Source organism: Paramisgurnus dabryanus, chromosome 3 (genome assembly GCF_030506205.2).
Source record: "Paramisgurnus dabryanus chromosome 3, PD_genome_1.1, whole genome shotgun sequence".
Classification (NCBI taxonomy): domain Eukaryota; kingdom Metazoa; phylum Chordata; class Actinopteri; order Cypriniformes; family Cobitidae; genus Paramisgurnus; species Paramisgurnus dabryanus.
The window spans coordinates 22,089,988-22,162,076 of NC_133339.1; the positions used below are offsets into that span (position 1 = coordinate 22,089,988).

A 72,089-nucleotide genomic window follows, 5' to 3' on the forward strand; every position below is an offset into this window, starting at 1 on the left:
CAGTTGTATGTATCTTTTGCAGTAACTGTTGCACTGTAGAATAATGGGTTAAGCAATTAAGGACATTATATAGAAGTGTTGCACACTTCTTGCACAGCAGGCTTTCAAAAAAAGTCAGCAAAAAATGGGGGGCCTGTGCCCCAGTAGAGCTTTATGTCTAGCAACGCCCCTGCCCCACGCATAGCCTACTTCCAAGAACTAAATGAATGTCCGAACATATACATCACCAAAACACGCTCGTGGTTATTTTAACGTGGCCAGATTAGATGCAGGGCATTTTAGAGACATTGTGTTTGGTTGGATTCTTACGTAACCTCTGGGGAATGTATTTTTCAAGTCGACAGATCTTTGAAAAACAAAGTTATTGATTTAAGGTGACTGTAATGTAGTGTGGAGACAAACATTTGTTATAAGAAAGAAAAGTGAGTGCCACCAGAAAATAGAGACCTTTGATAAATCAGTCAAGCATCTCTTAGCTCTTATTTTGGCTCTTGGAAGATTTTGAACCTGACAAAAGAGGTTCACACTTTCTTTAGTGGCCTCAATATAAACTACGATATGGTTATTATTCAATGCCAGTAATTTATTAACAAAATGACGCTCAATTATTTACCCTGACTATTGTTACCATTCTTGGCCTTCACTTACATTTTGATCTTTTAATTTCTACTATATCAAAAGTTGTGCTATTCAAAATCATCAGTAAAAAGGTAGGCTTTATCCTTTTGTGAATTTGAATTGGTGTAAAATCGTTTGATAATTTTAATCATTAAACTTTGATTCATGATATAATACCCATTGTAAAGTTGAGCTTTCTGAGCAATGACACATTGTTCTCACACTGTATAATCCAACCATTAATTTCATTTCGCAAGGTCTGTTTTCTATTATTCTAATTAAATTAAAATGATTAGTTTATTCATATCTTTTTATTCTGAACCCTGGGGCTGTTTCTCTTCTTTTGTTCTTAACAGACTCACAGATACTTGTTCGTTTTCTGTGCTTACCCCAAATCTCTCTCTTTCTTGCACACATTTCTCATCAGGTTTGTCCACTGTCAATGTGGTTTTTTTTTGGCCAAGTAAAACCTATACTGTATCTGATCTTTCACTTTCATTCTCTCTTACTGTGTGTATGCTAGAGTAAATATTGAGTACTGAGGTTATAAGTAGCTGTTGGCAACTTTGTCTCCATTGAAAGATGTTAATCTGTTCTGTAAACGTCAAATTTACCCATCCCTGTGTCGGCCCTTTTCACATCCGCTGTGTCTGCACAGCGATCTACAGAAGCTAATAAAATACCTAAATATAGAAACACTTCCATAGTCTTTATGAGTGATGTTTCTGTGTCTGCACACAATTTAGAGGCAATGTAATATTTCTGAAAGTGTAAGACAGAAAAAATATTCACACATATTTGAATTTGATGAGCAGAGCTATGCTAATGACTTGCCTCTGGACTCTTTTGGTTTCCAGGTAACCGTTCCCCTAATTGGTTTTCATAGGCATGAAGGTCTTCGTCGTCCTACTCGTCTTCTCTTTTTCCTTCTTTCTGTTCTTCTGCGTTGGACGTTTGATGCTTTTTCACTTTGAGTAGTCGGGCACCTTTATGCCGATCTTTTAGGTTGGATCATGAACTAGAGAGCGCATCAATATTGATGATTCGTTATGAAAATCAGGCCGACAGCTCATGGCAAAGAGAAAAAAACACTCAACCCGCCAGTTTGGATTATGAGTTCTCATGGCATGTAAGCCACAACTACTGTAAATACAGCATGATCCTTATCAAATTATCTTTCTTTTAAAAGAAAAAATACAGCTTCCCCTCCATCTCAAGAGGTATTGTTTTGGCATTGTGAAATCTTGATATAAGCACTACTTGTATTACTGCCTTCCTATAAATAAATCGCTTTATTGTTTCCTAACTTCGCTTAGAGTCGTTTTATATAAAAGTGCCCTTAATGTAAATATTTTCATATATATTCTGGCAGTGGTCTTCGATTTGGTTGTAAACTTAAAAAGTAGTAAAAGGGCAAATATTTAACTTCTAGTATTACACACGGGAGTTTGTGGTGTTAAAATGTAATTTGTATTGAACGGTTTCCTTCTGTGTGCTATCTCCAGCCATAATCCTCACAGCACAAATTTGTACATGTTAATCTCTACTAATGTTTCAGTTCACTAAGCATCTATCTAATGATTGTGAAAACCACACCTCACACGTGCAGTGTATTTTAAACGCATCTCATTTGAGTTTAACTCTGGGCTTTCTCCCATTTCACCTGCGCCCCTGAGGCTGTAGAAATATCCCTCATTTCACACTTCACAGCACGTTTCTTTAAACCCTCCGAAAATGCTTGCTGTTTTGCTTCATGTGATCATAATATTTTGTTACTTTATTATTCAACTTGTCTATACTCGTGTGATTTTCTTATTACTTTAGGACTGCAAATATGCAAAGAACAGTTATGAAATCTAAAGGTATTTTGTTGCGCCATATATTCGATTTGCAATATCAGTTCTAGTGATATGTGACCATGCCTGTGAGATCCAAGCTAAAGTCATTTATTTGTAATTTACTGTAGTTTCCTTCTTTCTTTCTCTCTTTCTCTCTCTCTGTATATATATATATATATATATATATATATATATATATATATATATATATATATATATATATATATATATATATATATATAAAGAGATAGAGAGAGGTAGATAAATAGATAAATCCATTTTGACTAATTTAGGTAAAAATGTGTTTTCTATACCAAGAATGTGATTAGATGAAAACCACTATTTTCTGTTACAAACTTTCACATAGCATCTTTAGGTTATAATAACATAAAAAAATATTCAAATCCATAACTTGATTTTCAAAGATTTATTATAGGGATGCACTGATACCTATACTGGTATCGGGTATCGGCCTCGATACCACATTTTCTAAAGTACTCGTACTCGTTAAAAGTCCCCCGATACCTGGAATCGATACCACAGTCTGAGAAATGTCTATGTTTGAGTGGCGTGTAAGGGGTTAATGCCTCTTGTGTTGTCCAAAGAGGCAGAGTTTACAACAAACTGGAAAATTAGTCCTTTGTTTTTTTGTTAAATTATATGACTAAAGCTGTTACCTGTAAATTTGAATCATGTTTTTTTTATTAAGTACTCGGTATCGGCAAGTACTAAAATGCAAGTACTCATACTCGTATTCCAAAAAAGTGGTATCGGTGCATCCCTAATTTATTATAAAAACTGATTTTTTTTTGCAAATTGCTATAAATCTATTGAATCAGTATAAATATAAATCTGCATTCATCTTTACCATGTTATATTCATTTAGTTGACTAGCGGTTTACACTGATTAAAATAAACATTAATGGCATTAATCAAAACACTTACTTTGTCATATAAAGAACACTGTCATTGCTGCTGTAATCCTTGGGACGTCATCGCTGAACTTTTTATGACAGCGATCAGCTGTAAAATGTTTTGATCCTGCTTGATTTACATTGACTACGAGTAAAATAATGGAAAGATTTTCATAAGATCCCCTGGGGTCAATGTGTTAGCATGACAGAAGCTTGATGCTGTTGTGTGAAAACAAACAACATCCAGCATTTTTTTCACCCGAGTGTCTCTCACGTAAATTATTTGATTTTGATGGTTTTGTTTTTTCTCCGCCACAGAAAACCACAACAGGTTTATCAATGCCAACAAACATTTTCCTAAAAATGCTGAAAAAAATACTATTTTGTTTTTGTTTGTTTGTTGATCACAAAGTACAAAGTAGATGAGGAAAACTAGGTTCTGTGTGTATTTAACATGCAGCCATTGTTGTTTACAATGCAAGGAATGGTGCGCTGTGATTGGTTAAGTGGATTTATTGCATTCTGCAGCGAGGGAAGATTGACGTTTATCGCGTTTTGGGAAAAACGAGAAAAGATGACAGAATAACACTGCAGTTATTGGATTTTGCGTAAATTTGAGAATTTACTTTTTAATACTGACCAGATACAATACTGATTTTGGCTGTAACTATTTTTTTTTTTAAATGGCATTTATTGCATTTTGGAACCAAACTATTCATATGTATGTATGTGTGTGTGTGTGTGTGTGTGTGTGTGTGTGTGTGTGTGTGTGTGTGTGTGTGTGTGTGTACCTGGTAATTATCACGTTGTGGGGACCAATTGTCCCCACAAAGATAGGAATACCAGTGTTTTTGTGACCTTGTGGGGACATTTTGATGTCCCCATGAGGAAACAAGCTTATAAATCTAACAAGATGATGTTTATTAAAAACCTAAGGTACAAGAAAGGTTTTTGTGATGGTTGGGGTTAGGGAATGGGGCAGGTAAGGGGAATAGAATATACAGTTTTTATGGTATAAAATGCATTACGTCTATGGAATGTCCCCACAAAACATGGAAACCAGAATGTGTGTGTGTGTGTGTGTGTGTGTGTGTGTGTGTGTGTGTATACATATTAATATACATACATACATACATATATATAAAATATTACAACCTTATCGTTAAGTATCGCTATACATTATAGCAATAACAACTAACTAAATAAATGTAAATGAGTGTGGAGGTAGTCTGGCAGTTATTAATGATCAATGCTTTTATATACTGACTATTTCACCTGACATCCACAGTTATGTAAAAATGAATAAAGAGAAGCCTGGGGGCAAAATCATCAAAATGTAAGTAGTAGTACCTTAAGAAGCATCTAAACCAGTAGACTAGTATAAACCTGAAATATTACATGCAGCATCTGCTCATATTTCTTTAAAAATGATTTTCTAAAACAATTTGCAATTTATGATATCGGTAGCACAGTTTAATGGATTCATTTTACTAACAGTTTAACAGATCTTGTCTGGGTTTTCAGAAGCACCAAGGAGAACTTTACAATAGCACATAAGTCGTATTTAATGTCTACAACACTTTTCCCAAAAGGATTACCTAAGAACTATATAAAATTTTAAAAGTTTTAAAAGCCTCAGAGCACTCATAAGTTGATTTTGGAAACGGATGGATATAAAAACAATAATAATGCAAGCCAATTTCCCAAAGCAAATCTGTACTACATCTGAACTTATATCATAAGCTTTATAATGTGCTCCTGCTTAGTAGTAGATGCGTTAGCAGCACAAAAGATCCTGGGTTTGAACCCAGGAAACACACTGTTAAAAAAATTGTAATGCACTGGAATTTACTCTGGATAAAAGTGTCTGCCAAATGCATTACTGTATTAATTGTTATAAATATTGCTTAAATTATGTTTTGCTGATGCATACAGACAAATTAAAGCCTTATGTTTAGACCTACTTTTACAGTATGGCATAACTAAAAAACTGCAGTATATAATGCCTGTTGATATTTATTTCACTAGACACCGGTGACCCTGCAATAGTTTTTGCACTTCATAAATATTAATGAGCACCTCCCACTCTCTCTCTCTCCCGCATTAATCTGTTCTTCCTCTAATGGCAGGTTCACATCAACCGTTCTGCTCAATATCTATATGTTACAATCTACGTTTAGGACACAGGTGTTATTCCATCATAAAGAAATGTAAAACTAAGTAGATATTCAGTGCGGGAAATTGCAATGTTATTGTGAAACCCAGCTAACGTTTTTGAAAGTTTATGAAACAAAAATGGGCCTAAAATGCTGGGTTGTTTTTCAACCAAAACTGCTAAGTTGTTTTAAGTCATTGATGCATGAACAATTTCTGAGTTAATTTAACCAAACAGCTGGGTTTGTCCCTTTTGACCTAACCTAATTGAATCTTTTTTTTTTTTTGTGAGTTTGTGATAAATATTCTTTACATAATCAGATTGCTTTCCAATCAGAAAAAAAATGCATGAAGTGACTGGACCTAGATACCCCATTATTGGAAATGGATTGAATATTGCATCCAGTTTAACACATTTTCTGATATCTCATTCATACATGCATTGAATGATCATTATATTACACACAAGTTAATGATATACATGGCAATTTATTAACTCGGGTGGCCTGTTAACATGCTTTTTGTCCAATAATTTTAATGAACTCCATCATTACCTCTTATTATTCACATTAAGCATTCACAGCCTTTGAGTCTTTTATGTGCTTTTCTGTCTGTTATATTCGCTCTCGCTGTGTGATGTGCGCTGTGTGAATACTCCGTTACCGTCGGGTTGAGAGGAAGCGCGGCTTAAATTAGAGCAGCTTCATCACTATCTGCGAGGTTATCCCCAGGCAGGCTGTATTGGAGGAGATAAGAGGAAGGGCGGGGGGTTAGGGACGGTAAAACAAAAAGACTGGGGGTGTGCTAAGGTTGCTGTCAGCTACAAGATTGTAATTGATCTGCTTTACGACGACATCATTCTTTGCCTATTTAAGCTCATCTGCATGCTATAGGAAGTCTAATTTAATTACGAATCTGGACAGATTTAATGTGAATTATGGGTATGAGACTATGTACGACAGGAAGAATAGAGAGAAACGCTATAAACTTTGGGAGAAATGGGAGGAAGTAAAAAAGAGATTTAAGAGTGGGGAAAAATTGATGAAAGAAGCAGAAATTAATGCAAAGGAAGAAATGTAGGGGAATATGAAAGGAAAAACAAGGCATGAACAGATGAATGAAATAAAGAAACAAACAGTGTGATAAATCCTAACCATTATGCAGCAGTAGACAGTTTGAGTTCACATTTGACAGTATGTTAAGAGCAGTTTATTGTATAGTAATGCAATGTTTCTGTAACTCTGCCATCTGTGTCTGTGTCCCCATGGACTGCCGTTTCCTATTTCCCCGCTTCTTGCCATGGGCACAAATATAAGTATGCAAATAGATAAATAACATAGACTTTCAAGTCATGCTCGTGTCAATCACCAGTCAAAACAAGACGAGACCCGAGACGTCAGTCACTTCAACTCTGAGCTTGGAAGCCAAACTCAGTGCTTCCTTCTAATTTATTCAGTTTTTTGTCAGATGTCAGTAAACCACAATAAATGCCACCATTTTCATCCATACACTATATCAATATGACACACACACACAGAAAATAAACATTATAAAAAGAGAGAAATGAACAGATAAACCTCAGATGAACCAGAGAGAAGTCCACTGTATGTCTGACAGACATGTAATACAGCTTCATACAGTTCCCAAGAGTTTGATTGATTATTGTATTTATCTGTATTCATATACATATATATATTCATTTATATATATTTATCTATTTATGTGCAGTATATGTCTATCCAGTATCACAATTTGCTGCTTACAGAGCGCACTCGCTCACTTCTGGTTCTGTTGACCAGGTGTCCGATGCTCTGTCCAAGCCCAACAGGCCAGCCGAGGAGCCCGTCGCTATGACAACTGAAGAGTTCCTCCACTTCAACTTTTATCCTTGCCTTGGCAACGCCCAGCAGTGCGTGACAGTGTAGTCTACTTATCCCTCTATCTGCAGTCAAAGGGAGATTTCGGTGTTGTTTTGAAGGCATTTCCTTTGAATGTAATGTGTCTGTTGTTGTAGGGATTCTGCTGTATACAGGGATAAACAGATTGGCAGCCAGCTTTGTGGTTAAGTTGCTTGCGGTATGGTACCGCTACAACCGTTAAGTCGTGCTCAGCAGTTTATCATAGACGCACACTAATCAGCAAACTCCTGTTGTAGAGCGCCAGGGGAACACTTAATGTTTTGATGATAAGGCGAGGGGCGAGGGTGGTATTCATGTAGTTTCTGTGAACAGAGTGCTTGCTGTGTATGCTATGTATGTTTCAGAGGATAGAAAATGTAAAAAAAAATTATGAAAGTGACTGAAACAAAACAATCAAATGAACAAGTGACTAAAACAAAACAAATTAAAGAACAAAACAAGCAAAAGAGCATTTAAATGAAATGAAACAAAACAAAACAAAAACAGCGAGTGGAAAAACAAACAAAACAACAAATGGGTGAAACAACACAAAACCAATAGAACAGGCAAATGAAACGCAACAAATGAATGAAAAAAAGAGGATGAAAAATGAAATAGGACAAAATAAATAAAATTTTAAAGAAACAATTACTACTTAAACAATTACACCATACACTTTTATAAATAAAGGTACAAAAGTTTTCACTAGGTAGTCCTTCCAGAAAAACGCGTAGTTTCTTTTGTGATATTTGCAGGCACGTTTTCTTGAAAAATGCGAAGATATATGCGGGATATTTATGCAATTTAATGCGATAAAATTGCGGGAACTTGCAAAAATTGCGGGAACTTGCAAAAATTGCGGGAACTTGCAAAAACTGTTTGCAACTTTTCAAATTCTTTTTTTTTTTTACAAATTATGCTGCGAAAGTGTGGCGTATTTGAAAATATGCGGCCACCACTTAAATATGCGCACTGTTAAAATATCTGTAGAAATTACTGTATTATTGGGCATTACTGGCAACTAGCTGCCAGTAACTTACTGTAGATTTTCCATTTATGTTATTTACTGGCAACAATTTGTTCAAAGTTAAATAAACATGAAACATTTTCAGTCTTTATCTTCTACAGTAAGTTACTGGCAACCAGCTGAATAATTACAGCAATTTTTTACAGTGCGGACTTTGGCTGATTATGCGATGAATCAGGCGATCGCATAATCGCGTTTTTCTGGAGGCAGTACCCATTCAAAAAGTACACCTTTGTACCTAAAGGGGGCAAATTAGTACCTCAAAGGTACATATTGGTACTTCAAAGATACATACTGGTACCTCAAAGTATGTCTGTGCCAAAATGGTACATATTAGGGACATATAAAGTGTACCGTCCCAGTGACCGCTTTTGAACCTTTATTTCTGTAGTGCGCGTCTGTGAGAGAAGGTGTGCATATGTGTGCATTTGTGAGAGAGGGTGTGTTTGTTTGTGCATCTGCGAGTGTGTGAGTTCCTGCACGGGCAGTGGTGTAGTTAGACTGCAGGAGATTAGGAGTTCAGTCCAGACGGACACCTCAGGGAGAGGAGAGCAGAGAGCTATGAGCCCTACTGCACAGTTCAGGAGCAGGGCAGACCCACTGCACTTTCCAAAGCCTGGCTAAGGTGTTTATTTCAACGTGTCTGTATCTGTTACGAGAATCTCTAGTCAAATTTATACGACCAGACTGAATAAATGTGGTTGCATGTTTCAGATGCAACAGAGGTGGAATCGTTGGTTCAAATGTTCAATTAGACATCAAACCTGTTAGATCAATCATTACATCCTTGAGTGACATCTTTCTCTACCTGCGTCAGAACCCGATGGGTCTCGTACACTCTTGCAAAATAGTTTTTTGTAATGTCGATGATTTTGGATTCTTAAGGTATAAATGAGACTTAGAAGGCCCAATTCCATTTCTACCCCTCTCTCCCACTCCGCTGTTTAGGGCGTTAACGTGGGCTAGGGATGTCCCAATTCTCTTTTAGTTGGAGGGGTAGGGTCAAATAGCCCTTCAGACGAAGATTTTTCAGGACCCCACTTTAAACGACGGGTCAACATGGCTGCTCATGTGAGTATAATTCAAGTCTTTTTTCACATTAATAAACTTTTTAATGACAAATAATCATTTGTTTTATGATACATTCAATCTTGTGCATATTTACAGCCATGTTTTAAAAGAAATGTTCACAAAAAAATCGCAAAAGTTTGCTAACATTTACCGTATTTACTCATTGCACAATAGTACAGCAACATGTGAACAAATGTAACCTCTGGAGCACGTCCTTGTTCCCCCTTCTGATCGCATCCTGGTTCCCCCGGTCTGTTCCCTCTCCGGAGGCGGCACACCGGTGAAAACTTCCGGTGCTTCAGATTGCCAGTCCACTACAGCGATTGTGAACAGACCTTGGAAAACCGGAACGTGAATAGACGGAGGAAAAAGCATCTGAATTGCTAACAGAGGGGGGTGTAGTGTGCTGCTACACTGTAAAAAAAATCCGTAGAAATTACAATGTTATTGCAGCTGGGTTGCCGGTAATTTACCGTAGATTTACATTTATGTTATTTACTGGCAAGAGTTTGTTCAAAGTTAAATAAATTTTAAATATTAACAAGTCTTTATCTTTACGGAATAAAACTATACAATAACAGCCTCATGCAAAGCATTCTGGGAACCAGAAATCATCATCAACCTTTTTCTGTTTTTTGCTTCAGATTTTGTTTCCCAGAATGTTTTGCTTGATGCTGTTTTTTTAGTTTTACTCTGTAAATACAAAGACTTGTAAATGTTTAATGTTCATTTAACTTTGAACAAAATATTGCCAGCAAAAAACATAAATTTAAATCTACGGTAAATTACCGGCAACCCAGCTGCAATTTCTACGGAATTTTTTTACAGTGTAGGCTTCCGGGGCCACTGTAACTAAACTTTTATGACTGCAGGTGAAAGCGGCAATGTGATAAACATTGCATCTACTTTGACGTAGGACGATGGCGTGGTGTCCCATTTCTTAGGGGAATATTTTAACCCTTTTCACTCTGTTTTAAGGGGCATGGGAAAGTGTTGAAGGGATAACGTAGGGAATTGGACCTGAATGTCAGTATGTAATTAAGATAATGCACGGAAATCATGAACACATTTTATACAGGTTTGACTTGCTGAATTGTTACCTGGAAGTAACTGAGACTTATTGTCACTCGCTATTCTATGAAATCATTATTTTTTCTTATATTGAATAGTACAGTTAGTGAATGTACCCGATGACAGTGGTGCACAGGGTATTGTCGATGTGTTATAGTGCTTTGATGGAAAGCAGAGGTGCAATGAAAAGGCTTTGTAGGAATTGTGTAATGAGCTTGTATGTAGAATAATGAATTTTGAATTAGAGGGGAATAAATAGTGCGTCTTTTAAGAACATGGATTAACAGATCTATCCAGAATATTTCCGTCCTCATAACTCACTAAATTACACGGAACCCTGCAGGGTAACATTCGCTGTACCGAATTTAACTTTAGGCAAAAGGTTTATTCATGGGCTCATAAACGCTGCTTTCCTGTGAGACACTTTGATGTTTCATATTGTGCTTTTATGTTTCTCTATTTAGCAATGCGAGTTTGTTTTTCTTTCTTCTTTTGTATCTCTCGTCCGTGTCCTTTTCTCATCTGTGTTTCCTCATACATCCCCATGTGCGCGTTTGCTTATGCCATGCGTCACCTGTTTTCCTTTCATATCCTCTTTTGCTCCATCACAAACATATCCCGTTTCCTTCTCTTTGTTTCTGTCATGCCCACCTGCTTGTCATTGCAGACGTCATGACACCCACTGCTGTCTTTTACAGTACGTCCCATCATACTATTCCTTTTTCTCAGTAGTACCCAGATTAGGTTTCCATTTGTTCTAGAGCTGGCTTTTATTTAATTATTTAACAATTATTTAAATGTTTCGATGAATCTCCGCTAAACTGTGTTTTCACTCAAGGTCGACTTAACTTCTGATTCTACCTGAACATCCAGAGAAGACCTGAGCCTAATCTTAAAATCTGCAATGTGATTCAATTATGCAAAATTAAGATAAGATTTTTATTTTGCCACAGACTGCAAGGACGAAGGAATCCCGCATTCAGCGAAACCGTTATCACAGCACAAAGTCAGGAATCCTACACCAACATAACGTCTCTTCTGTAACAATAAAGAGTTTGGCTCAATGCAGACTCAACATCTCTCCAGTTTTTTTTATTAAAGTGCTTACTGTCCTGCTTTTGCTTTCTTTCTCTTTAATTCCCGTTGTTATCTTATTTTCTAATCTGGTCATTTCGTGTCCTTCTTTCTTGTGTGTTTCTGGTGTGATTTTCTGTTTTTTATTATACAAAGGTGGAGACAGGTGTCAGTGGGTCATGCTGTATGCGTGTGTGTTAGGTTAAAATAAGCCTCTATATTAGCTGGGCCACCTCTTTTACCTCTGCATAGTAGTCAGTGTGTTTTATTGTCTGCAGGTATTTATTAGATGACTGTGACACTGAGCACTGATGAGGGCAGCCAATCAGGGAGTCATTCCGACAGACAGGCCCCTCCCACCCTGAGCAGCAAAGACTCTTCACCTGGGCCTGACAATTTGGTTTTGCATATATATTTTGCAGGTCACATTTGCCAGGTCGTTCAAGAGGTTCTTCGAGACAACAACTGCAGCACATCAAATACTGTACATTCACCTTTATAGAACCACCTGTGAAGGCCACAGGTCATAATGGGGCATTCCCATGTCAGCTCAATGTCCCTTTAGAGTCTTTTCGATATATCCCCAAGAGATCTTTGCATTTATATTCACGTTCCTTTGTCCATAATTAAACTCTTTCTTTACCCCTTGACCAGCCCTCATCACCCCTCTGGTTTAACGCCACCTAAGCGCTAACCAGAGGGTAGGTAGGGCATTTCGTTGTGGTAGTTATAATCTGGACAGACTTTCTGCACCAACCGGTAGTCTGTGCTGTAGAACGAAATGTAGATGCAAATGACCTTAAAGGGTTTGGAGCAGATCCAGGATACGTGGCTTTGTGTCTGCTCCTGGAAGCAGGTTTTGGAGGGGTCGTAATTGCAGAGCGAGGTGCGTTTGCTGCGGTCCACTTTTTCGTAGTCTACGCGGCAGTTGAAGATCTTGGAGTCTTTGGGGTAGACCACGCTCTGGCGCTCTAAGTCAAACTCCACCGCCTTCACCGGAGGCACCAGGCTGACGGAGATGTTCCCCTGGCCGGTGGAGTTGTGACGGAAGTAGACGCTGAAGGTTCCGTTTCCGTGATCCACAATCTTACCCGTGATGAGCAGATTGAGGCGCACCGTCTTGATGTTGGAGTAGAAGTCACCCCAGCCGAACATCTTCTTAAATTTGCCTGTTTTGACGATGGGAGGGCGACGCTTGACGCGGGAAGTCCCCAGCGCGTCTGTGTCCGATTTGAGGAGGTCACTACCCAACATTTCCCAGAATTCCTGCTTGGAGAAGGGAACGGGTGAGCGGTAGGGCAACTCCATTGTTGAAGTGTTGGCAGCACGGCCACGGCTGTGCATCACCCAGCGGCTCAAAGGGGAAATAGAGCCCGGAGATCCCAGAACCCCTAGAGTTTTGGAGGAGTCTGAAGAGGGGGAGGACTTTGATGCAGATGAGGGAAAGGAAGAGGAGGAGGAGTGGGTATCTTCCTGTCCTAGAGCCAGCTGGAAGACAGAAAACAGGAGTGAGACGGTAAGAGACAGTATAATAGAGAGGATGAAAAAATGTGACATTTAAAGTAGAGAAGAGGTTACAGAGACAGGAATTTGAATAGAAACTAGATTTGCATTTCCGGAAGGAATACCAGTGCTTGCAAGGGAGAAAGAAATTGTTAAAGATTTTACGTTTTTTTTTTTGTTTCGTATTTGTACATCTGTGTATATGACAATCAGTGTGTGAAGTGGGTGCTTTTGCAGATGTAACCATAAACATCACAAATCAAAAAATAAATGCAAGAGAGGACAACTGCGTTTCATTAGGAAAACATTAAAATGACATAATCGATGTCTGAGTTTGTAAGTCAAAGGAAGACTTATAAAACTAAATCAATGTTCTTTTCAACGTTTATGAAACCATAGATAGCATTCCAAAGGCTGCAATGATCTGCAAAACAAAGTTTAATCTGAGTCTGTATGCCGAGAGGTTTACGATAAATTAATTACAGAAGACTGTGGAGATGGAGCTGTGCGATATAAACAAATAGAAAGTTTGAGGAATATCAATACATTGCGGCTTTATGAGCACTGTAATAAAAAGTACAGCAATTTCAAAACAGCACTTGCCTTGTAATAAGACATGATTTGCGTGACTCAATAAGAAAGAAAATGAACAAAGTGCTAAGAGAAAGCATCACAAGCATTTAAATGAACCCTCAGCAACACATCATGACACTTCACTCAAATGTCCAAACCGCATTAGACTCCCATCAACAGGAATTAATCTGTGCAGTCTGACCTGTCCTCCACACTTCACAGTTCATTATATTGCTTTTGATATTGCAGGGGAATGGTCGGTTCCCTTTATGGCTTATCTGTTTTTACAGGAGATCCATATGACTCCCAGAGCTAATTTGACTAAGAGAGAGAATTAAATCTCAGTGCTGTATCCTTAAGAAAAGAAACACAATAGCTTCATTCGAAAAACCTGGAGTGCTGTCTTGAAAGGCCATATACTAACACTCACAGAATGTAATAAGTAAAAGTGTGACATGTTTGTCAAGTATGGAACCAATACTCGAAATGTGACACGTGCTGCAAGTCTTGAACACACACACACACCCGGAGCAGTATGCAGCTATTACTGCAGCACCCAGGGAGCAAAGGGGCATAGGTGATCTCAATCGCAGCCTGCAGGCTTTTAGACTCAAACCATTGACCTTCAGGTTTCAAGTTCAGCTCTCTCATCACTATACTACAACTGCCCCTAATAGGTAGATGATTTGGAACGCTCTACGTTTGAAGCAATCCCACTGTCTACAAAATGAGCATGCACTTTGAATGGATGAACTTACTCTAAATAGAGTTTAGCATTAGTACATTTCTGCAGTATGCTAATGCAGTGGTTCCCAAACTTTTTCAGCGTGTGGCCCCCCTTGTGTACGGTGCATTCCTTCGCGGCCCTCCAAAGAAAATTTTATGACAAAAAACTGTTCTAAAACTCAACATTTTAATAAAATAAACATTAAATTATACAAAAAGTAGTGCTTTTGGTTAGTAGCCTTATTTTTTTAGGTTAATTACACAGAATTCATGATAAATTAATGTTTTCATAAAATGTCACAAAACCGAGGCCCCCCTGGCACCATCCCGCAGCCCCCCTGGGGGCCCCGGCCCCCAGTTTGAAAACCACTGTGCTAATTGATAGGGCTGCATGATTATGACAAAAATCTTAATTGTCAATCATTTACCTTGATATAGTAATTGTGATTATTCTTGGCCACAGTGGTGAAGTGCGACCCGTGGTGGTGAAGTGCAACCTGCGGTGTTGTACATGTCACAAAAATATAAAGTACAATATCGGCCAGTGAGATATCTTAAAGTTCGTGTGAACGCAAACAGCCAGCAGACTCAGAGGTAGTGCACTATTTGCAAGGGCAGGCAACTGATATCAGTGATGACCCACTGGCTTGGGGGCGGAACAATGTGGCAAGATATTCTCTCTTATGGTCACTCAAGGTTGCAAAAAAGTATCAATCTGCGCTACCAGTACACCGACAGAACGGGTTTTCAGAACGCACATAGGTGCTGATTCTGTGGGTGCTCCGGGGGCTCTGCTTAAGCACCCACCGAAATGGCCAAGCACATACGCTCAATAGCTTCACATTTGTTTTACATTTAGCGCCTAAAACCACACAGAAAACATGACCGCTCCGCGTCCGCCTCTTCAAAGTGTTTGAGCGCTCCAGAGCATCTGTCATTTCGAAGTGACCTCAGCATTGCTTGACGTTGTGACGAGCACCCACCAGCGAAAAATAAATCAGAGCCTATGAACACGCACGTTTGTTAAGAAACGTTTATCTGATCTGCGTTTACATTTTTATATTTCAAAATATATGTATGCATTATATATAAGACCTATATATGCATCAATGTGCACGTGCACGCACGGCCCCCACATAAACATTCTTTAACCACGGCGGTGAATTGGTGCATTACCATCGCGGTGGTAAAATACTGCCAGCCTCAGAGCCCTACTTGGCGGTTAATGAAGTTTTGAAATGTTTTATAACTTTAGGTGAAGCAGCTGCATGGTAAATTCTAAACATTAAAAATGAAATAGTATAATGTAAATCACAAATAATTATGGGAGTTATGTTGTTAGTAAAAAATCCAAAATGAATGGCTAAAGGACACGTCAACTTATCAATTTTTAAATCTCTGATTCACCACTGTATTTGGTGCCCAAACATACTGCCGAAACGCACAGAAATGAGCACAAATGGACAGCTGTAATTGAGGCTTTAATGTAATTGTTTCACCCATATTTGTAATCCTGATTAGTTTTTCGATTAATTGTGCAGCCCTGGGCTCTATACTGTAGTAAGTATAGAAATCCACAGCACACAAATATTTGGAATAATAATGCAGATTTAATGGTAATGCTATAGTATTATTTTTAGTAATGAATGAAATATTCATGACTCAGTGTGTAAAATTCCAGTCATAGTAATTTTTTTTGTTATAATGTACTGTTTTGTGCATGAAATCATCTAACATGATGTAAAGAACATTCTGTGAAAATATAACCTTGAAATCTTTGTTATTGACTGAATAAGGACATGTCAAACTTTGATGCTTCAAATCTCATAGATTTTGAGACTTTAGCCTGTATTTCACAAGTTGGGTCAAATTTAAAGGCAAATTTTATTTTTGCTTTTTATCAGCTCATCACAATGCATTCTGGGATTGACCTTTTCATACAGAATGCATTCGATGTTGTCGAAAAAAAACATGCAATCAAGGGATTTAATAAATTTTTTCATAAATCTGTGTCGACAAAAGCATAAAACTTCAAGGAGAGAAAAACTGCAACAGGGAGAGTCTAATGTAAAGGAAGAAACAAATGCAGGGGGGGGGGGGGGGTGAAGAATGTTTTGAGTATACGTGTGAGTGTGTTTGCGCATTTGTTGTGCGTCTCAGTGTTTCTACAGTACGCAGAGGTGGATGAGATGTGTCTCTGTGTGGGCTCATGTATGGGTGAAGAGCCCCAGAGTGGGTGTAATGGGTAATTAGTATATGGTAATGATCTATTTGATACGCCCTATACAGACATAATCCAAGAGGAGCTCTAAACCAGATGTGACTCTTCATACGTTTGTGTGTGTTGTGGAGTGCCAGAGAACAATGCCACTTTGATGTATTGTTTATCATCTGATAGGTTTTAAATTCTGTTTGGTCTGTTTCTCTGAGCCCACGGACCTGAGGTGCAGTGTATCTGCACGGTCAGCTTCAAAGCTAGAATTCCCTAAATAGAAACTTTGCTTTATAGAAGCTCTCCAAATGAGCCAGATACAGGTTTATGGTTCGCTAAGACCTTGCGAATTACGGCTACTTGGAACACAATCACAACATTAACGGCCACTGCCAATAGTTGAAGCTAGCTGACAACCTATAGTTATTATGTGACCTCTTGTCTTTACCTCCATCTGTTTCAGGGACATGATAATGTAACCTGTGGAGTGCGAGTTAATGTGATTTGTGATTTTTCTATTCAACTGTATGACTAGGTGTAACTTTTCAGCAAGCGTGATAAAGACATGTGAAGTATACTTTTGGAGAAAGGTTAGAGGTATGTTCCTAAACTGGCCCTTATTTCCTAATAAGTTTATTTGAGCATACATTCCAACCACAATATATGCCAATCCACTTTCACAGTATGCATGCAATAGCTGGCGATGAAGGATTCTGTATGGTGTACTTTATGTATATTCAGACAGAGTGTAAGTGTCTGTGTGTATATGAGCTTGTTCTCGCTGTCAGGCTATGTCTTATCAACTGAACTTAAGGAGCTTTCTCTTCCATAATGCATGCTGCCCTGTTTCAACCCTGATCCTTCAGCCCACTCTGACGCTTCACGCCCATCTATCTCATCTCATGTTATGCAGGCTTATACCGGCTTAATCAGGCTTTCTCATGCCCGATATCTCCAAGCTTGATAAAAACAAACTCCATTTTATACTGTATGGATTAGCGCTTACATGCACTTTCTAATTCAGTCTTACAAGTGGTTTTGTTCTTTCTTTGTCTCTTAAGGGGCACTACACGTTTTGTTTCACTGACTTCCATTCATAAGAAATTTAGCTGCGTCCAAAGTTCAAGTCTGGTGACCTGCAAATTCGTATCACGTGGAGACACGTGACCAGTAGAAAACCGGTACGTCATAGCATCACGTTTCTCCGTACTAAAAAGCAAAAATGGACAAAGTGCTCCCAGCCCATATTTGTGGTAATGTCTGAAAAATATTTGCATGCTCAAAGTCTAGTGTGACCTCCCCTTTATTCGCTTTTCTTAGATCATGCTTTGTTCTCTTTCAGCCTTTTTCACATTCGAGCCTTAAAGGTCTCCTTAAAGGACAAGTTCGGTATTTTACACTTAAAGCCCTGTTTTCAGATTGTTAATGATGAAATAAAACGGTTTTTACTGAAATTTGGACATATGATGCTGGCCTGAGAATTTTCGGGTGTTTGTTGTATCACCCACCACCTCTACAATGGCTGCATAGGTGCACTGGAACAATCCTTGCTAAAATGCATTAAACTTTCGTTTACAAAGACGTGAAACTCACCAAGTGGTCAGGGGTGTTCACTGATATGCTCACAAAAATCGCTGCAAAAGATGCTTTGCAACAGGTTTTATCGTAGTTTTTGTCCAACTCCATTGACTTGTATAAGATGTGCTGTGAGGTACGGTATTACTCTGCTGCCGAAAACAGAAATTGAGTTGTTTGTATTCTTGCAATTTGCAAAGGTGGATAATCGCCACCAACTGGGCTGGAGTGTCTATTATTCAAGCTCTCAACGGAAGAATGTACGGGTGTGAGGCGTTTTGGAAAAATTAACAACGAATGCTAAAACAGCTGTTGGAAAGCATCTTTTGCAGCGATTTTTGTGTGAGCATATCAGTGAACACTCCTGACCACTCGGTGAGTTTCACGTCTTTGTAAATGAAAGTTGAATGCATTTTAGGAAGGATTGTTCCAGTGCACTTATGCAGCCATTGTAGAGGTGGGGGGTGATACCACAGAAACTGAAAAATTCTCGGGCCAGCATCATGTCCAAATTTCAGTCAAAACCGTTCTATTTCATCATAAACAATCTGAAAACAGGGCTTTAAGTGTAAAATACCAAACTTGTCCTTTAAAAGAATGTGTGGATTAATATCTGGCCTTGACGGACATGTAACGCCACCGCAGACTGAATAATTCTACATTAACACTGTTACAGATCTGCTAATCTGCTCAGCAGTTATGCAGAGTGGGTCTTGCATCAATGTCATGATGGATAATTGGAGGCATTAATATTAAATTGTATTATTGTGCTTTGAAACACCTGTCTTGACAAGCTATTCTACACACACTCCCGGCTGAAAGTTGTACTGGGATAAATACGTGCCAAAACTTTTACTCCAATTTTATACCTAAACCTAATGGGGCAGTTTCCCGGACAGGATTTAGATTAATCTAGGAGTAGGCCTAAATTATAATAGGACATTTAGGTAGGTTTTATAAACACATCTTCAAAACAATGTCAATGTCAGTGCAAGGTGTTTTTTTTTAGTTAAGACATTAGACTTCCGGAAAACCGGCCCCAAAAGTTTTAAAGCTTTTGAATAATATCATACATTATTACTTTGTTTTCTGTAAAACTTGATTCCAATGATTTGTGGTTGCTTATCTATAACGCTAGTGTAGTTCATGTCTCTCTTCATGTCAATTTTTTTATTTATCAAGATTTATTTAGACAGTCATTAGCACGCTGGTGTCCTCGTCAGCCAATCTGGGTTTGTGATAATAACCAGCTGACTGTATATTATCTCACATTGAGGTTTTATGGCTTCATGGATTGCATTGTGTTGCTGACTACAACGTGGCTGTGATTTATATTACAATCACAATTCCTGGCTCTGGTTTATCTCAGGTCTGTTTGTACAGTAGGACTTGATTGCACATACTGGTTTCCTAAAAATTAAAATTCTAAACTGGGTTAAAACAAAAGACACCAATGTTATAAATGGCACACACGTCCTTATTTCTGTGTCTCTGTGCTAAATGATGCAATGTTATTTTCACCAACTAAAAGCTTTGCTCTTCATCTTTCTCTGAGCAGTAAACACTTCACAAAATGAACAATATCATGTTCATTCTCAATCGACTGATGGCACTTTAAAGACTTTAATGTCTAAACTCGCCCGTATACATCAATCCATTTATTACAATGAATACAATTAATCAAATATATATATATATATATATATATATATATATATATATATATATATATATATATATATATATATATATATATATATATATATATAAATTTTCTTTAACAACAAGTCATCATTAAACAGATGCTCATTAAATATGCTAATTTAAGTTTTATTTAAATAAAGCCCTTAGGCACACAAAACAGGTTGTGCTTTTAACTGCATATGTCTGTCTCTTTTCAGATCAAATTCTTTATCTCTCTTTCTATCCCTCTATTGTTTCATGTGCCCATTTTTCTTCAGCCTTCTAATCCACTTCTGAAACGGCACGAGGGAGAACCTGCACGTAAACCCCATTTCTCCCATATGTCCCTGGAGAAGCATCTTACCCCCAGATTAATAATGAACAAAAATATAAAGCAGGTAGACATATTGATTTTAATCTATTCAGACTTCACTCTAATTTTCTTTTTCTCTTATTTTTTCTCACAGAAGAGAGGATGAATTTAAAGAAGCTGCTTCAAGAAGAAAGGGGTGAAGAGGACAAACCGCACCATTACCCTCTGCTCCTATAACCTGATCTCAATTTCAGTCTCTCTTTCTCTTCCTCTCTCTCTCTCTTTCTGTACTTCCCATATGCTTGAAGATAGCTGACTTCTCACATTGATCTATGGCCAGTTTTCGTCTACAAACTAAGTCTTGACCTTATCAAGAAAAAGACGAGCTAAACAAGATGGAAAGGATAAGACCACAAAACATTTGTCACATAATCACGTATGCTCATTTGCCATCTTTGCTTCTGGACACAGACATTTTATCAGCACTTAGTACTTACTTTCACTGCACCGCCCTTTATTCATTGATTGAATGAGGCGACTGAATGAAACTTCATTTTGAAGTATTCTGTTGAGGAATTTCCATCAATAAGTATAAAGCAGTCGGGGATTGAAAGAATATTCTAATCTGCTCTCCGAATCAAGTGTCAAAATGAAAGAATCGCTGAAAGAAATGAACTGGATTTTATAACGTTTTTTTGTCTCGCATCTGAAATTAAAGACACGATTCACTCAATATCACTGTAATTTTCTCCACCTCTACAGGGATATTACTCCCCCTTTCATTAATAAGGTCTGTAACTAAATCAACCGTTTCATCACACTGGCGACTCGATATTGACTTCATTCGCTTGCTTTTAACACTTGAAGTCAACAGCGACGACGGCCATGCTAAAACGCTGCAGGGGAAATAATGTAATATGGGAAAGAAAGCACACAGTTGGAGTCTGAATGTGTAATAGGTATTTAAACTGACCAGGATCTAGTCTTCGCTCACCTTTCATTTTGATTTTAATAGGCTGAGAAAGTACCGTTATAAACATGGGAAGACAAGACAATAAGGAAGAAAAATAGCTCTGCTGTGAGGCTCAATTAGAGGAGAGAGAGGTCTCTTTAATATAACAATGTGATGTTGGCTTGAGCACGGTAAATCCCATTTATTCATGGTGTATTCATTTGTATGAGTTCTTTACGCACTACTGACTTGTTTATAAGATTTAGAGAAAAATGTGCACTTTAATGAGTACATGCCGATGATACATGGTGGGAGTTGTGAAACTTATTGGAAAAGAACTCTGAATCGATATACAAAGGGCACAGACTAAACATTAATACACCAAAATAAATGTTAACACATAATGGGCACTGATGCAGGAAATTTTAACAGAATAGCTGGAGCTGTGGGGTTACGTTTCATCATATTGAGCTGTGGTGCTCATGTGGGCAGCGAAGGTTTGAGTCCAGTTATATCAGTTTCTGTCCTTCCTCTACTATAGGAATGAATAAAATGTGGCCAAACTGTAATGTAAAAATTATTGATTAAAAGTTGAGGCTATTGAACACCAACCCTCAGAGCACACATTTGGGGAACATAACATAAATAGTTTTAATAGTTTTAAAAATGAATACATGGCAGCTACCAGAATGAGAAAGTTGTAATAGGCTGTTTAATGGGGCGTTCGCACATACAGTACAATGATTTTATAGCCGTGATTTTATTACAGTTATTTTATTTGACTCTGAGTGGATGAATTGTTGATTTTGGTGGAAGTTTCTACTGCAGTGGCTGCAATGTTCTGTACTTCTGAGCAACTGCCATTAAAATGGTATTAAAAAAGGTATCGTGTAGCTTTCTCCATGTACTAGTACATATCTACTTGATATTTATGAACGAGCAGATGAATGAACGAGATTCAGAGTCTTAAGACAGGATGTCTGCTTTTGTCTCTTTAGTGCCACTGGCAATGTAAACGTCTGGCCAGTCGGTGTGTTTAAGGATTACTTGAAGATCCGCAGGGTGATAAAACAAAAAAGGACAAGAGCACCGCTTTAGGCAGCAGATGGCAAATAGCTGTGCAGAAGAAGGAAAAAGAGCAAAAGATGGATCTGTGAAACTTAGCTACATAGCTGAAGGATGCATAATGAAGGAGGGAAACGAGAGAGTCGTGCGTGAGCTTCAGTGGAGATGAGCCCACGTGGGCTTTGTAACGTTTCACAGGAAGAAACAATCACAAATCTTTCTTCAAGACAGCTATTTTAAATAAAGATTACAGGGAGAGCACATGAAGAATTTTCCTTACTTTGTACTGTACAGTATGTACATACATTATATCTTTGCATCAACTTCTCCTGCCATGTACAGTACATTGATTTTATTGCCTTTGTAGTTTTACTGTATTTCTACTGTTGTCTTATCTGTGTCTTAGGTGTGTGATTTTATTAAACCTAAAGAATCAGAGTAACATCCGGGACAAAGTGCTGATGCATAAATGAAACAACAGAAAATGTAAGTCTCCTGAGGTATAGAACAGCAAGCCAATACATTTTTAGGGGGTGTCTCAGTTGAGCCTGGTCTCATTGTTAAAAAGCACCTATTGTCCTGTTCACGTTTTTACATTTCCTTTGGTGTGTAAGTGTGCATTAGTACATGTTAACGATATGCAAAAAGTACAAACCCCAAAGTAAACGATGAAGCAAGCTATTGTCTCCAATGTAAATCTCTTTTCTTGGACTACAACAAACACACGGATTGTAGGCAACAGTTTACTGCCTGGGATTGGTCATGTAGACAAGACCGACATAACTCGCAAGCCTGTAAGTTAACTCCTGTTAGCATTGCATTGTGAGCGAATCTTTCAAACATGGTAAGGAGCGTCACATTTCTGGCTGATGTCAGAGTTATTCAGACCAATCACAACGTACAAATTAGCTGGCCAATCAGGGACACAGCGCTTTTTAAATCTGTGCATTTCAGGAAGAGAGTGAAAACCGTACGGTGTGTGGAAAATAATGTGTTTTTGACCATAAACCACGCAAACACAATGTATTATACCAAATACACAAGATAATGTTGTTTTTAGCAATGAAATAGGTGCTCTTTAATACATAGTAATAATACATAACTTTCAAAAACACAAAAGATAGTTTTGTTGTTATGTTTAAATAGATGCTGATGCAAACAATGTAGATGTATTTGCAACATTCAATTGCAGCATTATTATGTTTTAACAGCTACAAAAACTTTAAACATTTACAAATCTTTCATACCATAAAGATTGTGGTATAATTTCCCTTTAACCATTTTATCAATAATATTACCAAAATAAAAAAATAAGTAATGTATTCTTTTTATATTCTATTTTTATATTCTGTTTATATATATAAAATATAAAATGTTTGTTTGTTAACAATAAAGAATTTTAAAGATATTTTACGCTGCTAAGTGCTAATACAGTCCTAGCCAAACAGTTTATTAAAATTATGTACTGTTAGAAATAAAAAGAATAACAGACAGACAAGTGTAATATAGTTTAATACTTTGTAATTCTCTAAAAGTCATGAACATTTCATTAGGTAAATTATAAACTGACTTCAATAAAGAAGTCAGAAAATATTACTGAAAACATGTCATTAACATGAGTAGGAAATGCCAATGACCGAGATTTTAATATTTATGAATAGGATTACGTACAAATCTGTAAGTCTGTTAATACCAGGGCTTTGAACCAGAATTTTTTCTCAATTGGTTCGTTCCGAACAGAAACAGTATTTTAACATTTCCGGTTTTCGGTTAACCCTAAAGTTGACGTTCCTGAACCGGTTAGAAAAAAAATAAAGTTCCTGAACCGGTTAATAACGCTCCGTGTCAGCTGTGGGACATACAAATAAGTAGGTTGATCATAAGGACATTAAACTTAAATTATTAGTCTACATTATCAAAATTAAAAAGGCTACATTATGTAAGCGGAATAACTGTAATTCTGACATGCCTACATTTTTTGAGTGCACTTGCAGTAAACACACAAAAAAAATTGCATAATATTTGCGAATCGCATGCGAGCCGAACCGTGGGTCGTGATCTGTACGGATCATGGATCAACTGTGATCCGTTACACCACTAATTAGTAAAAAACAAACATCTTGAGAAACTTGGTAGCCTACAATATTTACCTCTTATGAATTAGCATTAGAGACTTGGGCTTGAGTAGACTACCTGCTGGTGGCAAGTTTCTCATTTCTCAGATGAGTCAACGACGACCGAAAGTGAACTTCATCGAGTATTGCATAGAAATCTTGTCAAAAAATGAAAAAAAAAATAACCTTATTAACCGGTTACCATTATTTTAAATAAACGTTTCTGTTTTCCGGAACATTTATTTTTTGAAAGTTTCTGGTTTCGTATCTGTTCCTTGCAAAACATCAAAAGTTTCTGGTTTTCGTTTTCATTCCATGAACCGGTTCAAAGCCTTGGTTAATACATAAATAATTACCTAATTAGTCCTGTCCATATATCGATATTATACATTTCAGTGTGTATGAAAACGTAAGTTACTGTTGTACAACCACACACTTTACGTAAAAATACGTATTCTCATGAGATCACGTTGCTCAGAAAGGATCTGCTGTAAAACTGCTTTGTATAGACACTCAGAACCGAACTCTGAATCTACAAAGATTTATTCAAGGTCAAAAACACCTTAAGGTTTAACATCCCATAACTCTCTGTACATGAACAGTTAGGGTTTACAGTATATATAAAAAAAAAACTGGTGTCAGTAAGGATAGAGGTGGCGGATTGGTGTCTTTGCTTTTGTGCGATTTGTGACAGAATTATTGAGCACAGGCCCTAGATGCTTCAGGCAACATAAAGATAGAAAAAGCATGTTAGTTTGGGGGGGGGGGTGGAGTCAAAATAAATTGAAGGATGAAAAGAAGTGAATGAGAAAACAGAATGCCGACATATTGCAAACTTTATAGTGCCATGCAAACTAAAAACATTTTTAGTTGATTGAAAATAACAATAAATTAACAACATGTCTATCATAAAACCTCTCATGTTTTTTTTTAAAAAAAAGAAGATTATCCACAAAAAAATTTATGTTATGAATGCCAGTTTACATAATTGGCGATGGGCCATTGAATTACTAAAAAATAATGCACACCCAAGGTGGTAATACGGCACGACGCGAAGCGGATTTACACCGTGGCTGTGCATTATTTTTAAATAATTCAAATGACCGGAGTCAATTATTCCGCTTATACCACGGTTACCACAGACATTGCTCTGGTGGTTATTTTAAGACATTTGGCAGGTTAGGTGGGTCGAAAAATAATGCATACTCATGGAACATTTCTTAACCAATCAGAATAAAGCATTCACCAAATACAAATATATTTTATTATTAGTAGCATTAAAGTTTGATTTTAATCACCGATTTTACTTACTGACATGTTAATATTATATTAAGGTTATATTTTCACAGAATGTTCTTTAAATTATTTAGAATTATTTTATGTAGACAATAGCAAAAGCAAATGGGTTTTCACAGGCATCCACAAAATTTGCATACTATAGTACGTATAGAAGTATGTTGTTCTGAAGACAGCCAGAGGGACGATAAAAGTGACGAGAAGAATGCATAAGAAAGACAGCATCCACTTTGATAATAAAAATGGGACATGAATCTAGCAAACTTGCAGAAAACGTTCAAAGCCTGCTTCTGATAGACAGGATGTTAAAGAGAGTGGAAACTGGGAGATAGAGAGCAATACAGGCAGTTTAAAAAGAGTAGGGAGATGACCAGTGTGGGTCTGTCAGCTCCAGAGGCAATAAACAGGCATTTAAAGAGACAGGTACACAGTTTCACCCCAGCCAATTAAAAATAGAGATTGGCACAGCTTTCTACCTGAATCTCTTAAAGGGACAGTAACAGTGCCCTACTGAGGCTAATTAAAGCGACGACAGCGCCATTTTACTCGCCAGACCTCAAACAACAACATCTGGGAATATCACTGAATCTGCTGATTTAATCTGTGACTGTCCTCAGTGCCTTGAGGAACTGTGATTCCATGAGCTCTTGTCCTAAAAATGTTGCTTTAATAATTCCATTATGGAGTAGTGACTTTTCTTTTAGTTTTCCTAATGAATACGTGTTGATGGTGTCACAGGCTGTATGTGCCGATAGACGACACTACCATCAATCGATGATAGGCAGACATATGGCCGATAGCGCTAGCCTTAATGTTCCCTGGCATGCAACAAATTTCAAAGCGCCTGGGCATCAATGACGGCCAAGGATTAATGGCATCATGTTTAGAAGGTTGCGGTTATGACAGTGTTCCCAGCTGCTCTTAAAGTATCTACTTTTTTTCTACCAATCCACTTTCATAAAAGTGTAAATGAGTAAAAAATGAACAAATAAATAAGTAAACTGTTGCTCTTAAAGGAATAGTTTCCCCTAAAATTAAAACTTAGCCCATACTTTACTCACCCATAAGCCATCCTAGGTGTATATGCCATTCTTTCATTAGCTGAACATAATCAAAGTTCTAAAAATTAAATAATATCTTGGCTCTTGAATTCCTAGCTTTGTAATGGCATTGAATAATGACCAGAATCTTGAAGTATCCATCAATCATCCATATGATTCCAGGGGGTTAATATATGTCTTCTGAAGCGGACACTATGAACACGGATAATGTTTTAAGCTTATTTAGAGAGCAAAACGACACGTTTAAATGTAAATAACAATGATAAGCTGTGTATGATATAAAATGGTGGCAATGCAGACTTCATGGAGCTCATTTCGGTAATTGTTTCAAATGATTGTTAGTGAATTATCTGTCATTTTCAATATTGGGTGACAATTCCTTTAAGGGGGACATATCATGAAAATCTGACTTTTTTCATGTTTAAGTGCTATAATTGAGTCCCCAGTGCTTGAATCAACCTAAAAAATTTTACAAGAACAACCCAGTTTCTCAGTTTTGATAAACCATTTTCTGTAAGCATGTGAAAAAATAGGTCATTGAAATTAGAAGAGGATAATACCACCCCTTAATCTGCACTATCCAATCACGCACTGTCATTTAGATCAGCTTACTTGCATTTAAAGGGGCACACGCAAAAACGGCACATTTTTGCTCACACCTACGAAGTGTTAATTTGAATATGTTATAATAAATTATCTAGGGATGCACCGAATATTTGGCCACTGAAATTTTTCATCCGAAAATGGCCCGAACGAGCATTTTTGTTTTTTTGGCCGAAAGACTTTTATGACCGAAACAATACGGCCAAAATGTTGTGATGACGCGAACAGAAAACTTGACTTGCACGTGCTTGTCTGAAGCAACATGTCTGCGATGTGGACGTATTTCAGTATCCCTGTGTCTTAGGGCTGTCACTTTTGTGAAAAAATCATTTTCGATTTTTAATATATAAGTGTTCATTGAATCGATTGTAAAATCGATTTTCCATGTCTAAAAAAGACGTTTCCATTTTCAACGCCAAATAACAGACAAATGTAAAGAGAGCGCCTGAAACGCACAAGTCAGCAATATTTCTTATTCATTGTCATTAAGTTTCGTGCAGAATAAAAAACAGCAACAGTAGTGCAACATTCTCTAAAAAAATATGCAGAGTGGACTGCTGCCATAAATGAAAAACATTACTGCGGGCTTCAACCGGCTGCTTTTATGATTTAGGCAATTCAAAAATTATTTTAAATAATGATTCGATCCATTTCAAACAACTGTTCAAAAATGAAACTTTAAATAGACTTACTTGAAGTTGAGAACATGCTGTGTATTTTTTTATTAAACGTAACCGACACTTAGGCGGCACTAGGCAGGCATAATGAAATGCGCAAAAAGAATAGGGCCATTACAAATTATTGGTCAGGAAAACAAGTCGATCAACATTTTAGGGGTCAAGAGCAGAGCGCTTTTCATTCATTATATGTCCATCTGTTGTGAAGACGCACTCCGACCGCACTGATGTCCCAGGGAAACTCGGGTACTTCGTTGCCAGCTGCGTATTTCGTACTGCCAATCTTCCATCACAAAAGCGGGTTGCTGTCAGCTCGCAAGGGTGGCTCCTTGTCATAATTCCTTCATCTTCTGTAACGTCACAATTTCGACGCTCTCTCGTGTTGCACAGGTTTATTGACGTTGTCCTCCATTTTCTTTGCAAAACACTAGATGCAGCGATTGAAAGCGTAAAACTATAGGTGCGTAAAATTGCTGGGTATTTTCTGTCTAGCTTTCGCACACCTACTGCACTTTCGGAATTATTTATTTTCTTTTTCTGCTTGTTTGTGAGTTTTGTTACATCTATATTTTTAACTGTTTAATTGTTTTAAAATTAATAGTGTACATATTTGGTTAAAATCGATTGCCTATTTTCGTTTTCGAAACTTTTTTTGGTTGGTCCGATCGATTGTGCAATCGATTTTCGAACGAAAAGTGACAGCCCTACTGTGTCTCGATTCGTTCCCTAGCTCCCGAAGTCGTGAATCAGTTTATGAAGAGTTTGGTTCCAAAACGCAATAAACGACATTTTTGACAAAAATGAGTTACTGCCAGAATCAGTAGTATATCAGGTCAGTATTAAAAAGTAAATTCTTAATTTTACGCAAAATCCAATATCCGCCGTGTTATTCTGTCATCTTTTCTCCCTTTTTTCCCAAAACGCAATAAACGCCACTCCTCCTTTTTTACAGAATGCAATAAATCCGTTCCAGAAATTACAGCGCACCATTCACGAGAACACTAGTTTTCACTAGTCCTAGTTTTCATCATCTGCTTTTTACTTCGTGATCAACAAACAAACAAAAACAAAATAATACTTTAATAGCATTGATAAACCTGTGATGGTTTTCTGTGACGGGAAAGAAACGGAAGTCATCAACATCTAATAATTTACGCAAGATGCACACGGGAGACGGGTGCTTGTTTGCCCGGGCCGACAGAATCACGTTTCTGTCATGATAACACATTAACCCCAGGGGATCTTATGAAAAACTTTCCATAATTTTACTCAAAGTCAACGAAAATCGAGAAGGACCAAAACATTTTACAGCTGATTGCTGTGAAAAACGTTAAGGGACGACGTCAAGTATAACCGCAGCAATGACAATTTTCTTAATATGACAAAGTAAGTGTTTTGATTAATGCCATTAATGTTTATATTTTTAATTAGTGTGTACAACTAGTCAACTAAATGAATATAATATTGCAAAGATGAATGCACATTTATATAGGCTATTGATTCAATAGATTTATAGCATTTTGAATAAAAACTTGTCATGGATTTATTGCATTTAGTGGGAAAAATAATCAGTTTTTATACTAAATCTTTGAAAATCAAGTTATGGATTTGAATTTTTTATGTTTTTTTAACCTAAAGATGCTATGTAAAAGATTATAACAGAAAATAGTGGTTGTCATCTTGACACTTTCTTGGTATAGAAAACAAGTTTTTACCGAAATTTGTCAAAATGGATTTATTGCGTTTTGGAACCAAACTCTTCATATCATTAATGCAGGTTTTGGGCACTGGTATGGACTCTAGCTCACTTGACATTGGTACACTGTTCACTTATTATCCTGTGACGCGGCTGCTTAAGCGCATTGTGATCATTCACAGCTGTGTCCCCTTTAAGTATGACACAAAGCCTTCCTTAAATTACTGAAACTCTTAACCTTTCATTATTGCTTTAATAAAATGGCAATAGCCATATAATAAAATACAAAAAAGTTTATTAAAAAGATTCCTTTTTTAATAATCTAAAAAAATCTGTTTTAATCAATATTCAATTAGTCTATAGGCTGTTTACAGTTGTAACAACCTGAGTAGGTTGAACATTTATCGACATTTGACAACAAACGTCAGTCTGAACTATCCTTTTAATACACATGATTAAAAACAAGCCAATGGATTTCAAAAATCTCTCATTTGCCGCCTAACATAACAATAATATTGCTTGAGGTTCTCATTTTCTCAATGCTGCATAATTTTTCATTTTTCCTGTGAAAAACTAAATCATTTTTTTTTATTAAATGTGAGTGCTTGTTTTCATATTCTTATGAGAAATCTTTGTTCGAGACAAAAAAACAACAACACCTGCATATACACTGTAAAAAAAATCCGTAAAAATTACAATTTTATTGCAGCTGGGTTGCCGGTAATTTACCGTAGATTTGCATTCATGTTATTAACTGGCAAGGGTTTGTTCAAAGTTAAATAAATTTTAAATATTAACAAGTCTTTATCTTCACAGAATAAAACTATACAATAATAGCCTCATGCAAAGCATTCTGGGAATCAGAAATCATCATCCACCTTTTTCTGTTTTTTTGCTCCAGATTTTGTTTCCCAGAATGCTTTGCTTGATGCTGTTTTTTAGTTTTACTCTGTAAAGACAAAGACTTGTAAATGTTTAATGTTCATTTAACTTTGAACAAAATATTGCCAGTATAAAACATAAATTTAAATCTACGGTAAATTACCGGCAACCCAGCTGCAATTTCTACGGAATTTTTTTACAGTGTAGTGTCGTCTTTGAAGTGAAATTTTCCATGTGGATTTAAATTAAGCTCCTATCAACTGTAGGATTGCAGTCTGCAGTGGCTAACCTTTTAAAACAGCAACCTTACGGCCTCACAGGGCTGAAATATTCCATAACGAGTGTGTGAGAGCGTGTAGACAGCTCCAGCCCTTTGAATCACATCTCCCCTGGCAATACTACAGAACAGACAGATACACTATTACAAAGTTTCAGACTGATAGCAGTGGAGAAAGAGGGACATATTTTTGCTAAGCTGTTTAAAGAGAAAGGCACTGCAATTAATGTCAACCTTTCTAAAGGGTAAATTTACTAGCTGAGATCTTTTCTAAAAGAAATAAGTCACACTGCTTTGCAACGTTCACAAAGTACAGTTAGGAGAATCTACAACCTTAGTTACTTTACTTTTTACATTTACACGTTTGGCAGACACTTTTATCCAAAATTAACTTGCAGTACCTTCCGTCTATGCATTTATTTTTTCATGGGGATCGAACCTTTGATCTTTGTGTTGCTGACACAAAGCTTGGGATACTAATGATCACAGGTGGACACTACTTAAGTATTTTACTTTCTACATAAAAGTACATTTATTCAAGTATTTGAATTTTATCAGTGTTTTTCTTTGGAAAACATACATTCCAAAGCATATGATCATAATTTGTTTTTGGTTTATATTTAATATTTAAGTACATTAAACATCTAGTACATTTTTACTTTTACTTAAGTAAAAAGTACTTTCGTACACAAGTACACAATTTGTATGTAATTAGGTATTAAATCAATTTAATATGCAATATGAAAGGAATACACAGTATGATTCTAAGCTTTAGAATGTAGTGAACATTTTTTTAGTAAAGTAAGGTACATTTTTCCCAAGACAAACACTATGATAAAGCACAGATGCTTAGATAATGTAACTAAAATACTCAAGTAGTGTCCACCTCTGCTAATGATGTCTATAGAATATCTTTTAATAATTTTTATTTAAAGTCACAATAAAATGGAAGTACTGTAGCGATTGTCTTATTTTTAAAATCATGTCGTAGTGCTAATTGCTTATCGCTACAATCTTATTCTGGGCACCGCCCTTTAGGGCTGCACGATTCAAGCTAAAATGTGAATCCCGATTTTTTCCATGGGAATTGAGATCCCGATTCTCTCACCCGATTCTCTTTATTTTAACAAAAACATTTATTATGCACTTAACTAAAAAATGTGCTACAGGACTTTCAGTTATAATAACGTTTCTTAAAAGTCTCTTTTTCTTATTTTAGACCCCTTAAAATTTAGAATAATTTAAAATTTGTTAGCTGTTAAATTGCACCTGTGCTTTTTGTACTATCAAACTGGCCAACCTTAAAACTTTAAAAACACTAACGTTAAACCTTTAAAAGACTAAAAGATCAACATTTTGAGGCATCAGAGAGAAACGCAGACATGTAACAATGTTCCCCTCATGCGAAAAACCCTTTCTAATGGGGAACGCAAAGAGGCCGTTTCTCAATGTGAAGGCTGCAGCCTCTCTGGAGGTCGCATTTCTAAACTGCGCATCATAAAGACTGTCTAATTTCAGAATATTAACAATTAACATTATAAAGATGACTAATATTTTTAGTTAATAATAAATTGTTGAAGTATGTTAATGACTTGCGAATGTAATGCTCCGTTAACTCAAATGAACCAGGCTTGATGACGTATACAGCCTGCATGCGACCTCCTGAGGTTGCAGCCTTCCGATTTAGAAACGTCCGGAGCCTGAGGTAAATAATTTCCTTGCCTTTTTTCGAAACCAATGTTGTTGCATCTTCACTTTCTCCGCCGCCACCAGGATTTTCCACAGTGACACTCGTTTATCCTCTCTTTTTTTGAAAATTGCCGCTCCAGATCCACCAAGTAAACGACTGTGTTTAGGTCTGCCGCCTTGTTATACGTCACGCGAGTGACAGCGGAACGCCGCAAATGAGATGAGAGAGAGGAAAGAAACGATCGGGTCTGATTGGTGAATGAATAGGGTTTGGTTTTACCCTGTATGAGTGTGTGTTAGCAAGTTTGACTGATGTTCTTGGGTTGTTGTAATGTAAATACGTGAACACTTGAACGCAGAAACTAAATACAGGGAAATACTGTAAATGCAAGTGAATCGCCGTCATTTAAAATGAAGATCGCCTATATGTATGAATCGAGATCGTGATTCTTTTTCGATTAATCGTGCAGCCCTACCGCCCTTGTGCCATTTCTCGGAAGTAAAGAGACATCATTTCAAGGAGGGGAGGAGATTAGCCTTTTTATTTAACTCTTTTCCCGCCAGCGTTTTTTACTCTTCCCGCCAGAGTAAAAATTTGTAAAAAATACCACAATATACCAAAAAATAAAAGTTTTTAATTTCAATTTCATTGTGACATGAATGTATACATTTTTCAGCTTTCTTATTAATTTGTTTTTGCAACACTTACTTTTCATAATGTATTTTCCTCATTCTACAAAATATATACTGTAGGTTTGCAAAGCCTATGATTTGTAAAGGACAAACTATGAACCTATAGAAGTGCATTTTCCAATGTAGGGCAAAGATGAAGAGGTTAAGGACAATGGCCAATCGTAAAGGCTAACGCTAGCCTGCGCTAACATATAAAACCCTTTAGACAGAAAGAATGATATTGACAAGATAGATGTATGCCCTTCACAGGTATCCCAGGAGAATAATAGAAAATGAACCAAGGTTACTGACATGTGAATCTTAAAATCTGTCAATACGTCTGACATCATGTCTTTCATTTTCAGCGACCAAGTCTTAGCCCTCGAGTGCCCTGCACATAGACCAGTGGTTCTCAAACTGGAGGGCGTGAGAGATGATACCGGGGGGCAGTTTTAGGAAATTTTATCCACCTTATTTTTGAACACGCAAAGTGATGTGACGTATTTCTCTTCTTTGTGCGAGACGTCCGTTTCAATAGCCAGCCGGTAGAAAACAGTGCAGTGGGAGCACGCATAAAACATGATTTAAACCGTTAATATTTACTACACCTGCCATGTATGAAGCAGTGTGAGGATGAAATTAACAAGTGGCCTGATACATCATATGAAGATATATTCAATCATTTTGTGTTGTTGCTTGGTAGTGGCAGGTTTTCGATGCGCAGCTATAAAAGCAGAGAGACGTAGCAGTATCTTTAAAATGGGTTTGTAAATGGAATAGGCTAAGAATGTTGTGTTTTTAACCTTTTCAGGCGATGGTTTAAAATGTCACAACTGTCCCTCTGGTGTGAGTATTTTTAAACTGCAATTTTTTATTGACTTTTTTGAGTTTTTATGGCGACACTACACGTGGTCCGACAGTCAGCAGCATCTTTCTCATTCCACATTTTAAGTTATTTGAACAAACAATAATAAACATATTAAACTATTACATGTATTCAGTATTTTTTTTTTCGTTTTATGAAAATATTATTACATCGCTTCTTACGCAAAAGAATGGAGACATGAGCTTATAACAATTATTATATATAAATTATTATAAACATTAACTAATAAACAGTTTATGTCATATATCTGTACTGTAATAGCATTTTTGTAATAATATATAGCAAAATTACTAAATCGGCTAAATCAGCATATTTTTATCAGCATAATATTAGTTGTTTTTAAACAATTATTGTATTTATTGTTTACTGGCAGTGTCTATGAAAGGTTTTACTGGATAGATGTGTGGATAAAGATAATGCTTGCACGTGCCCCACATACACATTTAGCTCTTGTGCGTGGATTATGGTCAAAACAAATGTTTTGTAAAGATTTACCGCATTTGTATCAGCTACAGTATTATGGCAACCCCTAACTGCACAAATTATGCCGGTCTTCCTGGATTTCATGATAAACATTAACTAGCAAGTCAAAATGGCACACTCGTGTCCCTCGCAATACGACTACCATTAGCTTTAGTGGTTTACTGGAAATCAAAGGAGCTCAAAGATGGCGGCCCCACATTTACATAAAAAATAAGGTGGAAAAAACATTAATTCATAATAAATTGTGTTATTAAACCTCAGGAAAATAAGGCTACTAACCAACAGCACTACAAGTTTTGTTTACGTTTTGTTTAATGTTTTGAAGGAATGGCCGGTGCACGCTGAAAAGTTTGAGAACTACTGAAACGGCCAACACACACATACACACACACACACACACTGTACACATGCTTAAGTCTCAGTGGAACGACATTGTGCCATTAACCTGGGTCTCAAATGAAGTTTAAATATCATGCTGAAAACAATATGTATGAGATGAGATTTTCATTTTCTAAATCACTCCACATAATTGTGGAAGAGTATAAGAAGTAGACAGGGTGCAATGAAAACTACCCCTCCCATTTCTCTCTCTCTCTCTCTCTCTCTCTCTCTCTCTCTCTCTCTCTACATGTCTCTCTCTCAATAAGAGCTATGTGTGCTTCTGTATTTCCTCAGGCTGTTGGATTGAAATCTCCATCTCTAATATGACATCAATTTTTAATTAAAGGCCCCAGATCCCACTCAGATTTCGGAGTGTTCGCCGACACGTTTATTTCTCTCACTCGCTGCAGCAGCCCTCATCCGCTCACGCTGGGAGATTTCTCCTTCTGTTACATGATTAAAATCTGAAAACGGCTCTGCCCTTAGAACTAATTATTCCACACCAAGGCAAGAGACACAAGGGAGAGAGAAAACACAAAGGGGAGAGAAAGGTAATTTCACAAGAAACAAGCTATTTGACTCTTAATGAATAATTTATGCCAGCTTCACGAGGGTCACAAGAGCCCAATATGCAGACCCTTACACCCACCCTCCACCTCACCCCTGGCTAGTGAACAAACATAAGGCTCTTCATTCCTCCACCACTTTTTTCCAAATAGATGTCTCAAGAATAAGCTTTTTTTGTCTGACCTTTATACAGAATATGCCCTGCTACGTAACACTATAGATATGATTAGCAGTAATAGTTAATAGAAGCTAAAATTCATACAGTTTTGATGGAAGACAACAGCATAACAGTGCAGTCTGTGAAATCCTGTCTGAAATCTCATGATCTAATCATGCGATTAGGAGCATTAAGTTTAATTTCATTCATTGATTTCATTTTTATTTCATTTTTTGACCAGGCCTTACTTAGTCAGTATTAAAGGGTCAATAAATAAATCTTTGGTGTTTTGGTGAAGTTTTAGTTTAAAATACCATCTAGATAATTTATTATAACATGTTAAAATTTACACTTTGTAGGTGTGAGCAAAAAATGTGCCGCTTTGGGTGTGTCCTTTAAAATGCCAATGAGCTAATGAAATTCAAACACTGATCGCAATGATAGTGGTTTGTTCCAATTGAAATTCAATTGTGCTGTGAATAATTTTTTTTAATTAAGGGGCGGCATTATTATAATAAGATCTCCTTATGACATCATAAGGATAGCCAAATTTCAATGACGTATTTTTTCACATGCTTGTGGAGAATGGTTTACCAAAACTAAGTTACTGGGTTGATCTTTTTCACATTTTCTAGGTTTATAGAAGCACTGGGAACCCAATTATAGCACTTAAACATAGTCAGATTTTCATACCATGGCCCCTTTAAAGATATCTATAATATATTTTTAAAGAATGGTCTTGACATTACGTAAGATGACTTTATATAGAAAACAGTAAATCACAAAAAATAGTTTAGCTGGGTTAAGAGACAGGGTCATGTTTGATACTTTCTAGACATGACCATAAGTCGCTTGCATAAACACAGCCTGGATAACAGAAGGTAAATAACAGGTTAAGTGACAGCTTTATCAGCAACGCCGACAACTCTCACACTGGCAGGGATATCGGGCCAGCCTTATTCTTTAGACTGTCTCAAAATATTTGGTTGGATTCAGTTCAGCGATGCCCACTGGACCCCGAGCTTATTCAGTATTCACCAGGAGACAGTGCTGTCTGAATTGGCTATCAAATTTTGCATTATGCCATATTGACACTGTGAACGTGCACATGGGTGCAAATCAGCGCAATCCGGTTTGAGTTGGGTGAATTTTAACAGGGCATGCGGATAGAGAGTGCTATCAGGGTTGTCCATGGGGTGGTGGCTGGGGGATTCGGAGGTCAGCTTGCGAATTTTTTCTTAGCTTCCTTATAAACTACTGTATAGTGACCTGAAAATAAGGTAGGGTGAGACAGGTTAAAATAGAAAGACAAAAAAATGCTTCCCCAAGATTATGTGCGGTGGGCTGAATTTTGTGTACAAAACAGTTTTGATTCTATCTCATCTACACAAACACTTTCCTAAACTACATCTGTTATCCCTCGCTCCCATCTTCCACGGCCGAAAGCACAGCTGATGCACGGAGTAATGGGATTCTCCATGCCACTATAGCACAGGCTTTAACAGGCAGTTTTGATCGCATCTATTTGACCCGGTTTGCACTTGTTAGGAACATTCTGAGAGAGAGAGAGAGCAGGTGGATAGGTGGTGGTACTGACTCCTTTGATAAATTCTCAAGCAGGAAAGTGATGTCTGGTATTAAGTACTGTAATGTCTGGCTGCTATAACACTCTTGGAGTGATAACATTTCAGAGGAGAAGTACCATGAACATGATCGATTTAGTCCTGCTACGCTAATGTTCTGCATCATTTAGAAAAACCTGAAAATACTAACTACGTTCTGCTGGAGGTCCCATATCTGTATGACTGGTAGCAAAAGCCAAAGTCAAAATCCGGTTTTCAGTCCTTGATCTTCATTGTAAAACAATTAGGAGACAAACAAAAACACCCTACATATTGTAATTTATAATAATATTACTCTATTATAACAATAATGTTTAACCATTAAACTTAATGTTTCAAATAGGATTTTTTTTCAGTTGCCCGCTATAGTGTAATTGAGGTTCAATTTTTATTTTCGCCATATTTGCCTTTATTTAACAGTGAGTGAGGAGAGGACAGGACAGTACAGGGAGAAGAGAGGGGTTTGGGATCGGCAAGTGACCACGTGCCGGAAATCGAATTCGGGTTGCCGAAAGTGCGAACTACGCTGCCCACTACACCATGGGCTCGGACAATTGAGGTAATTTTCAGGGTTCCCACAGGTGCTTGAAATCCTTGAAAGTTTGTGAATCTGGGGGAAAATTCAAGGCCCTGGGAAGTTTTAGAAAATATACATACATAAATACAGGTCATTGAAAGTGCTTAAATCTATTTTGTGCAAAACGTTTTCTGGAAACAAAATCCATATCATTCCCTGTGTAGTGTAGGATAATATCATAAAAATTTTCACTTTAAATGCTTATATCTTCTGTATGCGAATGTTCCATGTACGAAATGCATTTTTGCATAGTTGTGTTTGACAAATGAAAACATCTCTGGTAGGGATGCTAAACAATTAATCGCGATTAATCGTTAGCAGAATAAAAGTTTTTGTTTACATCACATATGTGTGTAAACTGTGTATAATAAATATGTATATATATAAATATGAACACATTCATGTATAATTTTAAGAAGAAAAAAATGTATATATTAAGTATTTATATTTATATATAATAAAAATTATACATAAATATACAAATGTATATACACATGTAAACATTTCTAAAACATATACATGCATGTGTGTACATTTATTTATACAAATTTATTATACACAGTTCACACACATATATGATGTAAACAAAAACTTTTATTCTGCTAACGATTAATCGCGATTAATTGTTAAGCATCCCTAACTCTGGTTACGTATGTAACGTTGTTCCCTGAGAAGGGAACGAGGCGCTGCATAATTGCCATACGTACTGCGTCCCTGTAACGCTGTCTTTGGCAATATTTCAGATAGCGATTTACTTCCTGGCTTCCGTGTTACCCTGTCTCTGTCGTTAAGCCTCATCATTGGTTGAATTTGATGTACACATTCAGACGCACCTATTCTTGCAGGCGTCCCAAAAGTGTCACCGCAGTGACACAGCGCGAGTTTCCTCAAAAGAGAACTGTAACAATGTATCTTTAAAGGTAACCTTTCTCTCACTTGAATTTGAGGGCATTGGACCTGGAAAATCCTTAAAAGGTCCTTGAATTTGAAGTTAATTAAGGTGTGGGAAACCTGCATTTTACAGCACATTTAAATAACTACACTGTAAGTATACACTTAGGGTCAACATTAAGACAAGACAATATGACTCTATTTGCATCCAGCCTTGAAGGTTTCGCCAGCAGATGCCTATGTCACACCCTAATGATGTCAGCAGATGCCTTCGTCACACACTGATGAGGTCATTGCAATGCTCTGATAGTACAATAACCATCTGTCTGCTTTCACAGATGGTGACAGATGTCTGTGCTTCAGTTAAAGTGGATGTGACACTGCGTTCAAGAGGAAACTCATTTTTGTCTCTCTTGCTGTGTACAAATGAGTTTCTGCATGGAAAAGCCATTTGAAGTCCAAAACCTCATCAGACACCAACAAATCTGTCCTTATGTAACTAACTGATAGAGAAGTGCAATTGCTTTATTTGAAAAATAATTAATCTGTATACTGATTAAAAGGCATGCTGGAGGTAAAACTTTAGGTGTAATTTGAAGATGTTTTTGAAATAGAAGTCTGAAAGGCAGAAGCTTATTGTTTTTTTTTATGAATAAAAATGCAAAAATAGACCTGTGAGCTGACTTGCCAACAAATTCTCATAATCCGTCTTCATGTTATACATCACTTTGTATACATAAATATACACATGCACCCAAAAGCCTTTAATGAATAAATTATGATTATAATAGTATAATATGCAAATCTATTTGGATAGACACACTTATTCCCATATTATCCTAATTCTACAATCTAACTCGTAACATGGCATACATGCACATTACATTCTCAATGTTCCCACAAGGGGTGCTAAAGCAAACATAAACTGTCTGCACCAGCTTTCTCTCAATGTCAGCTCATGAAGGAGCAAAAGTTCGAAGGGAATCTTGCTAAGCAAGTTAATTAAAACTGATGTGTTTAAAGCAAGCTACTTGATGAATACCAATCTCGGATATTGGCACAGACATTTGAGACTCTGTCGCCCCCTTGAGTACTGTGCCCTGGTACCACCATGGTAAAGCAAGGGTGCGTGTCATGTACACCACACCCAGAATGCACTTCAATGTGTCGGCCAAATATATGCCCATGCGTTTATGGACTTGTACTGAAAATTTTTCTGGCCTTGCAGTGAAGACCCTTGCACCAGACGAGAGAGAGGCTTGTCAAAAAGGGTCACTGCAAAATTCACCTCCTTGCTTTAATGTTCTGTGTAATGTAAACTAGGTCAGTAACATAATACTCTGTGTTCATCTCAATTAAGCCTGCCTAGAGTATTTATTTAACTGCAATATAATTAAAGGGACTGAAACCCATTTACAGTGCTGACAAGAGGGCTTAATAACCTACAGTATGCATAGAAGCAGGAACATTTAAGTTGTCTTGTGCATTTCTCTTTGTTGATCTGTTATTAACAAATGGGAAATCCTGTTCGTGAGAGTCATGCCAATGATACCCGTCTCAGGAATGGAGCTGGGTGGGAGTCTGGGAGACCGTATGTGCTGTACCAGGGGTCAGCCGGGCTGTGCTTATGCATACAATCAGCAGCGCTTAACACACTACACAAGCGCACAAAACAACTGTGTTTAATGAAACCAAAGTCTACAGTGTAGGTAAGATCTGTACAGTTAAAACATTATTCCTTGGTTCAGTAGTGTGTCTTTTTTCTGTCTCAGGATGAGCTGCAGGTTAAAGGGACATTTCTCTGAATGTTCCCTTACAGTAAATCTAGGCAGACAAAGTGTCAGAGCGTGAGGGTAGAGGAGGATAGGTCTCATCGAAATTGTGAGTCACAAAACATTTGACAGCTTACTGCACGCAAACTGTGATTTTGAAGAGCCTCTAACCAAGTGATTGTAGACTTGTGGCTTAAGAACATCAGATTTGGACAATGGTCCCTTTCACACATAGAGTCTTTACTGGTAAATAACTGGTTAATTGCAGTTAACAGATCATGTGTAAACAGACCCTTTCTGGTAAATCAGTGCTGCCAATTTACCAGTAGGAGAGGTTGTAAGATTACTAGTAATTAATGAGTCCTATGTGTGAACAGAGAACAAAGATTACAGACGACGTCAGAACGTGACAGCTTCGGGCCAATCATAACCTTTTAACACAGATGACACGTTTACCCCCGCACAGACGTTTCCACACCTGAAGCAATGTCCACATCTCTTCACCAAAGTTTAGGGATGCACCGATATGGACATTTTGGCCGATACCGATAACCGATATCTCTTTATATTTTGGGGGCCGATAACCGATATATAGGCCGATAAATATTCATATTAATTTCAAAATGAAAAACTCCCAGACCGCGGACATCTTGTCTTTGCGCTAGACTAGCATACTCTTCTTAAGCCCGCAACACGTGTCATTTTCGTGCTATGTCACAGAAAGCACCAATCAAAACTCCACATGGCCAGCAATGAGCAAGTGAAGTGGTTCAACAAACCGAAACAATCCATAATTTATCGGCTTTCATTTATCGGCCTAATTGTGCTATCAGACCGATAACCGATAATATTAAAAATAAGCAGTTATCAGCCGATAACGATATGTCGGCCGATATATTGTGCATCCCTACCAAATATTTTTTTAAATCAGCTTACCATCTATTTGCCAAATTGCCCATGTATATTGCACACTCTTTGTGAAGCATATGTGAAAACATTACTGCTGTTCAAGATGCAGGTTGCGACTCTTTCACAGTTCAGTTCCGTTTGAAGTCCCCTAATACATAATTTGGTCACGAGCAACTCCGCGACTGTCAGCGTTTGCCAAAGAAGTAAAAACAACAAAATACAGATCGTGGATATGAAGCTATAACCCGCCATTGTGTACAAATACAGCACTGAGCACATCACGAGGAAGTTTAGAGGTAACTTCCGTTTGTTTATCGATACTTTGGAACTGATGTGTAAATAATATCTTCTTACTGTGTGCACACACATTTTTGTATTTGCTAGTAAATTAATTCTGGTAAATTCATAGTAATTTACAAAAATGCACACAAACTTTAATAAGCAGGTGTCTTTTCTTACAATATCTCTGTTTTGGCAAACCCAAGCACACACACACAGATGGACTGATGCTTGTCTGATGTTGATGCTGTTGTTCAGTTTATTTTCCCTCATGACTGTGTAGAAAGTGGACTGCTGGCACTGAAAAATTACATCTTGTAACTGTATTAATTTAATGAGCTTGTAATGAGAATGATGCTGGGCCAATATCATCAGCATAAACACGTTTAACGCGGTAATTGCCTGCAATAAGCTTTTGACTACAGTATGTGACATTGTTCTGTGGAGAAATCACCTAAATCATCACAATAAGTCGGTTTTTGCTTTATAACATTTAGATTATTATAACAGAAAGGTGCTGGTTGTAGCGATAAACAGGTCTGGACTAGGGATGCCTTAACGATTAATCGTGATTAATCTATAGCAGAATAAAAGTTTTTGTTTACATCATACATGTTTGTGAACTGTGTATAATAACTTTGTATAAATAAATCCGTGTAATAAATGTGTATATACATTTGTATATTTATGTATAATTAATATTATATATAAATATAAATACTTAATATATAAATAAATTTTTTCCTTAAAAGTATACATGAATGTGTGCATATTTATATATACATATTTGTTATACACAGTTTACACACATATAATATATAAACAAAAACTCTTATTCTGCTATGGATTAATCGCGATTAATCGTTAAGCATCCCTGGTCTGGACATTTAGTTATTTTTGATTGATGATCTATAAGCTGCCTGTTGTCTTCCAACAAGCAAACCATCTCGATTTTAAAAGTAACTCCTGTATTCTGTATACTGTACAGTACACACAAAATTATGATCAAATGGATTCACTCCGCTATTTAAATGTGGCCTAAACTTTGCAATGTGGATGTGGAGAGATTATTAATGTATATGAGACCTTTTCATGAGCATAAACTGATCAATGGATTTATTACCGACTAAATTCAATCAGTTCATGGCATAAGGCAAAGGTTTTCGGAAAGCTCCACAAATGCTTGAAGGCTTTATTAAAGCTGGCCCTTAATTTCAACGACACAGCTGAAAATTAAAGTTGATTATTAATGTGCTCTACATGTCTATTAATAATCTCTGCTTAATAGTGTTTAATACAGGATAATTCACAGATTACTCTGTAATTTATCACTGTTACGCAGCAAATGAATTACCCATGACGCACCAATTAGGATGTGTGAACGTATAAGCAATTTTCTCACGACACGCTCTTCCTCAGGTTTAAGCAATGTGGCAGACAAATGACCAAAATGCCGTAAGCGTAATGGGATAATTACATTATTAGTGTCTTCCTGATTTAAAGGATAGTTGTATATCTTAAGGTATGTATACTGACAGCACTTTACACTGGGCATGAGATAACTGTATACAGTATTATAACTAAACGCTCAACAGGCCCTCACCTTTAGTTTTCTTTGCAATATTTTCACTTTATCATACTTACATCTCTATTTTCTGCCTCTAAGATTTAACTGACCCTCAACAGAATCCCAAATTGATCTTCAGATTTGTGACCTTATTAAATTGTCTCTCACTGGCAACTCATTCAGTTCATTAGATGCTGGAAAGTTTTTGCAAAAATCTATGGAAGGTTTGTTATACGTATTAATCCCCCCCCAGTGATTCTTAATGGACGGACATCAGTAGTCAAATGTAGGCTTTACACCTGGAAAGCAGGATTTGCAACATCCTATAGGTCACTTTATTTGGTGTGATGAAACAATAAAAAACAAATATGTTTTGTTGTTTAGATTTCAGAATCCGAAATTCCTTTCGTTTTAATGACAGCATTTTGTATCCCTGCAGAATACAAGGGTATTAAAATGTGTCAAGAAGAAGTCATGAATTATTCCAACTACACAGCGGATAATTGTAACAGAGGTTGCTAGACGGGGATTAAATTTAGACTGCGGGTGTTAAGATATAATACTCGCACAGCAGGTGCATAAAAAACAGGCAGCTGTACACAACCTGTGCTCTAAAGTTAATCTGTGGGCACTCATGGCATATTTACTCATTGATATCATTTACTGGTACACCAAGGGATTGCAAGGCTGTGCACAGTGTACCAAAAACACCAAAGGGCTCTGCATAGTGTATAACCAGAATTTACTTGCCACTGAGGAAAGTTAAACTCTTACAGATATTCCTTCGTTTAAATGTTTGCTTTAGACTTGCTCTTAAATAGCCCGCAACTTTGTGCTATTTAAATAATAATTAAGAAATATTTGTATAAGTTGCACAGGTAAAAGAAATCTCCAGAATGCAGAAATCTCCAATTCACACATCTTATCTATTCACAGGTTTCCAGTTTAATGTAGCCCTTGTAAGGCATTATGAAATAAAACCACAGACCTACTTTACCAAGTCATACAGTCTTAAGAATATAGGTTCTGAAAGGGTCCTTCACAGCGATGCCACAACAGAAACATTTCTGCTTCTCCAAAGGGCTTTTTATGTTAAAGTTTTTTGACAAAAAAAAAAATTTCTTTCAGTCTTTCAGTAAAATCTTTTTATACTATAAAGAACCATTTGTGAAACAAAATGGTTCTGCGTATGTTAACGGTTCTTTATGGAACCATACATAAAAAAAATATATTTTGGTGGAATCGTTAAGCACCTTTATTTTTCAAATTGCATTTATTTCCTCAGACACATATGCCATAAATAGCACTATTAAAAGTTTTTAAAGTATTATACTAATTTCTCAATATTGAGCTCAATTTCCACAATTGGTTACGTTTTACTGTACGCCCACTCCTAAAAATTAAGGTTCTTAAAAGGGTCTCGGTTGGCCAGTTTGGTTCCGTAAAGAACATTTAACATCTTGCAAAGAGTTCTTTGATTCTTCAGACTGTAAATAGGTTTTAAAAAAAGAGTGTAAACCTATGTCATCACAGATCCCCCCTTTAAAATTTAGATTAGTTATTCCTCTTATTTTTCTCCTCCACTTTCTCTCTTTCAATCAAGCACACAGTAAGCATGTAACCCCTGCTCGTGAGGCGAACCGTGACGTTAAAGGAACCGTTTAAACTCGCACCCCAAACTCCCGCCCTTAAGTGTGAAGTGGACCGTTGGTTGGAGGCATGAGCGCACGGCGGGAAGACAGTTAACGGTCACCCATTGGCGCGCAGGTCACGGACAGGTATGACTACCTGAAGTGCGGCACTCAACGCCCGGTTCAGTTTAAAATACACAGTATTAAAACTTCATATCGCCCTTTTACCCATGTCAACCCCCTCAGCTCACCAAGCACGCTGTCCCGTTGAGGAGCAGCAGAATGAAGCCGTGGTCGGCGCGCATCTCGTCGGTCTCCTACAGACTCTCCGTTCAAGAAGACGCTGTTCCTCCGGTACCGTATCCAAAACAGCCGAGACCCGGTCCCATGTCCAACAAAAACTCTCCTGTGAGTGGAATCCCACCTGCTTACTGTCACGGAAAACTCACGCTACTTTGAGAGATTACCGGAGCGGTTGACATCCAAAGGCGCGTGGAGACGGAGGGAACACTTCATCTTTGCGCTGCGATAAAAGAGGAGAAGACAGCGTCCACTTTACTCCGTTTAGTGTTGGCATGTGAGTAAAATCATCTCCGTTATCCGCGATTTTATCTGTTTGTGATGGTTAGGATCCTATTAAGAGAGGCTGACTGGAGCGCAAACTCCTCGTGCGTCGCGCGTGTCAGTACTAGCAGACTGGCAGCAGGTCTCCTTCACGCACTGACGTTTTAAAACCCCTCTCTCTCTCTTTCTCTCTCCTTCGTCAGAGCCCCAAATTGTACTTATTCACTCTTTCTCTCTTTATTATACACCTCATCTCTCTCTCTCTCTCTCTCTCTCTCTCTCTCTCTCTCTCTCTCTCTCTCTCTCTCTCTCTCTCTCTCTCTCTCATATTTTCCTCTCCCCCTCTCACTGTGTCTTTCTGTCTTTCTCTATTGCCAAATCCATCAATGACTTTTTCATCAACTCTCTCCTTTATTTCCTCATCTGCCATATATCCCCCATAGTCTACCATGTGACAAAATTTAACATTGTAGGCTCAGTTGCTATAAGTACAGTTGAATTACGTGGATCAACATCATTTGATGTTTCTTAAACATTTCTGTCACCCAATCTAGGGTTAGGTTAAAGTTTATAGGGGTTTGACTGGTTAAAGGCGGGGTGCACATTTGAAATCACCTAAACAAACACAAAAAAATCTGGGCCTTCTTTTGATACACCCGCCCCACACAAACGCAACCCAGGCAACGATGTCGGTTAGTAGACATGCCCCTTAATGCTGATTGGCTACAAGTGTGTTTTGGTACTCGGCTTGACTCCCTTTTCCAAAGCTTTTAAAAAAATCGTGCACCCCGCTTTTAAGTGGTTGATAAATACAGTAGGTATGTTGTTTTAGGAACATGGCCTACTCAGGTTGTGCTAAGACAGGGACCATCACAGGTTATTATTTAAAGGTACACCGGCACAAGACAAGGGCTATTTGTATTGGTTTGTCTGTATTGACATTTATTGTTATTTGTTCTGGGTTATTCAGCTGTTTCTTTTCTATCCATGGTACTCTCCCCTCCACATAACTGGTAATTGGCCCTAGGAGAGCCCTGTGTGTGTATTGAAATGCAATTTGTTTAGCTTTATTGATCTGAAATGGTATCCTCTGCTTCACAATGCAACTATAATATGAAATCAGTTTAGTTACACTAGAGCTGATTATGGATATTTGCCATATTTTTGTTATGAACCATAATGTCTTTTTGAGACTGAAGAGTGATAATTTCGTTCTATTTATGCTCCCCCTTTCACTTTTTCCATCAATTCCTCTGTCGCTTTACTCTTTGATCTTTACATTCTTTTGTCATTTTCTCTAGGGTTTCAATCAGAGCATTTGACCCTATGACCCCCCTCCACACACACACGCCAAGCTAATAGACTTTTCGCTTAATAATGTGCACACACACTTTTAATGACAAATATAAATATTTGATAGGGGATGCAGTGACCTCAGAGGGTCTAAGGTCACTGCTGCTTCTGTTCTGTCCCAGGAACACACATACAAACACAGAGGAATCAAAGACCAGCTGAGTGATTAAAAAGACATTTCCACCTGAATTGAGCTGTTATCTTCATTATACAGTACATAGCACACATGCTTTCATAAAAATAAATCATTTAATAAAATCACAAATTCAAGGTGAATCTTACAATCTGTCAAGATCATAGTTAGGACCAATAACATGTTTATAACCATTGTCAAGTTAATTTTATAAAAAGTAAGCTCCCCCTCCCATAATCTCATTATTAAATATATACATTATATATACATTATAGTGTTGATTGTAGGCTATTGCAGTAGTTCTTTTTCGTAAAACAGTAAACAATTTTAACAAACTTAATACAATTCATTAAATTACTGTAATGAAATTTCATATGAATTATAATGAGAAGACATACAGTAGTGTGCAAAAGTCTTAGGCCACCATCTCCAGCTTTGTTGTTTAAGCAGTTTTAATGTCCATCCATATTTATTTTTCAATCGTTTTAATATACAAACAGAAAACACAGGAAATATGTACACAAAATTAAAAATAAAACAATTTTCAGAACTAAATGTCTACTTCAGGCATGATAGGATTAGATTTAATTTAATTTAGGTTTAAGAGATCCTGCAGCTGCCTGCTATTGCTCAAGTGGAAGGGGAGTTTACCCTAAATACTTGACACTTTAGCTTATATTTTATACTGTTTTTAATACTACATACACATTTCTTGTATTTTCTGGTTGTATTCTAATAAAGATACTGATAAATAATTTTAAATGATCACTATCAGGGGCGTCATGCACCAATTTTTTTTAAGGGGGCACAGTGTGCACAGCTTACAGAAATGTGTGCATACATAGTGATGGTCGTTTTCGAAGCACTGCTTCATGAGGCTTCGAAACATTTACGAATCTTTTGTTTCGAATCGGTTCGGAGCGTGTTTCAAACTGGCCCAAGTCACGTGATTTTAGCAAACGAGGCTTCATTACGTCATAACTGTTTCGAAAATCTGATGGTTCACCACTAGGGGAAGTTGATCACAAATGACCAGTGTATAATTTGTTTAGGTGAACTAAGGTCAGTTTTATTATGCAAGTTCATAAAACATTTATCTGATCTGACTAATAACACTACCATTTTGTCTACTTTTTGTTTATAGACAGATTTAATGACAAAAATGTGCATAATTAAAAGGGTAGTTAGTTTTAATGATTTGTTTGCCCCAAATAAAACTAAAAACACATAATACACTTTTAACTATGTCTTAGTTAAGTTAAATATTTTTTAAAACATATTTTAATAAAAATCTTGCTATTATTTTGTAAAAAAAAGTTTAAAATATTTGGAAATATCTGCTTTTACACTCTTTTGACCAGCAGGGGTCGCCAGCGTGTGTGGTGTTAGGAACTACTTTGAAAAACTGAATCAATTTTCGAAGCAATTCGTTCAATCAATATTATAGAGCTTTCAGTCTTTTCCATGGCACTATTTTGAGCCTTCCTGTTCCTGCCTTCATGACAAAAACCTCCAAAATAAAAGTGTTGACTAACTTTCATATCAAATACTATTTAATCGGAATAATGACATATTGGCATCATATTTACATCCGAAACGGCATGTTTTTTATTTACGTTTTGTTAAATGACTTGTTTAATTGTGTCAATGCATTTTGCACAACAACTGCATAATCCTATACAATTAATGTAATTTTAAACGAAAATTACATAGCCACGTGATTGAGTTTAATGTTCAATAATGATTAAAAGTTTTTTTAGATAAAAATTATTAGAGGAACGGATTTTTGCATTCAACTTTACCTCATATGTGAGCATGTGTGATTCCGCGCCCCCGTGAACTCTGGCGAACTTTGGCGTTGTACCAAGAAGATGAATCAAGAAATCTCTACTAATATAACATTGAGACATTGAGTCACATTTTAAACCATACATTTTCTACACAGAGGAGGTTAACTGCACATTACCGTACTGGGGTTTGGAAATGTTGTGAGCGTTTCTTGCACGTTTTAATTCCTCGGATAGCAAAATGCAGCAGCAACAGCAAAGAGCTCGTGAGCGTGCTCTGACGTTGCTGGCGTCAGCGACTGCGCTGTATGCAGCGCCTGCCGCCAGAAGTAATGTAACACGATCAAAACACTATCAAAACGGCGAAAATCTCCGAAAAGTGACAAGGATGCAGCACAGAATTAATAATATTGTGCATAGTAAACAGATTAAAAGACAAATAACAGATTAATGGGCGCTTCTTTGATTTTGAGGCTCAAAAAACCAAGGGGGCAACTGCCCCCTCAGTTTGAATGGGCATGACGCCTCTGATCACTATACAATTGCAAAAACAACAAATCTAATGGTAGCATGGTGGCCTAAGACTTTTGCACAGTACTGTATGTTCTGGACATCTTTTCATGCACTTTATTTTTCTATATGACCTACTGAACCTTTTTGGCTGTATACAGAACAAAACTTGTGTAAAGATAAAGATGCAGTCCACACAGACTGTGTGTCTCAGTTAGACATTTGCGTTTGTCTTTAGGTATGTGTGCCTTTATTAGCACAGAGATCAGGGCCGTGAGTGTAAGTGGGATATTTTATTCACAAAGATAATGTAATTTGAGTGTGTTGTGTGTTGGAGAGTTTTTAATGCAGTGGGAAGAATCTGTGCCTTTAAGATATTAATGTTACAAAGGTCTTTACCTCCATCTAGTGGTGATGGGTTTTACTACAACTATGCTGATCAAAAATACACACATATACAGTTCTTGTATATGTGGTTTATGGTTTATATGTGGACGTAAAGGTTTTTATACTGTACAAACTGTATATTCTATTCCCTTCCCCTATACCAACCCCAATATGCAGTGCTTAACAAATTTATTAGACCACCACCCAATGCAAGATTAATGCCACAGCTACAGAACCCTAAATTGACACTATTATAATTATTATATTATTAACCTTAAATATATGTTAGAGCTATTGTTTGAATTTTGTTTTACAAGAAATGCAGAAAAATTGTTATCATCACACTGTAAAACAGTTAACTTAACTCAAACCATTTAAGTAAACCGATTGCATTAGACTATAAGTTTTAAAACACATAAATTTGAGTACTGTGAACTTGAGTCTTGTGCAATTATGCACTTATATTTAAGTATTGTGAACTTAAATATAAGTGCATAACTGCATATGACTCAATTTTTTTATGTTCACAGTACTCAAATGTATGTGTTTTAAAACTTAAATGCAACCGGTTTACTTAAATGGTCTGAGTTGAGTTAACTTAGGTTTTACAGTGTTATCATTTATTTTTGTATTCAGATAAGTACAGGTACTTGCAGTCCTTAACAGAAAGTTATAGGTTTTAATGGTTGAATGTTATGCTACAGTAAATTCTGACTTCTGAGACAAGTTGAATGTGCCGCCGCCGGCTCAAATTTGGGTATAAAACTTGAATTCAGTTTAATTAAATGTGATAATAAATAAACTATTTGACATTCCTCACTCCTGTTCAGAATAGTGAAATGTCAAGAACTCTCTGAAACAAAAGTCAGCTTTAAAAATCTTCACAATTCTGCACTGTAAAAATTCCTTGTTGCACTTTAATTTTAAAATTTAATCAATTTGAAATTACAATTAATTTCTACTTTCTTGAATAGTGAGGTGTTGCTATAACTTATAAAATTTAAGTTAAAATAATGTAAGCTAATTAAACCTATGTTTCATATTATGTAAAAAAAATTAGATTTTGAGACAAATACAGATGGTCTAATAAATTTGTCAAGCACTGTTTATGTTAGAATATATGAATAGTTTGGTTCCAAAACGAGAAAACTTTTTTTTGTTTCAAAAATCTAATTTTTTGATTGTGCTTTACAATTAATATCAATCAAACTGCAGTTAGTTTGTTTTGATTTAAGCCTTTATAAAAAATACAGCTAAGTAGCTCAATAAAACACAAACATGATAACATGATAATAACATAATAATACATGTTATAAACATGAATCATCTTGTTTTGGAATCAAACTCTTTATATGCAATATTTGCATACATTTATTCAAATTGTATTTAAATTTCATCCAAAGCGACTTACAAATGAGGAACATCACAAGCATTTTATTTTAATAGCCAACAATATTTGTAAATAAGCAAGCAAGATAAGTCCTTGTTTTATTTCAACAGAAAAACCTTGTTGGATAAGTTGCACTTTACTCACAGCAACTAAAGAGGGCACCATTGCTTAAAAAAAAATATATAGCACCACAGCCACTCTATTGTGACTTGGAAATTTATTTATTTACAGTGCTTTTTAAAGGTGGTTTACATTTAGGAATCATCACATTGTAAGTGAGTGACCTTTACTCAGTTTGTTCAGCTTAAATGATCCTCACCAGAGAATTATAAATGATTTGACTTCTCTCCCACTGATTTCACCCCTATGTTTCTTTTTCCAAGGTGGAGAGAGCAAAAGATTGAGGTACCAAAGCTCTGAGAAACAGGATATAAATGAGAAAAGCAACTCGTCTCTGAAAATCCGGGTGGCCGAACAGTCATCAGTGCCAGCAAACGCAATCACAGCTGCTTCTTACTGGTCAGTGTGCAGTTTAGTTTAATATCATCACCACATCTACAGTCACACACTCATTATGGAAGTAAACTGAAACATGAGAAGAGGAGGAAAATGTGGATCACAAAATGTAAACATAATCACAGTGGGAAAAAAGCAATGCATATGGTTGGTGTTTGTTTTAGGTTGTGACAAATTGTGCCGATAAATGCGATACAAAACCCAACGACCCCCTACTCACAAACTCTACATGATACCAGCATTTACTCGGCTTGAATGATGTTTATGAAAATGTCACAATTACATTTAAGACCTCAGAGAAATGCGGGATAAAATAAGTAACATCAAAGTAGGGACAGAGGGGACAGAAAAAGTGAAATCAAACCCTCAGCAAAGAAAACCTGCAAGATGAAGGAGATGCAGTTACAGAGGAGAGCAGTAAAGGAGGAGTGACTGCAGAGGTCGAGCACATTTTCCTTTGAGTTCTGGTGAATCAGGCATCATTAGTGGCTGATTCAGCCCTTCTCGTTTTATCCGCTGCCCTTTTCAGACGAATGGCACCGAATGAATCCTATTTTTGAATAACTCTTTTTGCAAATACTGTAGTTCAATAGAGGCTGATTCATTTTGTTTTTTTGTAATGGAAATGCACAATGGACAGTCTAAATGCAGGTATGAAAGGGGTAATTGTTAGGTGATAATGATAGTCGAAATGATATGTCTGAGACTCAACATGCATTATAAGATTTTTTTCTTTTTAAATTCAAGATCGTTCCCCTTCTGAGGCTTGATTTTAATGTAACGTCGTGTGAGAATAGCGAATAGAAAGGAATGCTATCTTCTATTTTCGAGTGCCTTGGCTTTTTGAGTTTTTTGATCGGCCCCTTCTGTTTGTTTTTATGGTGGCTGTCTTTTAAAGAGAACCAAACAACTTAATCAATATAAGAGTGAGACATTAGCCTTCAGCTTTTATTGCAGTGAATGTTAGTTAGTAGAGACAGAATCCAGCTGTGGGTTACATGATAGGATGAGGCCAGAGGGGCAGGTCTGTCCTCTATGGCCTCTATTGATCTGAACCCGAAATGGACTTCATTAGGCTGCATTAGCATGCTAAATATAAGCTCATGTGTACCTACGAAAGCATCTTAAAGACATAAAACATAGTGATAAAACTGAAAAGTCGCCATAGAGATTACATTTGTGTCTGCTTCTTTTATTCTCTCTCTTTTATTTTCTCTTGTTGCTGATATTGAATTAGTCTTAAAACTGTAAAAAACTGCATGTTAAAAACAACTTGGTTTCACAAGGCAGTTCAACCTACTATTTTAAGTTTTGGCTTGTAAAAAGTTGACATAACTTATAAAATCAAGTTGAAATTGTTTTAACTTAGTTATTTTAAGTAAAATTTTGATTTGACAGAAATGCTGCGTAGTTTTTACAGAGATGATTGTTCACGCTTCATCGTTGCCTGCTGTTTATACTCATTCTCTCAGTTTCACTATCTCCTGTACTTGAGAGAGAAGCATTTGAGTTATCTAACAATGAGATCTGTCATCTTGTCCACCTCTGCCCTCCTCAAATGAACTTGGTTCTTGATATTGGAGGAGGGAGAACTGCGTGGGCCTTTTAAGCTTTGTTCTGTTGTCATTCAACAGTAAAGAGTACTGGATAAAGCCTCTCACTGTTTTTAAGTTCAAAACTCCATTCATTTTAGCACAAGCATATGTAAAAACATTTAGCTTGTGCTTTGTAAGCTTTCTGGTTGGTACTCAGATCGAAATATCAAAAAAGGATCTCTATGGGGAAATCTGGCTACAGGTGTTTTGCTATATGTTAACAGAGATATACTATACTTTGTTGAAAGTTAAGATGAGAATCCTTTGATAAAGGTGAATGTAAAGCCTATTGAAACAGTGCTGACCCCTGCCACAAACACACATGCACTGCAAGGCCTCAGGGGAATGGTAATTTGAGAGGGGACCATGTAAGCGTATGTGCGTATTGCTTCTGCAACCTCATTTTACCCCAGATTATCTGTTTGAGACAGGAAGCAGCAGTCATGACCTTCCAAAAAATGGTTAGACACAACCTAAAATGGTGAGAATTAAATAAGTGTGTTCACGTATGTGGCGAAATCAGAAATGGTGGTGGTTGCACACATATAGCCTACAAGCCTGATCTCACGAGAATTCGTACATATATTTCACGAGTTGGCAAATTCATATGAATTCATAGGGAGTTTATCATGCAAAAATGTATGAATCTCATGAAAAAAATAACGAAACCCAGCCCCTAACCCTACATCTAACCCCAACGTCACAGGGGTCAAGGCAAATACTACCAAAATCTACGAATGTGGTTGTTTGAATTAATACGAATTAGCCAACTCGTAAAATATGTACAAATTCTTGTGAGATAGCGTTGCAGATACGGTACGCTACTGTGCAAATGTCTTAGGCCAGCATACCACCGTTGGATTAGTTGTTTTTGGGAAAGTATAGGCTATAATTGGCAAAAAAATTGTTAAAATCTATTTAAATGCATTGATACATAATACAATGATGGTTAGATGAAGGATCTTGGATAATAAATTAATGTGTCGATGTCTAATAGGCAGATATATAAAACAGTATCCACCTATAGTATATGCATTTTTTATTTTCTAGCAGGTGTTACAGCAAACCCTCGGTTTGTTACAATTAACCCCTATGCATTCCTGTCACTTTCGGTGTAATTGTACGATAACGGTATACCACAAACAAACTTGTGTTCATTTGTAGCAGAGATGTGATAGAGCCAAAGCCAAAAAGCATTACTTTGTTCCCCGCTCTCCCCTATTTATAAAACAGAATATATTGCTAAAGTTTCAATATTTATTGTTGGTTTTTGTTACATTTTGTGTTCACATTTCCTGTATTTTCTGAATAAATAACAATCGTAAATCTTGTACCTTAATAAAGAGAGCAAAAAATAAATATGGATGGTCATTTAATAAACATCCACTATAAATTTCCAGAGCCCAATCATTTTCTCCTGATTTTTTAAAGTTAATGATAATCTCTTTTCTTGAATCTGTTATACTGTCAAAGACACAATAGGCCTCATTAATAGAACAGTGATGCATGTTTAATGTCTGTGGAGGAGGATAAATGGTTTTAAGAGACTTTGGTTAAAGTCGAGCGAATTCACTTCATATAAAAATCAATAACCCAGCCACTTATCTCCATCTAATGTGACGGATGTGCAATGAACAATGTGCAAGGGCGATGGAGCCTCTTGTTTTTGTTATTTCTAAACCAGCGTTCCCCAAACTTCTTACAATGACGTACCCCTCCAAACAGTAAACATCCTTCCGTGTACTGTACACACAAATTACAGTCAAACAATGTATACTGCATTAATATAGCATATATTGTACACCATTATACTGTACATAATATATTCATATTAAAACCATTCAAAGATTTAACTTTGTACAAAACAACAGCTTTTTATCTAGAGCTCACAAAATTATAGACTATTAATTTTAAACTTTAGAAACAAAAGACTGATGTGGCTTGTTTTGTTAAAGAGAGTCTGAGACTCATGTAATTTTCCAAACACAGTTAATCCATCATTAGTATCACTTATCCTTGTTTGGGTTGCGGGAAGTGCTTGAGCCTCAGCTGTCTCGAGCAAGGAGACAAGATGGACAGGTGGACAGTCCATCCCAGAGCAATGCACAAGATTATGTCTATGTTTATTAAATGCCCAGAAGCCTCTTGTAGAAATTTTAAATAACAAACACTTTCCCATTGAGCGAAGGTGAGCAATCTTTGTGCACGTCAATATGTACTTCTGAGGTACTAATATGAACTGTTTAGGTTGCCTTGTATTATATTGAATGTATGATTGAAATCTGTCCTAATATGCACACGATCGGCTTTGGCGTATATGTGTGTCTTTTGGAGTGTGGAAGGTGGGAAAAGAGAGAGCGAGAGAAAGACTAATGGAATTCATAATTGAAAAAGCTTTTACTGCTGGGAGTGTCACTAAGGTTGAGTGATCAGGTTGAGTGAAAAGGCCATTTTACGCACACACACTCAGATGTACAGTACAATAAGTATGAAAGCATTCTACTGTATATACAGACAGAATAAGGGTGTTTTCACATATACACTGTTTAGGTCGGTCCGAGTACGGTGCGTTTGGGTCAGTGTGAACACAACAGCCGCACTCAGGTGCGCACTAAACGGCCGCTCCGAGACCGCTCTAAACAGGTGGTCTCGGAGCGGCTGTTGCCGAACTCTGGGGCGACCCACCTGTGGTGTGAACACTGCTGGACCTCGGGCCGAACCAAATACAGGAAGTTCTCCACATGTTTGAGCCACTGGGCTTTCGTTGTGACGTGAGCCGGGTGTTATATTGTGGGTTAACAACAAACAAGCCAATCCTGGTCCGTTGCATAGAGATTCGCTGTCTCCTTTACGTTTGAGCTGATGATTTTATAAATGCATAGCTGTCCTCCACACACAAATAGTGACATTACGGGCTTTTTAGCAAACGGCTCCGTGAGAAAGGCTTTAATAGAACAGCTACGCAATTTCGCGTTAAAGCAAAGAAACTTCGCAAAGACGTGCATCGTTTATCTCCACATCTTGATAGCTGCGCTCTCCCTGTCAGGCTGGTTGTCGTGGAAACGTGGGGGTGGTCATGAGACGGTAAGAGCTGTCAGAGACCAATGACAGCGCTGACCGTTGTCACATGGTGTACGGTGCGGCATTTCGAGTAAAGTAAAAAATATATATATGTGAACATGGACCGCACTAACTGAAAAATGATACAATGTATTTTGGTGCGCTCTGAGGCCGCACCACGGTGCGCACCAACATATGTGAAAACAACCTAAGAGAAGAACTTCTAATGCAATTGTTTTTGCTTGCAATTACAATAGTCCTAATTAAATGGTTGATTTCTGACACCTATGCATGTGCTTATCATTTGTTTCATCATTCGTGCTTTTTGTTTCATACTGCATACCTCAAGTTAATGGAAATTCTTGGCTTAAGTCCTAACAAATTTGCATATTGTTTTGTGTTTGTGCTGTTGTGCGAGCTCCAGTTCACCTTGAGCGGTCTCTAACTACTTCAAAGTGTGTTCTGTGATGCAGCTGGGTTTTGGACAGAAGCTTTTCATGGTGTGCTGGTTTTGACTATTGTGTTTTTTTCCTTGGCACAAGAGGTCCTGCTATGTGTCCTTGTCTATGCAGTTGCGATTTGTTGTGGTTTGTATTAGTGCACTAGCAATGTTAATGTTTGATTCAGTATGTAAATCTTATTCCATCATCACAAAGTAAAGACCCTTTTTACGTTTACTGATCAAAAAACCATGGCATTAATATTTCTATCTATTCATTCATAATTTTTTATATATCCCAGTACAGTTTGGTATGTTCGGGGTAAGCAAGTATTTACAGTACAAAAAGTGTGAGAGTACCTCATTACCATATGCATTTAATGTTAAGTGGAATTACTCCAGTTTTGCCCCACTGTGGCGATCACAATACAGACAGTGGGGAAAGTCAATATTTTGCAAGGCCATGTGTGTGTTCTTGTGAATAATTGTTCTCTTGTTGTTAGAACACATTATCAGATGCCGGTTTAATTGTTGCAACATTTGCCGGATTAACCTTTTGAAGGTACCACATCTGTTGTTCATGCAAGCAGCTGGTTTCCATGTATAGTTTCACACACCAAAACCAAAATGCTGTTTAAACTCTTAGATGCTATTTTGCAAAAAAAAAAAGTGCTTTAACCAAAAATATACAACACTACCAAAGAAATGTGAGACAGTTTTCGCATTTAAGTTTACAAGATTTCACTCCTACTGTAGGCCCCCTTTAACTGAAATCCTATAGAATCATCCCGCTTCTTACCCTTAAGTACTGACAAGCCATCGTTCCAGTCTGACCTGATCCAAACATTTTTCTCAGCAAATTTAAAGCCACTTACATCAAATCCCAATTGCTGTCCATGGTTATTATGTAACTAAGCATTTACTAGGGTCTTTCTACTTTAATGGCTAATAAAAAAAGTCTTACAGAATTTTTTTCACTGTACAGTAATTTCACATATTCTTTGTATGGCAAGTATCAGAGGGACAAGTATACAATCACACCAGTCCCGGCTCGTGACTTCTCATCCAAGGGCCACAAATTCTAAATAAGTGTTCGGAGTTTCATGTGTGTTCAATTCAATTCAATTTGATTTATATAGCGCTTTTCACAATTGTTAATTGTTTCAAAGCAGCTTTACATGAGCAGATGTAGTGGAAAACATAGAATAGTCAATAGATAATATAAGAAGTAGAATACAGCGGCTAAGAATAAACCGTACAAGCGAGCGTAGTAATAATGTAACGTATTCAGTAAAGTGCTAAGTTAAGCTAATGTTGGCTGACTCTCCGGGGGATGATAAAACCCCCTAGGAGAAAAACCCTGTTGGGAAAACTCCTAGAAGGACAAAAACCCTTGGGAGAGATTAATGTATATTTATATATATATAACACGGTAGGGATAGGAAGCGGGTAAGTGGATTAAACTTGTTCAGCCGTTGGTTGTTGGTTGCGTATCGGCTGGGTCGTAGATCAGTGGTGTGATGTCCTTCACAGCAGCAGGAATTGGGTCTGTTTGTCTCATTGTCCTCGGGGTCGAGGACGAGACAGGGAGAGAAAAACAGAATTCTATTAGGGTAGGGGCCGTTCGCATGTAATGCAAGTGTCAAACAGTATCGTGGTTTAAAATCCACTCGGTTCCAGACAGGCTACCTATTGCGGCATAAGTATATTACCCATATGAGGTATGTAAGTGCTTTGTTCTAGACAAACTAACTATTTGCTCTTGTTTTGTTTGTTTGTTGCATCATGTGAACCATGTGCATCACGTGTTTTGTCAAAATAAGTGCCTGCTGCACACGTGTTAAAACCGTTTATGATAAAAGAGACGCTCACGTTAGGGATGGCGAAAACGAAAAATTTTCTTGACCGGCCACCGAGCCTCATTAGCCGGTTGAAACAGGTTAACCGATAGGCCTATTAGTTTAAAATATGCTATGCTATTTAAAATAACAGCCATTTCGAGCCGCGCCTGCAATTTCGCAATTCGCATCTCTCTGGGCTCTGCCTCCGGCTCACACACACACACAGACCTCACAACACTTTTTAAATCCCCTACAGCGCGAAACATAAGTCCCGCAAACGCGGCGCCGTGCTTAGTTTCGAAATAGTTTAGGTACTAGGTGATCGCGTTGAACTTGAAAATAAAGGCGTTTGTGAAGCTCATTTGAAAATTGCCGCGGCTCATTTAAGAAAATGACAGCTCCGAAGAGTGGAGACTGCGCTTTAGTTTGGGGTAGTAATAATAAAGACATAGGATGATCATCATCACCTTTTCTGTTACCACTGAAATAAAAATGTAATGTATTTCCAAATCTAAACCCATCTTATGCGGAATGTTGCCTAATAGACTGCAACACGATAAAACCAATGGATTAAACGGGCACCTTCAGAATGTGTAAAAGACGCACCGGCCAAAGCAGGTCTCGCACTGTGTTTGTTCTAGAGGCATATAGGCCTGCGCTGAGTTTTATTTATTTATGATGAGGTGCGTTCTAATTAACAATGCAATGCAAGTGAACGCACCGTGCCGGCGCCTTCATGCACGGACCGGTAATTATATACTCTGCTATATTTGCTTTTTATTTATTAAATACATGCATTTGGTTGATGAAACATTTACTAAAACTAAGATACAATTTATACAAAACGAAATTCATTCACTTTAAAGAAATGCTTTCTACAAAGCAAAACTTAATAAAGTGGTAAAAATCATGGCTGAGGATTTACAGAAACAAAACTTACTCTGCACTTTACTGTTAGCCTAAAAGACATAAATGTTAATAATTTGAAACACAACCAGGAGAGACTTTAATTTTAATTATTTTATTGCTGTATTTTATTTACTATTCGAATAAAGGAATTTATCAAAAAATAGCCTGTAGCATTTACTTTTCGCAAACCTTGTGAGCATGCGAAACCAAACGCAGTGACCTCGCGCCAAATGTTTTTTTATTGGTTTATAAAGTACAAACAGACCAGTTATGAAAAACTGAGTGTGAGGGATTTGTTCACTTCACACAAAAAGATCTTGGAAAGAAAGAGATGACTAACTGTAGTAGGGTTTAGTCCACTGTCTATAATAGCCTAATTTACAGATCCCTTTTTTTAACCGACAACTTTGACCGGTTAACGTTGATACGGTCAACCATCGGTCAAACGGTCATCGGTTAACATCCCTAGCTCACGTTCACAAAATACACGCAAGACACTCCCTAAAACACACTAAACTCTGATTACGCATGAAATTATGCCAGTATCTGGCAAACGCGAGCGTCTCTTTTATCATAAACCCTTAGACGCGTCTGCAGCAGGCACGTGATGCACAAAGGATCATTCGACGCGCAGAAGACATATTTTGAAATGACGAACCACACACGATGGGTTACATACATGTTGTGACGAACTTCGCATAGAGCGCTCTCGAAAAAAGAAGTTACTGGCCGCCACTGAATCACATGCATTTACAAGGTAAAGTTACTCATGCATTGAATTGCAGTACTTTCGTTGTTATTTCAGTGTAGCTTTGCACTGCATTGCTGATATCTCCTTTCACAGTTGAAATCCTAATACCACCAGAGCATCATACCGTTAATGCTGACCATATACTGTATGCCATAAGATGGTTTTCTCTTGTTTTGTGTTTTTGTAGATGTCCCTTTTCTTTCCCCGGTAGTGCCAAGGCCACCACTACTTTTTGGTATGTTCTAATAAGATTTTATATGCTGTAATATCTGTTTTGCTTTGTTTCATATTCATACAGTATAACATCTGTTTTTGCATAGTAATTATGTTTTTCCGGTTACAAGTAACTGGTTACAGCTGGGTATGTGATCTCATATATTAAAACTATTAGACATAGAAATGTGCTGTGGAATACTGTAAATAAATCTGTCTACAACCTGCTATGTCATCTCTGACTATTTCCCATTTAGTCTAAACAACATATGCCCCACAAACTTTTCACCCACTATTTCAGAAACTCTATGGTGCAATAACTTTACATTTTGCCTTGATGAACCTCAAAAGAGGCACAGAGTTTGATGTTGCAAAACCCTCCATAGTTCAGGATAGAGGGAATTGAAATTATTTTATAAAATTGTATATTGTGAGTTGTATAGAACATGTTGAAATGTGCATTCTGTACACAGTTCATTAATTTTTTTGTAATTCATTAATAAGTAGCTGAATGCATTCATCATGCATAGCTAAGATCATACTCTTTGTTTGTGTTGGTGCATGTATGCATGCATGCATATGGGTGTTTATTCGAGAGGTATCAGATGTGTATAGGCAGTGTGGTTATCATTAACAGACACTCTAACTCACCCAGGCTGTCAAAACATTCAAAACACTTTTCATTTCTTCCAGATGAGAATGACACACACACACAAACGCATGTCGTTGCACACATTCTACCCACTGTAAAATGAAACAGAGGTACTCTCAGTGACCCAAATCACACATAGCAGACAAACTGCTTCGTCTCGCGGTGTTTTAACAGCACTAGCAATGCCCCAAACATTTTCCCAGTGGTTTCAATAACATCCAGAGTACACCTAAAGGGCCTCAGGAGCCCAGTGTACTCCAGCGCAGCATGGTGTAAGGGAGAAGGGTTGATGTAAAGTTTAGAGTGGTATGGAAATGGTGAGACTTCTACCCTGGGTTAGGTTAGGGCTGGATCTATGGACCTCTCGGGACCCTCTCCTGACTTCCCAAGGGTCATCTGATCGGCTGCCAGATTAGATTTTTAGTGAAAACAGAATTGACTGATGACTGGCTTCGCTCTAAGTGTCAAAACGGTTAACCTTCAAGAAACAAGCGTCACGAGGAAAGGTGGAAGATGAAATACGAACAAACGAAACCAGGTTTGCACTTTGGTCTTTCTCTCCAGGCACTGAGTGGGAGACCTAAACCCTATGGTGAGGGGTCCTTAGGGGTCTTTATAGGAAGAGGGGGTTTGGCTCAGGATCTGTGCAATTACTTTGTTTAGGTTTCAGAGGAGCTATTTATTTATGTGCTCTTGACACAATTTTGTCAGCTCAAGTACTAAGATCTCTATGGAAAATACACCAAGGACAACTAAAACAGCAGTTAAAGAGGAAAAGATTGAGAGAGAGGAAGGGAAAGTGGATTTGCAGAAATTTTACAACTATGGCTGCACGTGAGAAGAGAGTGAAAGCAAGTGAGAAATAGATATGAGACGTAGTGTATGTGAAAAAAAGTCTGTATGCATCCATCATGTTGCAATACTGAACAACTGTCAGTCTGGTGACAGTTTACAGTAGGTGTTTTAATGAGTTGCTTTGTTGAATAAGCTACATCCATTTGCCATTGAGTCTATATGCGTTCCCATTTTCCACGTATGTTACTTTATTCATCCAAGCAGACATCACATGTTTCCTTTCGCTTGTTCTCCTTTGCCCTTGAGCTGCACTTAAAAAGCTCTAATGCAATACAGCTACAGTATGTCCACGTGCAGGACCTGTTCCCAATCTCACTTTCAGTATGATATAGAGATGCACTGAGGCAGACTCGTGGAGTTTAGATAACCTTTGCCACATTCAGATATATTTTTACCCAAGCTTTATATTGACATGCTGAAAACATCCAGCTTAGATTTCCTTTCTCTCTCAAGGTAAAGACGCATTCAGATGTACTGTAGTATTTCAAACGGTGTCCATTGGGAGTTAAACTACCATGAACTCCACACGTCTGAAGTAGGGTATTAAAGTAGCGTGGTGGGTTAAGCCCAGCATAACTAAGGTTATCATGCTCTCGCAGACGATTCAAAGGGAACAACCTCACTGCTATAACAGAAGTGGATTATTGATGGATGTGTACGGATGATATTCAGGATATGATAAGGGCTAATTGTTGTATCGATTTTTTTCTTGCTCCATATGCGCTGCTTTTGACCGTATTCACTTGTGGCTGGGTTTATTCATCTTTCTGATGGATCCCTCTTTCTGGTGCATTAGTTTCACTGTTGTGTGTTGAGTTTTAGCAGAAGTGTAGATTCATTCAGAAATGTTCAGAGGAACTCGGCAAGCATTTGCTCCTTGTTTAATGTATGACAGAGTGCAGTGAGTTCCCGGTGATGTAAACCATAACACACACTTCTAACAACATCATGCAATGGACATGATAAAGGTCCAGATGTGTTTAAAAACTAGATTTTTTACATCATCATCATTTCCTGTATGCTTTTTTGAAAGATGGGCCTCCTAGACGAGTTTGAAAGCATCATTGAAATGATCTAACCAATTACATAGATTCATCTTTAACATTGTTGCATCTCCATTTATCACATTGTGTTCTGATGAAAAAATTTTCTTTGACCTAGCCAGTCCAGGCAGTTTTGTCTTCAAATGATTGTGGTCTAGGTACATTTAGCTTTAGGTTATCAGCTTTGAAAGGTGTGACTTGCATGTAAAATGGTAGCGATGACTGCCAGTTCTCCATTAATCAGAGAATCCCCCACGGGGCAGATGATGAACAGCCAATGTTTCCATGATTGCGCTAATTTATTCCACCATTAGAGGGTATAATTTGATTTTTGTAATAATGAAAAATGATCAGCTTTGTCCGTTATGTAGCCCTTTCTGGTTTTACTCAACAGTTTCTTGCTTTTCTTTTATTTCTTAACACTTTTCTTTATTCATTCAGGCCTCATACTGTACCCTTAGCCGACCTTCCCCGCCTTTACTTTGTATTAAACATACAATTATAGTAAGAGGTAAAAAAAATGAGAAAAAACAGAATGAAGTGAAACTACTTTTGATAGAAAGCAGGCCGTGTGTTCACCTTTCATAATTGGATACAGGCCCGTGCCACCCTCAAAGTCACACTTTAAGCGACCAGGTTTATGCTGATTGCCACTTATTACTACGGTGACAGATCGGTGGCAGAAACTGAAGAAGTAAAGGCATGTCCGTCTTAGATGAATTATGGGATTGAAGTTCACCTTGAACACATAAACACAAGCATCCTGCATTCCCTGTGGCTGGTAATGGGAGACATCAGTTCAAATTCAAAACATTTATTATACTGTAATTAGAAGACTTTTTAAAGATTGATAGTATTTGCCCTTGGCAAAGTTACAATGTGTTTTAATGCACAATATGTAGGATTTCACCACTAGAGATCGCATTGTCAAAACAGTAACAAAGGCAGTAGCTTACCGACGTTATGAAGGAGAGGGAAATGATGGGAGATTTTAACCATTCATCGGCGTATGGAATTAGCTAATCATGTTTCACAGATAATTTTTTTATTGCCTGTACGTTTGGTTACATTATTTTAGGACTGCGTACATGCACAGTTTTCAAATGCAGCACTTTAAAGGGAAACCAGGCAAGTCTGCGTATTATTTCTCTACGAGCTCCCCCTAGTGTCTGGAAGTAAATGCTTTCAAACACACTGCCGTAAAAACAAACTGTTGTCCCTCCCCCCAGCAACCAAGTTTATCAGCTTATTTCCAATTCAGTTATTTCTATCTAAGTTAGGTCTGTAATATTTCCTTTCCAACTTCCCCGGCTCTGTCATTTGCAACAATCGCTAGCCGTGTTTCACTCGCCTGCCTCTGTGTTGTTTGCCGTAAAGTGATCCTGCTTCGGGATTCGTCGGGTAATAAGTCATGTAACCATATACCGACTTACGAAGATGATTAACATAAAAACGTAAGTCTACATATTATAATAACAAGGAACTATGGTTCTAACGACAGGTGAAGAGCTGTCGTTCAAACCTCACAAGTAACTATGTAACTTACAACAACAGTAGCTGGCTAACGATGCGAAACGCACCCCTGCTTCATCTCTCAAAAAACCTACAGTAGCAGTCATAAAAGGTCTTCAAGCTGGAGGATGGACAATTTAAATAGTGCTCGGCAATATTTTTGGTGTGCATTTGCACTGTTTCCTAATTCCTGCTAAAATTCAGAATCTTACCAAATTTTCCCCATGCGACTTCTTTGATGGCAGCGATAAACTCCAATCAGCATATGTGAAAGAATACCCCAACTTTATTTACACAGTCTGTACCATTCTCCTCCTGTTACCCGTTGAGGGTTTTGGGTGTCTGACTGAGAGACTGACAGTCCATTTGAGAGGGTATCCTCACCTCATCTTACCTCACTTAGTGGTTCAAGCTTTCTCAACCTTTGCCCTTAAGTAAGATGGATATGTTTTGTCCTCCCTTCTGCCACCATGATATTAGTTAGAGCAGTTGTAATATTCACAGTTTAAAAAAGCCCAGAAAACATTACATTTGACTTTTATGAGCCTATTGTATCCAAAAGTATTAAAAGAAGAAACATCAAGAAGGTTTGCTATCAATATCATGTATTTCTCTAATTGTTGATTAATATAAAGCACTTAAGCTTCTTACATCTTATACAGGAGAATATTTCAACCATTTTGTTTACTTCTGATTGCAATAGAGTCATTGTCTTGACATTTTTAAACATACACACACGTGAACTCAGCCACACGCGCTGATGGTTTTAACCAGCGGCAATATTCCCTTCATTCCCTTCAAAGACTTAGTAGTTTCAAACCAAAATAAAGCAACTTGCACTGAACATTAAACATCCGAACCGCTCACAGTTTCATCAGGCCAGCAGGTAACGCTCACACTTTTGTTTATTTTCCCGCTTTATCGCGACAGCAGCCATCTTGATTTCTGTTTGTTTTTATGGCACGTAAAATGGAGGGAACAAAAGACCTTGACTCTGAAATTGGTGCCAGCTCGGACGGAAGAGAAATGAGGAGAAAACCCAACAGAGAAATGGCTGTGAAGATTGATATGGTGCTGCTGAGGCTGGGTGGCCTGTGAGGCTTCAGAGGAACAAGATATCAAGTACGTTCTGTTTACAACATGAGTGTCAGAGAGGGTGGAGGTGTGTTTTCTTGCCTTCGTTGAACTTCTGAGACCTGATTTAGTGCAGTTACCGTGCTGATTTTGCTTCTGGTGTTGGAGCCGAGCTGTCTTCTGATGATCTCCAGGCGTGTGCTCTTAGAGAAAATCACATTTGCGGTAACATGTTTATGGAGGCTCACAGGATTTTATTGAAAAAGAAAACAATCACAGTTAATTGTGATCAGACAAAAGCAATGGGCATCCACTGGCATCAATCAATTTGGATGCGCAGACACACGCACGCACGCACGCACGCACGCACGCACGCACACACACACACACACACACACACACACACACACACACACACACACACACACACACACACACACACAATGCTGGTTCTATGTATGAGCAGGGGTGGCCAATCAAAATTTAGTCAAACACATAATTCATATTTTATTTTACTACAGTTTATACATTGGTTAAACCATTACTTGTGTCCATTGTGTAGCTTTAAACCTGTTGTTTCCGAGAATTTTCTGTTTCAAAAATATCTTCACATCAATTCCCCAAAATCAGGACTTTGACAGGACTTGACTTGATTTAAATGCCCCGTCCTAGTAATTATTTTTCTATTTAGCAGTGATTAAATGTTGGATAGTGTGTTCGTGTCTCATGGTCGGAAATTACTGAAGGTTTGCAAAAATGCACACAAAATGAATAAAAATGCCCCCTAATTCAAGATGAGGGGCAAACATGAATTAAACGAAAAATATAATGACTGTTATGATCTAAATGAAATGTGAAAATGAATGAAGAGAAGCGTAGATGACAGCATCACGTTTAGATCTGTTCACGTTGCATCAGGTTACTTGTTATTTTTGCTTCGTTGAGCATCACAACCAATCACAGTTGTGCCTGTTGAGCGGATGAATGTAATGGCCAATCGGTGACATTTAAATGAGTTGTCGGTTTCCTTTTTAAGAATTTAGTTAAAGGTGAAATATAATAATTCATAAGCTTTGCCGTGCAAAAATAATAGTAAACAGAATATCTTCCAGCCCACCCTTCTATAGCTTGCAAGAACCAGCCCTGCACACAAACATGCTTATGGGCTGTGAAACAGGGTGTGTTTACGTTGTAATGATTAGTTAAATGACATGTTGATGCGTCAATAATATTTTCTAAAACATCATGTCATTCCTAACTGTGTTATTTTCTCTGTGAAACATTGTAGGAGATTTTCTAGGTCAACAACTGTTCATACAGAATTGACTTTTTAGTCTCCAATGCATGGTAGAAGTAGTCCATAAAACATGTACTCTTGATGTCAAGTCTTCTGAAGCCATACAATAACTTTGTAGAAACAGACAATTTAAGTTAATCTTCCTCTCCAGTGAACTGGTAACTCGAGAACTGCTGTGACTGGATCATTGAATCAGTCAGCTGAAACTGAGAACTGTATCAGTGAATGAATCATTATGTTGAGGTTTTTTTTTTCAGGACTTTAGTTAGAGTCAAAAACTTGTGTCTGTTCCACACACAAAGCAATCATATATTTTTTTAGAAATATCAGTCTCTCCAGAAAAACGTGATTATGCGATCACATGATTCAATGCATAATCAGCCAAAGTCCGCATATTTATATTTTTCAAATACGATGCACTTTCGCCGAATAAATTGCAGATTTCTGCACGCAAAATATGCGGGGCATGCATGATTTCACAATCCCTGCTTTTTAGTAGCAAAAAGTCAAGTACATCTTAGTTGAAAGTTGAAAAATGTTGCAAAAAATGTTTACTTAGGGTTAGGGTTAGCATTTACTTAGGGTTAGCCATGGTGTTTGCCATGGGAATGCTATGAATTGACGTGCTTACGCGAGCACAGTTTTTGCCAGTTCCCACAATTTCATTGCATCAAATTTTATAAATATCCTGCATATTCCATTGCATTTTTTTTAAAAACGTGCCGCAAGATCAAGGATTTTTGCACATAACATCACAAAAAAAAAAACTCCGCATTTTTCTGGAAGAACTGAAATATATTCTATGATCTGGCATTATATAAAAAATCTTACATGAAAATTCTTTCAGTTTGACCAATTTTTGTTCCACGTTTGAAACGACGTAGTAAAAACATGGCTGAACTATTCCTTTGACATGATAGGTAGGTCTAGCATGCTTGTGCAATCAATCAATCATCAATGCACACATTCTGGTTTCCATGTTTTGTGGGGACATTCTATAGACGTTATGGTTTTTATACTGTACAAACTGTATATTCTATTCTATTCCCTTCCCCTAACCCAAACCCAAAACGTTCTGCTACTTTAGATTTTTTAATAAAAATCATTCTGTTTGATTTATAAGCTTGTTTCCTCATGGGTACCTCAAAATGTCCCTACAAGGTCACAAAAATACTGGTATTCCTATCTTTGTGGGGACAATTGGTCCCCACAACGTGATAATTATCAGGTACACACACACAGACTCACAAACATGTACTGTATGTGAAGTGGAACACCCAAATTCACTTCAAAAGAGTGTAAAATCTCTCCTGTCAGCAGACCATGTTAAATGACCAGGTGCCGAAGGGTAGAAGATCCGTGTAGGAGCCAGAAAGGAGCAAGTTAATCTCATCCCTGTGTGGGGGAAATTTTATTATCAGCCTCTGCTTCAGTTTAAATGCAGATCTGTGTTGCCTTTCCCGAGAGCCAATCAGATTCTGCGGATGGTGTCCAAGCAGAAAACGAATAATGAAGAACATAAGCCATAGCTCTGAACTTAGTCACCTCCTACAGTGTAATGTAAACAACACTCAATAGCAAGCATATAGTATTAAAGGACGTTTGATCTTCTGTCTGTCTGTCTTGACTGTGGCATCAAATTGATTCTAATATAGGTTAAAATAGGGTGGTTGTATTTTGCGTATGATTCAGGTTTAGAGGGCGTGTAATTCTCACTTATTTTTAAGGTTTTATTTGTTTAGTGTTGACATGTGGTTGGGTACTCTGCAATTTTGGTTCTGAAATGCTTGCAAATAATTTTAGCAAGCACATTGAACTCTTTTAAATAATAATGTCTCCCAGATGAAGTCTGCAGACTTTATCACGTTTTCTGGACTAATTGTGAAAATAATGAAATTGAATGCAGACAGTTCTGTGTCATGGTTTAAACTATGATAAAATGTGTTAAATGGAGCCATACTCAAATTCAAATCAAATCAAATCAAATTTTATTTATAAAGCACTTTTTTTTAAACCGCGGAGGCTTAACAAAGTGCTGTACACGAATCAGTCCGACATCAATAACAATAAAACACACAATCAACAATACATCAATAAATAAGACCATAAAACCACTCTCACATAGAGTCAAAAGCCAGACTATAGTAGTAAGTTTTTAAACTAGATTTAAAACCAGCAAGCGTTTGAGTCTGTCGGATGTACAGGGGCAGGCTGTTCCAGAGCTTTGGTCCTGCAACGGCGAATGCTCTTTCACCCCTGCTTTTCTGCTTTACTCGTGGGACAACTAAAAGTAGGTGGTCAGCAGACCTAAGGGCTCTTGACGGGGTATACTGGCTAATAAGGTCAGACAAATACTTAGCTGCAAGACCATTTTGGGATTTAAAAACAAACATTAGAATCTTATAATTTATCCTAAACTGTACAGGCAACCAGTGAAGAGAGGAGAGAACAGGGGTGATATGTTCCCGCCTCCGTGTACCCGTCAACAGACGAGCTGTCGCATTCTGGACCCTCTGCAGTCTAGAAATAGAGGCCTGGTTTAGTCCTATATAGAGGCCATTACAATAATCCAGGCGTGATGAAATAAAAATGTGAATCAGTTTTTGAAAGTCAATAAAAGAGACAAGTGATTTTACCTTGGCAAGTTGTCTCAGTTGGAAAAAACATGATTTAACTACCAAGTTAATCTGTTTATCCAATTTAAAATCACAGTCCATGACAACACCTAAATTTTTAATATAAGGTTTCCGTAGTGGACTTAGTTCACCAAGATCCAACTGCAGGGATTCATTAGTTCCACCCGGCATTAGCAACATGACTTCCGTTTTATTTTCGTTAAAACATAGGAAATTCTGTGCCATCCAGGCCTTTATTTCCTCAAGACACCTTAATAGTGGCGCTAACGTGGACATATCTTTTCTTTTCAAAGGCAGATAGATTTGCGTATCGTCCGCGTAACAATGAAAAGAAATATCAGATTTCCTAAGAATATTTCCCAGGGGAAGCAAATACAGAGCAAACAATATTGGCCCCAGAATGGAGCCCTGGGGGACACCACAGGACAAAGAAGCCGTTGACGAAGCAAATTCATCAAGGCAAACTGAAATAGTTCTATCAGACAAATATGATTTAAACCACGCTAACGCTGTACCCTTAATACCAACACATTGTTCTAGACGAGTAATCAAAATCTTATGGTCTATGGTGTCAAATGCAGCCGATAGATCTAATATAATCAGAATCGCACAATTCCCTGAGTCAGTGGTGAGTAGCAAATCATTTGAAACCTTCAGCAATGCAGTTTCTGTACTATGCAAGGACTTAAAACCCGACTGAAACACTTCATGGATGTCGACACTGACAAAAAAATAGTCCTAAGCTGTCACTGGAGCAGTACTCTCTAAAAAGGTCATAATACGTACCATTTAGGTACAAATACATGACATGTACATATGTATTTTTGGGTACTAATTAGCACTTTTTAATGTCAATATGTATAAATATGACCCCTTTAGGTGCAAATGTTTACCTGCCCCAGTGATACATTGGCAACAGTTTTTGACATTTTTTTCTGATTGTGTAGTAGGCTACACAGTAATTGATAGTTGAAAGCACAAGTCAGTGAGCCAAAAAGAGCAGAAAATCTGTGGAGCTTACTGTAAAGTTCTGCAGGTGCTTCCACATAAGCATGGGGCTGGTTGCATAAACATAGCCGGTAAGTTAAGATTGCGGCTTAGTCTGACCAACTAGCAATTAGTTAGGGCTAATGAGTCTTACTTTTCAGATTGAAATAAGATCCGTCTACTATAGACTATCTATAGTCTAAACTGTTTATGCAACTGGCCACTGGTTAGATATTTAAATATTAAAACTAGTCACACCAACTTTATGGCTGTGGTAAACAACAGTTAACATGTATTCTTATTTACTGTATTGTAGTTTACTGCTGATAGACAGAGACATCTGAGAAAAAAGCTAAGAACAAAATATCATGTATCATGTAAAATCATTTAGCATTTAAAAAAATATCAACTATCCATAGTTAAGGACTACATAGCATATCAAAAAATCTAATCTGAACAAGACACTACATTACTTTAAGTAAATGACAACAGACTGCAATCTCCAGCTATTCTTTCATCTCACACAAGAAGTTTGTTAGAGCACATTTTGGTTATTGTGGCATGTCAGCAAATAGGATGAGATGTATTATATTGCATAAAGTGTGGTTTTAGTCATGTGGTCTTATTTTTCTGTTTTTAATTCATGTTCAAGAGTTTGTGGTGTTCTTTAGAGGCAATGCATCATATTAAGTAAAATTAGGTAAAATCAGATTAGTCTGCTACATTGGCTATAGAGTGCATGCACATATACTGTACACACTCAACCCAGGACCACCCCAAACATTTTTGACAGTCCCATTATGACTTCCCCATGTGTGCAAAATAGCAGCAGATCCAGCTGTTCCTTTGACGGCTCAGCCCGAGGGGTCAGAGTTTGCTTGGATAGCAATGTGTGGTCCAATCAGCCCCTACTGGTCGATTCTATAATTACAAAATTCCAGGAAACATCTTTGTTCTTTGATATCTGTACAGAAGTGGGTGTGTGTTCTGACTGATTAAATTCCTTGCATACAACACATTGTTTATTAAACAATAATAGATGTTTGTGCATGCTTGTTACCAGGGTTCTTAACAGCATTAAAATTCATTTTCTTAACAGTTTGTGCAGGACAGTCACTAAGCTTGGCTGCACTGTGTGCACTCTTTTCCTGGTCTCGTCCTTCACTGGTTTGTTTCACTACGTTAGTAATTTTATCCAGACCTCCATTTTCATTAGACTTCCATTTTTCCTAATATCAGGCTAATGATACTTTTCCTAGCAGCCCAATTACACAAACTTTTTGATGTCTCTGTACATTTAATATCAAAATGTAATTTGGCCAAATCATGAAACTTCTTTTACTAGTGAGGTTTTCAATTATAGCTACTGTATATTTAAAAAATGTCTTTCTAAAGATAAACCTGTACACACAAGCAGTGCCTGGATAAACCCAACACTGATACTGTGTCTTTCTTTTCTATCTATAGTACAGTATTTGTAATAACAGTAATCAACTCTCATGAGTCTCAGATCAGATCTCTATTCACCATGTGTTCACCTCCGTTTCTCTCTCTCTCTCTCTCTCTCTCTCTCTCTCTCTCTCTCTCTCTCTCTCTCTCTCTCTCTCTCTCTCTCTCTCTCTCTATCTC

The 72,089-nt window shown here is 37.4% G+C and overlaps 1 protein-coding gene across 1 annotated transcript; it reads right to left on the bottom strand.

Moving 5' to 3' along the window:
• Nucleotides 1–10,065: 10,065 nt before the first annotated feature.
• LOC135733769 (neurexophilin-1) lies at nt 10,066–45,713 on the bottom strand. The gene is made up of 2 exons (XM_065252556.2): nt 45,208–45,713; nt 10,066–13,153 (listed from the first exon to the last, which is right to left on the bottom strand). Exons 1-2 carry the CDS (start codon nt 45,259–45,261, stop codon nt 12,356–12,358), a joined length of 852 nt encoding a protein of 283 aa, XP_065108628.1. The 5' UTR covers nt 45,262–45,713; the 3' UTR covers nt 10,066–12,355.
• Between the last annotated feature and the right edge of the window lie 26,376 nt (nt 45,714–72,089).

Bases quoted from the DNA above. Each gene is read 5' to 3' on its own strand.
- LOC135733769 (XM_065252556.2), bottom strand. From the start codon at position 45,261: ATGCGCGCCGACCACGGCTTCATTCTGCTGCTCCTCAACGGGACAGCG. The intron at 13,154-45,207 runs GTGAGCTGAGGG...TCTGTCTTCCAG, and splicing joins TCAACGGGACAGCGTGCTTG to CTGGCTCTAGGACAGGAAGA.